We start from the raw sequence: 72,089 nt of genomic DNA on the forward strand, positions 1-72,089 counted from the left end.
AAAATCGAGTTTTATGATAGATTTTGACATAATATGCAGAAATTTATATTTCACCCTTCTTTTCTTCCTTCTTTTATTTTCATGGTCATGCAAAATTTTTGGGCCCATGATCCCCAAGGCCCCCTATCTGTATGCCAGTATTGCAGGATGTGATATATAACCTAGATACTTACCATATACAGATAAGAAGACCTGTAGATAAATAAAATAGATTGCACAATGTGATATGTACATTACATTGACTTTTATTTCATCCCTTTAATATGGCATTAGATCAGTAATTATTTTATTTACAGAAAAATTAATTATACAAATAAATATACAGTTACAAGGATGAACAAATATGAAATCAACAACATATCAAATATTTCAATACCACATAATATGTATTAAACATTTTAAATACATATATTATCCAAATAAAATAAAATAATTATTTGTAAAACTCTTTCTTGGCAACATGTCATACTTGATATAAGTTTATTTGGAATATTTATTTTAGTTTTTGAAACCTGCATATTCAGATGTAGGTTAATAAGTTAGGGAGCTTGATGCTCCTTTGCAAAATGTCCACATGTCATACACTGGGAAATTGCTAATTGCAGACCGATTTTTTTTTATTCAATTCCACATCTTCACCCTTTCCAGTACTCTATCCTCCCCCCCCCCCCTCTCTCTCTATATATACAAATATATACAATAGTTTGCATGAAACTCAGAGTTGGATATAAATTTGATGAACCTCCAATCAACCTTGTGAACTTGTGTTTATTATTCAAAGCTCTTCCTGTGAAGGACATCGAGCACTCTATACAAGGACAGAATTCCCGAAGTATACATACATAATGTATAGCAGCAGATCAAGGATTTTGAAGAGATGCGCAAATTAGATATATCTATAAAAAAAAACGGGCAAGTTTTAAGATTTACAAGGGGCGTGAATTCCAGGCACCCTGCGTGGATCCGCCACTTGTCTAACTTGGGAAAGCATAAATATCAAAGCCCTTTCGACTTTAGGCTTCTGCGGATGAATCTATGAGCAGAATCAACTTTCCTGAAGCCCCCCTTCGATTCTCAATGAATTTGTGACTCGCGGCGACTTCGCTGAGTTTGAAGGTCGTCCCCACGTAAGGCTTCAACCACCCTTCATTCGCCCCGTGATCGATCATCTCGCTCATGATCTTCCGCTCGCCCTGAAAGAAAAAAAATGAAGCAAAATAAATTGAACTATTCTTTCTTCAATCCAATTTAATCAAGCTTTTATTTCATAATTCTTGAAAAAAAATCTACAACTCCACTACGAATGAATTTTAAAACAACATGCTTTTACATATTTCCAAAAAATGATTATTGATTTGCTATAAATGCGTTGCCATGCAGTAGTATTACAATTATTTTTTTATTATCTTCATCTTTCTCTTTTTAATTTTGCAATTTACCTACCGAATCACAGAAGAATAATGCACAACCCAAAACGGTTGTTTCCTTAAACACTAGATTCTGTGGGGTGCAGACCGTTTTGCCTCTTTTCCCGATGACCTGTATTGAAATTTAAGAAGAGAAACCAAATTTTCCCGTTATTACGGAAGTTCCGATTGTCTGAACCGGGGAGGGGCAGTCCCCCAAACGCCCCAAGAATAAACAAGGGGGTCCATGACATTATGCAAGGGCGGAAGTCTCTCCACAAAGTTAGGGGGGCCAAGGCCTGGAAATTTGACAAGCAAAACAAATGTTATCACCCCAAATGTCGGGTCATTTAGACCAAAATAAATTTGACAAGCAAAATAAAACACAAAAAAAAAATGGTTATCACCCAAATGTAAGGTCATTCCGACCAAACTACATTATTCATTTTCCATTTTGAATGATGTATCTTTCCATCATAATAGACCAAAAATAGTAGGGGGACATTTGATATTGGATCCCGCCCCTACTATTTAAGGTAGGGGGAAGCGTCCCCCCTTGGATTTCCGCCCATGATATTATGAACCACAAGTCTCAAATGATTTCGCGATCAACAAAATGTGCAACATGATTTTTGACCCCCAGATGACCTTTGACCTTATCCTCATGGTATTACCCAATGAAGTCTTGCATCAAGACAGTGTAAACACGATTGATGCAGAAATAAATGAGAGCAATTTGAAGAAAAGGTTGACCTTTTGACCCCAAGAAGACAATGGAACCCATCATCAACAACAACACAAATACAGTATTATATTTATGTCGCAGTAATTATGTCCCCAAGTAGCCAAAAAATGCATTTTACTTTCTCTGTTGCAAATAAATTGAGGCTCATTATTTTATTTCCTCTGTAGTTAATATCTCAAATTGTACACAGTGGCGTACCGTGGGTCACGGCATTGGGGGGGGCACCATCAAAAATTTTGAGTCACCTAGTGAGCGCGCAAAGCGCGCTCAGTAGCCAGGTATAGTGATATTTGAAGGACAGTGCCATTAAACGGATATGTATCTCACTGATCATGCGAGCGCGAAGCGCGAGCTGAAAATTTTTGACATTTAGACCTAGGAAGGGACATTATAAGCAAATTTTTGTTATCATGTTACATACCTGTCTCGCTAAACAAACAATACGAGCGCGATCGAGCACAAGCTTGAATTGACCCCCAAACAGGGACATTTTAAGGACTTTAACATATCTCACCATATTCATCTAATGCGAGTGCCAAGCGCTTGCTGATTTTGTTAGAATTATATCTAAACACAGGAAGCACTTGCAATCATTGTAATCATGATTCACATACGCATTTCACTAATCAAATATTGCGAGCGCGAAACGTGAGCTGAAATTTAGGAAATTCGGACCTGAAGTGGGGCATTCTAAGGCTTGTTTAACTAAGACCTTACGTATTTCACTAACCAAATGATGCGAGCGCGAAGCGCGCGCTGCAAATTTTTGAAATTGAGATAAGAAAAAATGATATTTTGAGAACTATTTTTCAAGGAATCCATTAAGAGTATACATATCTCACCATAGTCATCTAATGCGAGTGCCAAGCGCTTGCTGATTTGGTGAGAATTACATCTAAACACATGAAGCACTTTTTGTAGTCAGTGTAATCATAATTATTATACGCATCTCACTAATGAAATATTGCGAGCACAAAGCGCGAGCTGAAAATATAAGTAATTCAGACCTGAGGAGGGACATTCTAAGGCTTGTTTGTAGGAATTCACTAAGACCATAGTACGTATTTCACTAACCAAATGATGCGAGCGCGAAGCGCGAGCTGAAAATTTTTGATATTCAGATCAGAAAAAGGGACAGGAAATGTTTTATATTAAGACCTTAAAATGGGGCGATCACTTTAAGTCATGAAAAAGAAGCATATGTCACTACATAAAACAATAATAGCTCAAAGTGCGAGGAAACCTATTTGGTGTATATTGACTGGATTTGACAACGTCACATCTCTCTAATATACTTGAAAACTATAGTATTCCGAAAAAAAAGACATGAGCCCTGAGCAAATCATGTTTCATAAATTTATTACAAAAAAGTTTATGTAATATACAGTAATATAACATAATTATGATATAATATAAAATTGATAATTTCTTCTTTCCCACTACGTTTCCCTTCCTTTCTCCCTCTTTTTCTCCCTTTCCCCGTTTTTTTTTTTTTTTTTGGCCAGCCGATTGGGGGGGGGGGGCACGTGCCCCACCATGCCCCCCCGTAGTTACGCCACTGATTGTACATGTATTTTGAAGGTCAAGTCCACCTCAGAAAAATGTTGATTTGAATCAATAGAGAAAAATCAGACAAGCACAATGATGAAAATTTCATCAAAATCGGATGTAAAATAAGAAAGTTATGACATTTCAATGTTTCGCTTATTCTTAACAAAAGAGTTTTATGAACGAGCCAGATACATCCAAATGAGAGAGTCGATGATGTCACTCATTCATTATTTCTTTTGTTTTATATTGTTTGAATTATACAATATTTCATTTTTTACGAATTTCAAGATTGGGACCTCCTTGCCTGAGGCATGCGCAAAATGTTAAAATAATGAAATTCCACATGTTCAGGGAGGAATGAAACTTCATTTCGCATGACAATGACGAGAAAATAAAATATTTCATATAATACAATACAAAAGAAATAGTGAGTGATGTCATCAGTTCCTCATTTGCATACCGACCGAGATGTGCATATAAATGTTTTGTGAAATGAAGCGAAACTTTAAAATGCCATAACTTTCTTATTTTAAATCCGAGTTTGATGAAATTTTCAGTGTTATGCTTGTTGAATTTTTCTCATTTTATTAAAATCAAGTTTTTGTTGGGTGGACTTGTCCTTTAAGACTAGCTATTGAAACCCCCGGTTGAAACCGCATAGTAAATGAGAAACCACAGGGTCAAACTAGTTTAATGAAATACCCTTAACCCCCTCTCTGGCGCCAACCCTGTTATCAAGGGTAACGTTAAAGTTAGAATAACATAAACACATCCTCATTATTCACTAATTCTAGATGATTAACATACAATAAATCCACTCTGTGATGATCGAGTCGGATGTTAATATGAAACTGAATAATGATCCCACTCGAGAAGGGAAAGTACTGGTACCATGGATAAGATTCATGTTTCCCACTCGAAAAGGTCGTCTTTCTCACCTTTTCCGGTTAACGAAATAAGAAATTAATTGTGTTCAAAACCATTGCAATCTTTTCTGTTTAAGAATGGTAACGATCTTTTTTAACAGGGGGCGCTGCATGGTTTAAATCTGACAAGAAAAATTAAAAAAAAGGTTTTTTTCTAAAAAATGAAGTTCATTATGTTAACGATAAATTTGACAAGCAAAAAAAAAGGTTTTGGATACAAAAAGGTGATTTTGTTCCAGGAAAACTTTGATAACCCCCCCAAAAAAAATAAAGGATTTCGCTGCAAAATATTGATTTTTATCAAATTTCTGCTATTTAGCATACCTACCAGATTTCCAGGGGTGCTGGCTATGGTGAATATTACACGCAGCACCCCAGACCAAAGATCACGTGTGGTATTACCCAGGGATTATATTATGTACCAAGTATGAACATAATTGATGCAGAAATATGGAAACGATAGCAAGTTGAACAAAAGCTTAAAGATTTTTTTTTTAACTGAGTAATTACAGACCCACAGGAAAAGTGATCACTAGGTCTCTGCCGAACTTCGTTCAGGCTAGACAATGAATTAAAAGAAAAACATTAAAAAATATACAAAATAAATGAATACATAAAAATATATATTTTATTTGTATCTTATTGTCTGACTCATACATATATTTCAATTTTCAGATTTGACACCCGGCAGGCCTGGGTTATAACGGCATCCTCGTGTTCTTAAGATTCCCATTTGCTCAAACGACAATCGCTCCGCTCTAAATAACACAAGCTATAATTGAATGACCAACTTCAACCATGTGTTTAACATCATTCCCTACTCAAAACCTAACATAAACCCTATTGCAACCCTATCCCCACCTCTTAGACGAAATTAAGCCCGGAGTAATTGTCGCAGGAGTCGTACGTGTTACCCTCCAGAGGTCATAGGGCGTCTTCGAATGTCTGACGGAAATGTGAACTTTGATTAAAGTTTTGAAATGTAAGGCCAAACGGTACATACCACTATACGCCCCATTCGAGCTACAAGTTCCATGTCCATTTCGAAGTTGACGTCGACGTTTGTTTCAATTATGATGTCAACTCCTTCAGGCCCGAAGATATCCTAGAATCGGAAAAGGAAATAAAAATAGAATTTCAAACTTATTATTCTCTGTCTTTTTTTCACCGTGTTACTTTCTACGTTTTAACCAGGTAATACAACATGGTAAATCTATGTAAGGTTATTATCATATTTTAATTCACTTTTAAAAACCGCTTTTTATTTCCTTTAAATCAAAGCTACTGAGATCACGAGCATAATCCGAGGGGGGGGGGGGCGGGAAGGGGAAACTTCAAAGTTTTTGGCTCATTACTCAATTGCCCTTCCCACCCCATCAGTTTCCCACCTTTTCCTTTCTCAACCCCTCCCCACTCTGTTCAGAATTTTCCTTCCCTTTCCTTTATCCCCATTCATCTTTTTCACTTTCAACCCCTTTATTTTCTTTCTTTTACTCTCACTTTCCTTTCTTTTCTCCTCCCTTCTTATCTTTTCATCTCGCCATCCTCTATCCTTCCTTTGATCATGTTGATTCATGTTGTGTTTTAAAGCTATACGTGTTAAGAAATCATTTCTGCGTATATGATCCCGGTTGCCGAAATGACAACATATGCAAAACAGATTTGTAGAAACCATCAATAGTTTGATAAGAGGTTTTTCCTTGGCAAATGACATAACGTAAGAAATACTCTTATAAAAGATTAATATGTAAAACATGCATGACTTTATGTCATAGCTCATGTATTTTCTTTATGAATAAGAGATGTAGTAAATACGGAAACGAGAAAAATGTATCAAAAATACATTCAGCGACTTTATCACCATCACTGATCAATTCCACCATTGTTTCAGTCAAACAATACTTTGAGAAATGCGTAAAAATATCTCTATTGCAAAACAACTATCAAAACATAAAGAATAATTCAAAACTAAAACCGTTCCATTAAAAAACTCACTTACGTAACAATTGCAATTAAATTTACAATGAAAAAAATTAAAGCATATTTTAGCCAAACATGATATGAGAGAATTCTGCAAAATAATTTGTAAGACAACCGCCAGAAAACAAATAAATCCGGAGATATTGATTTCATTGTGATTTTTAAAGTTATTGACAACAACAACAACAACAACAACAAAAACTTATATGTATATTTGCCTATTCCATTCAAACCTATACTAAAACATTACCCCATGCACCACACACTATGTTATTCCGATGAATGAGCACACACTGATGTTTGTTTTTTTCAAAACGGTATTCTTAAAATATTTTGCCTCTTTCATTGTAATATCGGATCATTTATGTTCAAGCTTTTAACAAAAAAAAAGAATTTCCTAATGTATTTACTGTTTATTTGGAATAAACGTCAATATTCACCATTCCTCTACAAAGTCTGCTGAAATGTTAATTGTTTTCCCTTGTTTCCTTGATTTTGTACTTTAATAATTCTTGTAAATATTGTGATTTTCTGGATTTTTACAATAAAAACAGAATTATAAAAAAAAGTCTGCTGAAATTTTTAATTTCCGAGAACAAGAATATTATTAGCGAACACAGTATTTTACTGGCAGCGCCAACTATTTGAACGCTTATGTCAGGAGTTATACACAATAAGCCGTCATATTGCAAACCGTCATAAAAGACATAGAAACATGAACTCCTAATATTCAGCCTACTAGTCAGTTATGCGGGTTTTCCATTCTTCCACAACTACCCCCATCCTTTATAATACCCTCAACTTTAACAGAAACAAATTATTTGAAAACATTACATCAATGCTTGTTTTGACTGTGTCGATTTCAGGATCACTGATTTATAAGTCCTTTGTAACTTTTCAGTGATCCTTCCACTATTCTTAAATATACTCACTTATGTTATAATGTATTTTATTGAAATATTTATATTCTTGATTTGTATGTTTTTTTTAATGAAGATTATGGTAAATAAAGTTTCAATTCAAATTTCAATTCATTTCAATGGTTGTTTTGATGGCGTTCAGGACTCTTAAAGGATTATTTCAGCGAACAACTGCATAAATTTATTGTTCATTTCGACTGATTGGAATTCGTGCAATGCCTTTGTTTCGGACAGGTTGACTGTCCTGAAGACGGACAGTCAACCTGTCCGAAACGTCGAGTCTCTCTACTACTCATCATCTCTACTCGCCGACGCAAGCCAGCATCTCCTCATCAGCTCTACTACTCAAGCTGTTCTCACTCAACATTCCTTCTGGTTTACAGTCCTTTTCAGGACTATTCTCAAGAAAGAATACTCTATTCTCAAATCTCCACTTTCTCGCCTATCCACTTCCTTCTCTTCTTCTATCCACTGCTTCTATAACACTCCACATGGTGTACCGTAAACCACATCAGCAATTGTACATGCCACCATGCAAACCTTCAAACAACATCTTTGTGAAGTTTGATCGGTTTCTTTTGGAACCCAGTTTATGTGCGATATCTAATTTCAACATCCCTCTCAACTGGAACGGTCCCGTATAATATGAAGATTGCTTACTGTAAGATTTGTATTAACAAATAAAAAGAAAATCACTTGTTGCTTGCAAGAACACTGGGACATTTTTTTTTATATTTCAGACATTTTCCGTTACTTTTTGTACTTATTTTCAACATTACATTTGTTATACTTGTTCGTTCAATTTCCTGATGTCGTTACTCTGTCTACAGCTATAAAGTGGAAAGCCACTTTGCTTATGGACGTATATTTGATGCATATATTTAAATATATCAAACTAGTTTTATGTAAATAAGGTCGTTATATATAAATAAATATAATGGGATAAATTTTTTCGTGACTTTCAACTATTTGAAAAATAATTTCGATGATTTTATTGCAAGCCTAAATTGTGTTGAACACAAGCCTATTCCCCATTGTTTGGGTAAATTTATGGTGAACTGATTCACAAGATATGGAAATGTCAAATTCAAAGTTCTTCACTGGTGCTTAGAGATAGCAAGTTAGTGGTGTCATTCCCTGATATTTCCTTTTTTTTATAAAAAAAAATAGTATATTAAGATTTAATTCATATTCCATTTTTAGATAAAAATATAATGAAATTTTGGTAATGCAGTTCTCGAGTGTCAACATGAACTTTTTGGAGTGGTTGTTCGTGCTCTAAGGTATTAGTTTCTGCTTATGAAATAACTAAATGGCATTGTAAACTCACGGTTCACATGGTGCATTTCTCCAATAATTACAAACCATTTGAAATACGATTTTGGTCATCATTCTTCTGCCAACTATTGAAAATTTGCTCGCTCGCTTCGCTCGTTCCCCTCCTGATATTTACTGTAATTCATTTCTTAATATCCCAGTAAAAGCATTACAATATAGCCGTCGATAGATAGATAGATAAAAAGAAAGATAGAAAGAAAGACAGATAGAAAGAAAGCAGGAAAAAAAGAAAGAAAGAAAGAAAGGAAAGAAAGAAAGGAAAGAAAGAAAGATAGATACAAAGAAAGAAAGATTGAAAGAAAGAAAGAAAGGAAGAAAGAAAGAAAGAAAGAAAGAAAGAAAGAAAGAAAAAGGAGAAAGAGAGATAGACAGAGAGGGAGAGAAAGAGAGATGGACAGACAGACAGAGAAGGGGGGGGGGCTGATAGGGGAACAAGCTAGATGATGAAAAGGATTAAAATGAAACACTTTCTCTCATAAATTGCAACACACCTATTATACAAAAAAATATTTCAAACGACATCCATTTTCACCGATTGTTTACCGAACCCACAACGTGACAATGTCACCGCAATAAGACCCTTACCGATAGGTCTAGATTTTGCTACTCACCCTAAGATTTCTCTTGAAATCCGGACTTTTGTAATCTATGACTTCATCAGCCCCCATCTGCTTGACCAATTCTCTTCCTCTCATTGTCCCCGCTGTACCCACCACTTTAGACGCACCTAATCCACGAGCGAGCTGAATTGCCCCTAGACCGAACTAAGGAAGAAAAAAAGAAGAAAATATTACTATATAAAAAAAATAATAATATAGAGTATTTATAAAGCGCCAAATCCACATTGATTGTGTGCTCAAGGCGATAAAAATATACTTTGGTATATTATTATTACCCCGGCTGTAGCTTAGCGGCCATATATATAATTATAGCCGCTAAAGCGTTCAAGGAATAAATCCTACCGGGTATCCATTCGCCTCACCTGGGTCGAGTGCAGCACAATGTGGATAAATTTCTTGCCGAAGGAAATTACGCCATGGCTGGGATTCGAACCCACGACCCTCTTTTTCAAAGTCCGAAGACTAATCCACTGGGCCACATCGCTCCACGTGGATTATTTATATCTGGATTATTCATTTATTTTTGTTAATGCCAAAATTCTTAATTTCCTAATTTATAATTCTTACAAAGGATTTTTTTTTCTCCTCAAATCTTGAACTTGAAGTCACAGGTGTATGAAAATAAAACATGAATGTGTATCATCTACATGATTAAATAGATTGTTTGGTCATACTATGTCGAACATTAGTTCGTTTCATAATCATTAATTGGTCCAATGGCTGTTTACCCCCTTCACATGTTAACCATTTCGTCTATTCCCGACCTTTCGTTTGAGGACGCGCACGCTTATTTAGAACGGTAGTTCATTTTGGAAGATACTTTTGGGCCCGTCGACATGGCCGTAAAACACCGTCCTGTAATGCAAATTGTGTGACATGAGATTTTTTTTCGTTTCGCATCTGGAACGGAAACATTCAATTTGCGTTTCGTGTGCAAAATTCTGGTTGCTACTATGGTAACAGCGATATATCTGATTTAGGACGACTTTCCAAATCCAAATTAGATTCCTCCCAGAGCTCGAGAGGCCGCCCGGGGGACCCACTTCCATTGAATGGTGGATACCAGACGCGACCACACGTAAAAAGGGAAAGAGTGGGTAAGTACGTTACGTATAGGCCTATGTAGCGTTATGAGAGTGTGAGAAACAATGATTAAAATACTGAAAAGGGGTATATTTCCACTACTTACGTCACAACCCAAATACTTGTTGAGAGATGCATTTTCATAATCTGAAAAAGACATTCCCTTGTTTAGGGTGCTTTTCGAAACCTCATGGTCGCGCCTGGTATCCACTCATCAATGGAAGTGAACCCCCCGGCAACCCCCCCCCCATTTCTGCGGAGAAGTACAACACACTGCCCATTACATTGTCTGCAAGAGGCATATCGTTTATGTAGAAGGTGCAGGCAAAAGAAAAAAAACTCCGCAAATTTAGACGGTTTATGGCCTGTTGCATGCTGTGTACAAGTCAATGCATGGGAAATGATTCGGCTTGAGAGGTGATCTAGATGGACTCAATTGCCAGTGATCCACAAATAATGCACATTAAATGCAATATCGATTCGATGGACTGTAATGATCTATACCTAAGCCTTAATTCGGTAATTTTTTCCTTACTCAATATGTACTCGATTTGTTTCAAAAATCCATGTCATAATCTACATTTCGCATGTCTCCAGCCAGCTGGAGTCATAGCCATGATACAGGTACAGTCCCGCCGCGAGCTTAGGCAGGCAAATGGCATGGCATGCTGGTATCGTATGAAAGATCTTTGCACACGAAAAGCAAGATCTATAGGGCCTGTAACACAAAGCTTGGTAATGATTGTAAAACAATTTTCTACGTTTGATTGTATTGACTGTTATGTACAATCAATCTAGAAATTCGAGTCTATGATTAATCGTTACCCGACTCTAATCTCGCGTAATTGTAGAGATTTGCGAAAGGTGCCCATATTATCCAACCGTGAACGCCAATTAGCTGCTTAGTCTGTACGATTTATGAACCGATTTTTTTTTTGTTTAAATAAAAATATATGAAGTATCATTTTGAAGAGAAAATCAGTACATCTTGGCATTAAATTGAATGAGAATTATCCAGATTCTTGTATGGGTCAATGCAAATGCATAAAAAGAAATTTAATTGGTTAAAAATGGCTTCAAAAATAAGTTTAAACAAAGATGAAAAATGCAGAATATCATATCATATCATAACAATATTGAAACAAACAAAACAAATCAATAATATATATTTAATTACTTTATTATATTACGTGGGTATCATACCCAAATAGAGGATATAACTGGCAAACTGATCGGAGTGTTTTATTGGGGGCATAGACTCCCAAAGGTTTCATAACCCCCCCCCCCCCAAAAAAAGTGAAAGGGGAAAGAGGGATTATAATGTGTTAAATCTTGATAAAATATCATGTCGATATTAATCACAAAAATGATAAATTTCTATTAAAACAGTTTAATTATTATTATTTATTCATCAATATATTTGTTTATTTATTAATATTTATCTATTTAATTATTTATTTATCTATTTATTAAGTGTTATTATTTTGATTATTATTTTTATTCTTTTTTTGGGGGGGGGCTCTTTCTGGGAATGTTGCCCCATGCCCATGCACGTTTGCCCCCTAAAAATGTCTTGCTAACTACGCCACTGGTGTGTAGACCAAACGGCAATTTGGCTAAATTAATATAGGCCCAAATGCAAATTGATTCAGCCAAGCCAATGCTGTAATGCCATCTGCTTGGAAACCAAATAAATACAAGTCAAGATCAATGTCAATAAGTGGTATCTAAGACGCGGGTATATATATATACCCGTATAAGTCTTTTTAAGTCGTAAAGTTTTTAGTAATGTACCGCAAATGTCACTGAAGCGGGAGTTCTGATTGTTATTACTATTATTATTATTATTACTATCATCATTATTATTATTATTATCATAATTATTATTATTCTCATCATCAATATTATTATTTGATGTGAATTATATTGTATTTTTTGTCTAATTACAACGCTCCAACCTAAGCATAAGACAACTTACCCCACCACTTGCGCCGTTGACTAGAACTGTTTCGCCTTTCTTAAAACCTGCCCTGTTTAACAAAAGAGTGTAATTCTATAATAATTAATCCACATGCAAAGGCCTAATTATGATAATTCTGATAGTAACCGAAATTGGGATTTTAAATCCGTATATTTTGTCGTAAGTAAACGTGAAACTATCGTATGAAACTCACTTCGTTTTTCAATAAGCGCATTATCCGATATGCTGATGCAGTAATAGTAAATAATAATGATAATAACAAATATAATACTAACAATGATAATAATAGGCATTTATATTGCGCCATCTATCTAGAAATAAATCTATAAATAGTAAATAGTGATTAGTAAATATCGATCAGTAAAAGTTAACAGTGAGATATTATATTAGTAAAAAGTTGAATAACCCATAACACATCAACACGAAATTCATTATAAAAAAACAAAACAATAATATACTCGTTTAATAAACCAAATTATAGCCATATAAATGTATAATGGTGTGTATGCGGTATATATCTTGTGCTGGAAAGATTCATTATATTTTTTGTTTTGTTTATTTCTTAATCTTATCTTATTTTAAATTCATAAAATGTACTTATAAAAGGGGGCCTTCACCCTATAAAAGCTCTACTTTTTAGTTGGTCTCCTTCCCTTTCGGTTTCATGGTATTATTGTATTATAAACATTGATTTACATGTTATATTTTGTAAATATATAATTATATTGAACTATCATGATAAATATAAAAATAAAGAGGAAATAAATGAATTTTATTCAATTTAATTCAATTTAATGTACTTTTTCTGTTACGTATTCTGTGTAGGTCTGAATAATACGCATGAGTTACATGTAGGCCCCTAAGAAATACATTTTTTTAGAAACTAGCTAAATTAAAATATCCAAACAGTCGATAATATGTTGGAAATAAAATGAAGTACTAAGGGGTATGTATACCTTGTGAGACATCTGATTGCACAAAAATATGGGTTTGGTAACACGGCGCCCTCTTCGAAGGAAAGATTATTCGGAAGTTTGTAGACTCGGTCCTGAGCGGCTAAACAATATTCTGCGTATGTTCCTGTGATTGGTTGGAAGACGTAGACTCGATCTCCGGGCTGTCATAATACAAATAACGATGGATTTACTAGTGAATTTGATGCAATAAAATTGAAAACAATAATAATGGTAATGATAATGGTGGTGGTCAGTAGCGTACCTAGGATTTTCCACAAGGGGGGGGGGCAAAATCGTCCGCAAAAAAAGGTTTTCAACCAAAAATAAAGGATTTCGTGCCAGAAAAAAATCGACAAGCAAACTTTTACTACAACAACAACTACTACTAATACTACTCCAAATACTACCACCACCACTACTACTACTACTACTACTACTACTACTACTACTGCTACTTCTACGAAAGATAATAATAAGAAATAATAATAGAGTCTAATGGGTAATATCATAGAGTACCACCACTCATTTTTCTACTCTTCCTCATCCTTTTCTTTCGTTTCCTCCATCAGTGTCTGTGTCTGTTTTCTCCTCTTTTCCCCTTTAATCATTGTTTTATAAATCATGTCTGTAGGGCGGTCGCCCCCTGCCCCCCATCTCGTGACGCCGCCCCTGAAAGAATGTGACGTCATCTTACCTTCAGTGTCGTAACACCTTCCCCTACGGAGTCAATGACTCCTGCTCCATCGAAACCAAGGATAAAGGGCGGTTTGAAGGTACGCCAGCCGTTGGATCGGATTCGAAGCTCTAACTCATTTATCCCTACCGCTTTCATTTGTATCAGGACCTATAAGTGGACGATCGGAATTAATGTTGGAACGCAATGGAATGTTTAAAACACGAGTTCACATCAAATCGAATTCGAATTCATTTATCTCTTTACTATCTCTTTATCTTATCTTTATTTGAAAAAGTGCAAAGTATTATGTATACATCAGGTAAAAAAAAAGTTATAATAAAATTATGAAACACGCACAAAAAGAACAAAAGTAACACAACAAATATGTATAGATCAGCTTGGTATGTCCTCTTAACACTGATGCAGGACATTACATTACCAACTCTCAAAATTGCCCGAAAATCCTTAATCTAAATTTGAAACACCCTGAACACAATTAGACAGTGGCGTATCGTGGGTCACGGCATTGGAAGGGGGGGGGGGGGGGGGCACCAGCAATTTTTTTGAGCCACTTAGAGAGCGCACGAAGCGTGCTCAGTTGCCAGGTGTACTGACATATTAGAGACATTTTGAATATCTCACTGATCAGATAATGCGAGCGCGAAGCGCGAGCTGAATTTTTTTATATTGACCCAAAACAGGGACATTTTAAGGACTATTTTTTTAGGAATCCATTAAGAGTATACATATCTCACCATAGTCATCTAATGCAAGTGCCGAGCGATTGCTGATTTTGTTAGAATGATATACATCTGAACACTTGTAGTCATTGTTATCATGATTAACATAGGCATCACACTAATCAAATATTGCGAGTGCGAAGTGCGAGCTGAAAATTTAGGAAAGTCAGATCTGAAGAGGGACATTTTAAGGCCGGATTGTAGGAATTCACGAAGACCATGCGTATTTCTCTAACCAAATGATGCGAGCGCGAAGCGCAAGCTGAAAATTTTTGATATTCAAATCAGAAAAGGGACATTTTAAGGACTGATTTTAGGAATTGATTTCATGAAGAACAGACATATTTCACCAATCCACGACTGCGAACGTAATCACGGACAAGAAATGGTTTATATTAAGACCTTAAAATGGGGCAATCACTTTAAGTAGTCATGAAAAAGAAGCATATGTCACTACATAAAACGATAATAATTCGAAGTGCGGGGAAATATATTTGGTGTATATTGACTTAAAAACGGGAGGTTTTAGTCAAACAGGATTATACATCTCGTTAAACAGACAATGCGAGCACAAGGAACAATGAAGACATATGCCCTGTGCAAATAATTTTTCATAAAGTTATGATTTTTTTTAAATGTAATATAACATAACACAATTATAATATAACATAAGTAGTTACGCCACTGCAATTAGATACCAATACCAACTTCCTCTGAAGTTATTAGAAGAGGTGTGATTGTAAACGTTTCTTTCGTTACTCACTGCCTGCTTTTATTTCAAGTTGTTTTTTATATGACAGAAGGGTCATGACACCCCCAAGAAAAAATGAGGGGGCCAGGCATGCTTTGAGGTATTCTCCATAGACAGTACCCCAGGGAATTGGAGAAATGTAATCATCTATGACCTACATTTTGTAGCGAAACCCTTTTTTTATGCTTGTCAAATTTACATCAGCACCCCCAGTAAAATCATCGTTCTCAGGCTGGCCTGCTTGAAGTTAGATGTTCAACAATTCATTTAACCTCCAATCATCAATCTAGAACCTTAATTAGCCGACCTACCTCATATTTTCCCACTTGTGGAACAGGGATGTTCTCTTTTAAGCTCAGCGAGTCAGCATCACCGAATTTCTCAATCTCCACACCTCTCATCATTCGATTTGCCATCTTCTTCTCAGACCAGAATGTGCTGAAATGCAAGCAATAAAACGATGTCATATTTTCTCCACGAGTCCATAAGGACTTTAAAGGATCTCTTTCCGGAGGTTGTAAGGTAGGCCTATATCTGTTTCGAAGAAATGTTTCATTTCTATTTTTTCAGGGACATACACGGATGTCGCCTAGTCTGCAGGCACAGAAGTGGGTCTCCACGAAAAGACATTTTTGTTTTGAGTAGGTCCTTCACATAGTAGGATGCACACTCAGACCGTAAAAGGGTGAGTGAACTTTGCGTGGTCTCTCATTGACTGTGTGTTATAAATACATAGTCTTAAAATATACTTTTTTAGATATCTTCTAATACTACAGAGAATAAATTGACCTATCATATTGTATTTGTATAGAAAAACTAAAATGTTTTGAGAGCAAAAGAAATTATTTTGCTACTTGGTAACATAATTATTGTGGTATAAATTTATTGAGTAGTTAATCAGCGTGTTGTCATTCAAGTTGGTCTGTATTACTAGACTACACTAGCATTATGGGTCAGGAAACTGGCCAGGTATGAGTAGTTGAGGACTCGAGATGGCGCTATTACTTCGTATCTTCTTTAACTTGAGTAAAGGGTTTGCACAACAGATTATATATCGCCAGGGTATTTGATATGGGGTGGCAAGACGGCCTTTATTTTCACTCTCTAACTTGATTTATAGAGGGATGCAGCCTATTCCTCTCTTTTGGTAGCTGGACTTCTTTCCCACTTCCTTTTTCTCCTCTTCCCTTTTTTCTTTTCTTTTCCATTTTCCTCACTTCGTAAAAATGTAAAGGAGCGGACGCCCACTTCTCCCCTGGCGTCGACCCTGGTCACATTATCACATAAGACCCTTAAACAGCATCTTAGATATGAAAATCAGTCGCAAATGTGTAATCAATTAAATATTAACAAGCGAATGCTGGTCTGCTTCTTTCAAAGTATTTCAAATTTAGTTAAAATTGATTCATCAATTTGTATTTCCTTCTTAATAATTATCACTTAGTAACTCCAAGTCATTTTTTATATATATAGCAAGAATATGAAGAGATACAGGTAAATTTTCAATTTCAAAATCGTTAACAAAATTTCTATTTAGTGTACGAATATGCATAAACTGAATTGGTATGACCTATCAGAATTTTCATAAAAGAAAACAAAGAGAAAATGTGAGAGCTTAATTTTGAATTCCCTACTTAGCATAGTGTCATCTATTTGACACAGTAAAATTTATTTATTTATATGTTTATTTATTTATTTATTCATTCATTTATTCATTTCGGTTTATTACAGGGTATCATTAGCGGCAAACAAGCCGCATTGCAGAACTACATAAAGATTTCAATATGCAATGAAAAAAAATCACAAAACTTCTGAAGAAACTATAATAACAAAAAACACAATGCTTCTGAAAAAAAAACTATACACTTTTTAAATGGCTGCCAAATAAAACAATAAATTGCTTGAGGAAAAAGGTTTATGGAAAGCCAATAATCTAAATTTTCAAATGATATAAAAAATGTGGAAAACTCTTCATGCTTGAGTAAGCGCTGCCCACTTAAACAAAGGATATGAAAATTAGGCTGATCAGGAATTGGGGGAGGGGTGCATCCGGCCATTGCACCCCCTTTGAAAGCTATAGCAAATATTTTAAAATATTTTTAATGTAAATATCTCGTTCATACAAAAGTATGCCCCCTTTAAGTATCACAGCAAATATATTTAATGAGATATCGTCGTTCATACACCAGTGAGGACCTTTTGCTTTCTTTTTTTTTCTTGTCAAATTGTACATAAGACAAAATGACCTTCATTTTGGGGTGAAAACACTCCCCCCCCCATTTTGGATCCGCCCCTTATTTGGAACGTGCAAAGTTAAGGGTGTTGTGATAAATTAATGATCAATAATAGGATCAAGTTTGAGTCAATATTATGAGGTGTTTTTAATGTGATACATGAGTAAACAGGAATTGCAATTTTAATGTAGCTTTTTAACTTTATCTTAAAAGATTTCAGTAATTAGTTCACTGGAGTCATCAGGATAATTTGATGGTACCTGCTGAATTTTTTATATTGACCCAAAACAGGGACATTTTAAGGACTATTTTTGGTACCTGCTACCCTGCAGGATAATATCCACGGGGTATTATGATTCTTGTCGGTCGGGGGGGGGGCATCCTGGGCCCCTTAAGATCTTGGCCGCGGATCACGTGATGGGATTGAAAATACGTTGGTAGAGAATGACGTGTCACTACCGGGTCGCAAAGGTAAATTCCATGAGATTCATATATTTTTTTAACGAATTAATCATGCTAATTTATTCACGAAATCGTACTTTTTGCTCTAATTCACTAAAAGCTCTGAGAATTCTTATTTTGATAATAGTGAAAATATTCTTTATAGCTTTCTTAACAATTTAAATAAAAACAAATCTGGTACCAAAATTAATTTCTCCTATATGTATTCCATTTTTTTCTTTGTTTAATGTTCTTTTTATTTTTGTTTATGAACAAATTCATTGGCAACATAATTTCAGCCATTTTATTAGACTGATGTTTTTTAAGTAAAAAATTATTCTTTTATGAATTTTAGCTGAAAACCTAATTTGTATGTCTCTGTACGTAGATTCACGTGTTTTTTATTATTATTATATTTTTAAATACATGTTTGGTCTGACACGCGCACTTCCAAAATGTTGCATAATAACTTAATCGCGTACCCGGGCGTCACAAATTTGGTCTGAAAAGTCATGAGACATCCCAAAGCCAGCGAGCAGCGTGGTAAAAAAAATCGGTCTATGAAAGTTGATGACCTAATTTTCAGAATTAATGATTAAATTGAATGTCAGTCTCTCAGAAGGGGGAGGAAGGGATTGAGGGGGATGGGGGGGGGGGAGGGGGCTTAATGACCATTATCCCATCCACTAGTCCTATCTCACCCCCTACATTCTCCTGACTATCAGGAACACATTTTCTGTATTTGCCCCCAAAATATTGGAATTCATTACCTCTTAAACTTAAAAAGTGTCCTTCTATTAATGTGTTCAAGAAAATGCTCAAGCCTCATTTGTTTTTCATTTTGTGTAGATTTTTACCGGTTGTATATTTTGTCATAGTATAGCGCTTTGTAACTTTTGAAAAGCTCGTAAGAAGAAGTGATCAATGTTATTATAATATCATGACTGCTGAGATCCACACGATAAAGTTAAAGTGCTAGACTAATAACTGAAATTCAAGTTCACTCATGCATTGCATTAAATTTCAATTTAATAACTCATGAAATCCGCTTTAACAACCGGAACTGATCATTAATAATTAATTACTCATCGTATCACCCTTGACTTTTCAAGTACTCATCTTTCAAAAAACAGGACAAAATTTGAAAGGCCAGTTTTTAAGTTCTCACTCATGCATAGTTTACCAACTTTTGTGGTGCCATTTAAAAGTTAGGGCTATTGGCTTGCTATACAAGCCACTTTCACCAAAGTGAATGTCTTTTTATTTGGCAGCCATTTCAAAATTGAATAGATTTTTTTATAAACGCACTGTGGAAATATTGCGCATCCCCATCACGATAAACGAAAATTTGAAATATTTTCACGATTACTCATACGCATATCTATAAATCTTTCAATCATGATTTGAAATATATTAAAACCACCTTTTTACAGGACACCCAAGAATGAAATCGCAAAAAAATTAGAGCAAAATATGATAAAAATATTCCCGAGTGACATTCTTTAAAAAACAAAAACAAAATTAATGTTTTTAAAAATAACGAAACTTAAAGATATATCCAAACTGAATAATAAAATATCACTTGAACTTTTCTCAAAAGTCGACTTAAATTTACATCACACTCCTCATTTTTTTGTACTTGTAGAGCAAATTAAGTAATACGTATATGCTTGTACGGATAGTACAAAATAATGGCAAGAATATGAGTGTGGTCATTAATTAAACATCATAGAAAACATATAACATTGACTTACCACTCCAATGATAATACTTTATCTTCCGACTTCCGTAAATTTGGGACACGGCAAGATAGAACGTTTCGACCCGATAACTGCGTCTTTAAGTTTCATCTCACTTTTCTCTCAGTTTATTGGTTCTTATCTTTACTAATTCCTGCGCAGACGACTGCGCAGGTTTATACGCACGTACCCGTAATGCTGCATTTTATAGGGTGCTTTGGGAGGGCGAAACCATTAATGACACTTCCTGTTAGATAACAACTTCTAGATTGATTACCAAAATTGCAAGGGAAGGGAGGGGCACAGGTAAAAGGCACTTCTCTTTTCAAAAGGATATATTTACCCAATCCTAAAAGATAGAACAATACATATGTCATAGATTAATTATACTTGCTTATACTTTACTTTGTCAGAAGTCTCTAAGCGCTCTACAGTAGGCCTACATGCAGCATAATTACCCTTTAGCAGTGCAGCTGTTACGCGCGCTGCGTTGAAAGGAATAAAATCCTGCCAGGTACCCATTTACCTCACCTGGGTTGATTGCAGCACATTGTGGATCAATTTCTTGCTGAAGGAAACTACGACATGGTTGGGATTCGAAGACTAATCCACTGGGCCATTGTTCATAATTTATGTGGGATCAGTGGCGACAGAACGTAATTTTGTTGGGGGTTTGGGCAGTGGCAGCACCGGGATTATTATTTCTACCAAAAACCTACCTCACAGGCGGATACGAAATGAACTCTATAAACTTTAAGTATCAACAGTCATTTTAAACTCCATTTTTGGAAGCCATCTTGGATTTTTGGACACACCAGACCAATAACCATCCTTGTGACTTGTTCCAATGTACTACTTCATCCTTGGATAAAATCCAAATTAAACTTCAGTAAATAATAGATTAGGCCAAGAGCATTAGGTTTAACATGGACATTTTTAGTATCAAAGCTGACTTCTTTCAGGATAGGTCCAGAATTATGTCTAGAAATCCATAAATTAACATGCTAAATGTCCTCATTAGTTCTCGAGGGTTTTTAGTAATACAATACGGCGTCCAAAATAGCCGCCATTTACAAAAAATAACATAACTCACTCATTACCCCACTATTCATCCAATTATTTCCGTGCATTTTTTTTTCCTGGCTTAAAGATGTAAAAAGATCTATTCATATAGGTTAGAGTGACCATAATTAGACCAGGGTATCCTAAAAATCCATGAAGGCGTCCAAAAAATGTCTGCCAAAGCCTAACTATCGACTCTAACTTTAGTGTCTTTAATTTTGTTTCTATTCAGTGGTTTTAATGGTCAAGTACATTAGGACAAGTTACAATTAACACTGTAAAAACTGTGGTGTTAAAACTGACACCAGTTGGTGTTAATAGAAGACCACACCCTGAGGTGTTAAAATTACACCCTAAAGATTGAACATAACACCAAAAAGTGTATATAGTAAATTAAGAGGCTTTTATATAGGAGGAGATTATAATTTGTTTAACAAATTTTCGGCATTACACCTATTTGTTTAAGATCAGTATGCTCGATCTGTAATGAAAATCATAAGATCAGTATGCTCGATCTGTATGAAAATCATAAATCATAAGTCAGAAAAAATTGGAACCAGTGGGATTCGAACCTGTCATCTACTGCTTTCCGGGCAGCGACTCAACCACCAGGCTATTCTGGTTCACGGTTAAGCCACGATGAACTGGAATTCAAATACCCTCGATCCTCTTCTTTCTGACTCATTACTATTCAAATGCTGTCCGCCGTGGACAATAGATAGTAAATTAAGAGGCTTTTATATAGGAGGAGATTATAATTTGTTTAACAAATTTTCGGCATTACTCCTATTTGTTTAAGATCAGTATGCTCGATCTGTAATGAAAATCATAAGCATACTGATCTTAAACAAATAGGGTAATGCCGAAAATTTGTTAAACAAATTATAATCTCCTCCTATATAAAAGCCTCTTAATTTACTATCTATTGTCCACGGCGGACAGCATTTGAATAGTAATGAGTCAGAAAGAAGAGGATCGAGGGTATTTGAATTCCAGTTCATCGTGGCTTAACCGTGAACCAGAATAGCCTGGTGGTTGAGTCGCTGCCCGGAAAGCAGTAGACAGGTTCGAATCCCACTGGTTCCAATTTTTTCTGACTTATGATTTATGATTTTCATACAGATCGAGCATACTGATCTTATGATTTTCATTACAGATCGAGCATACTGATCTTAAACAAATAGGAGTAATGCCGAAAATTTGTTAAACAAAGAGTGTATATGTAATAACGCCTATAGGTGTAAAAATAACACCACCAATTTAACAACGGTGTAAAAATGTCTGGTGTGGTCCTCTATAATTATGTACATCGGTTAACACCACAGTTTTTCTGTGCAGGACAGTCAATGATCAAGCATGTCCAAAAGTCCAAGATGGCTTCCAGAAATGGAGTATAAAATAACTGTTGCATACTAGAGGGCATGGTTCAATTAAAACCTGCCCAGGAGATCATGAATTTGGTGTTTAATTCAAGGTTTGCATTTGCACTAGTTACAAAGACAGTAAATGGTGCAGTATGTCATAAAAATCCAAGATGGCTTCCAAAAAATTAGTCTAAAATGACTGCTGTTGAAAATTGACATAGTTCATTAAATTACAACCAGCGAGATCGTGTATAAAGTAGGTTTACATTAATATTACATTAGGGCAAGATTAAATGACAGACATTAGTCCGCTAAATGCCATGGATCCTTCTTCTGATCCACTGTTACATTTTTAATTGCGTAATTTGCCCATGAAATTCGACACGATCGACTGGGAGGTTTATGAGAACCGCCAATAAAATTCAACTACCATGCAGGTCGTATATAGCCTATTGACCCGTCTATTGCACAATAATGGGGCCGTCCTGCATGGTAGTTGAATTTTATTGGCAGTTTTCATAAACCTCCCAGTCGTGTCGAATTTCATGGGCAAATTACACAATTAAAAATGTTGCAGTCGATCAGAAAAAGGATCCATGGCATTTAGTGGCTCCTACGTGGCACCACGATGCCCTTTGTAAATTATGAAAGGTATGTTAAAGTAAAAGACATCAACAACTCGATTTCCAAATTCTACATGTGTTTAGAACAGAGATATTTGCATTTCCTCTATATGATTCAGAACACGCCTAAACATAGGACACGGACATGACGGAAACGATTTTTGTCTCTCCCACCAGAGGTGAAGGCGAGACTTAAGGATCCAAATGTCGTCCGTCCGTCCGTCCGTCACAAATCTTGACACATAACTCCACAACCGTAAGTCGCTTTTCAATCAAACTTGGATGGTAGATGGACTTGGGGGACCTGCATGTTATGCTGCAGTTGGAGGTCACATGGTAAGGTCAAAGGTCATTTTCAGGTCAACGTTAAAGTTTACATGCAAGACTCTCTTATGACATCTAACTCCGCAACCGTAGGTCGCTTTTCAACCAAACTTGGATGGTAGATGGACTTTGGGGACCTGCATGATATGCTGCAGTCGGAGGTCACATCGTAAGGTCAAAGGTGATTTTCAGGTCAACGTTAAAGTTTATATGCAATTTAAGACTCTCTTATGACACCTAACCGTAAGTCGCTTTTCAACCAAACTTGGATGGTAGATGGACTTGGGGGACCTGCATGTTAGGCTGCAGTCGGAGGTCATATATGGTAAGGTAAAAGGTCATTTTCATGTCAACGTTATGCAAGACTCTCTTATGACACCTAACTCCGCAACCGTAAGTCACTTTTCAACCAAACTTGGATGGTGGATGGACCGCATACATTCGTAATTCCGAAGCTTCGTAATTCCGAAGGTTCGGTTATTCCGAAGGTTCGTATTTCCGAAGGTTCGTAATTCCGAAGGTTCGTTAATCCGAAAACGAAATAAGGTTCGTAATTCCGAAGGTTCGTTAATCCGAAAACAAAATAAGGTTCGTAATTCCGAAGGTTCGTTAATCCGAAAACGAAATAAGGTTCGTAATTCCGAAAACGAAATAAGGTTCGTTAATCCGAAAACGAAATAAGGTTCGTTAATCCGAAAATTAAATAAGGTTCGTATTTCCGAAAATGAAAATAATTCATTTTGGTAACAAAAACGATGTTGTCATTACAAGATTACACGATATTATGCAATGATAGTAATAACGATCGATGATACATGCGTGTGTTGGGGCCAAAGCATGTATTTCATTAAGAATATAGACGCCCTGATCAAGCATAGGCTAATTTCGATTTTATCTGAGCAATTGCTGCCTATAAGCAAATGGTTTAATTAAAGATGCAGGGGATCAAGTGTGTTGGAAGCGTGCGAGCAACCTCTAGATAATAGGATTTGTATTGGAGGGATGTCATTTTTAATAACAGCTTCTGCTGGTAATAAAAATAAAAATAATACTAATAATGATCCTTGTGAGATGTTGAAAGCGAATCGCAAGCTCAAACTAGTAGACATTTCATGTAACAAGACGTGAAGTGAGCATTCGGAGCATTTTTTGTAATCCCGAGAAAGATGTGTATCTTTCTAAAGAATTAATGCGAGGGCGAGCTGTAATTTGTTTATATACTGACCTGGGGCCCGTTGCATGAAACTTTTTACCTGAGAAAACTCAGGTTGTTTTTACAGGAGTTTTTGCCCTGTGCTAAAGTCAATGGCGGAAATCAGACTAACCTTAGTTTTCATTTTTTACCAGAGTTTTCTCAGGTAAAAAGTTTTATGCAACAGGCTTCAGAAAGTAATCTTTTAAGGACTGCATTTAGTGACTCATGAATAGAATATATATCTCACGAACTAAATAATGAGAGCGCGAACCGCAAGCTTAAAATTTGTGATATTCCAACCTGAAAACTGGACATTTCATACTTCTTTTTTGTAACCAGGAATAGAATGAGTTCCTCAATAAACAATACTTGATGCGAGCGAGAAACGTGAGCCAAATTTTTCTGATTTTCCAACCTGAAAACTGGAAATACTAAGCATTCTTGTAAAAAAAATAATAATAGCTGGGAGAATAGTTTTCAGAACTGAAGTGGCTTCCCTGGGTAAATAATATCTATATCAATATCATTCTAGGCCCACATGAAATTTCCAAAAGTTTGAGCACGTGATTCGCTCGCAACATCTCACAAGGATGCCCTTTTAACAGTAATTGACCAAAAAGGTGAATTTTACATCTTCAGATTTGACTTTTTCCCCCAAACCGCTTGCTCTCTACGCTCGCAGAAATGAAACGTAAATATATAACTTTAGTGATCACTTAAAAAATTGTGCTCAATTTAGTTACTACAAAACACACAACCTCTTTACACAGATGATAATCTAATGGTGAAAATATCCGTTTGCACCAAATTGCCCCTATTGGCCCCTTTTTTTTTGCTTTGCCCCCCCCCCAAAAAAAAAATACGTTCCGCCGCCATTGGTTAAAACACGCATCGTCTTCATGGCTAACTGCAAAAAGTTCTTAAAATGTCCCCTTTAGATCAGGTCAGAGCTTATATATTTAAAAATTCTGTTCGCGCTTCTTGCTAGCAGTTATTGTCTAAATTTAGTTACATAGGCATCTCGCTTTGAAGATCACAAACATATTGCCCATCATATTAACAAAAATATGTAGCTCGCGCTCGCATTATTTAAAAAGGGTTTATCATGTTATTACATATTTACTTTATTTCATAAGGATAAAGCTAATTATTGACTGTTAGGACTACCCTTTCAAAGAAACAAACAAAAATCAACTTTAAACTGCCGATCAAGGAAAATATGGCTAAAAAATTGCCCCCCCCCCTCTATTTGACGAAAGTTGGATCCGCCGGGAGGGAGGCAGGAGGCATCAAAAATGAAATAAAAAAAACAGGGGAATTAATATTTTCCAAAATGGGAAAGTTCCTTTTTCAAAAATAAATATGCCGTTTTTCATATTTTTTTCGAAATAAAATACTCTTTTTAAAGTATACAAGTTAAATTAAGTTTTCAGGCTGGAATATTGAAAATTTTCAGCTTGCGCTTCGCACTCTCATTCGATCGGTGAAATATGCATCCTAAAAAGGTCACAAAATGCTTTCTTTAACAGGTTCCTTTTCTGGTCAGTATGTTTAAGCGTTTTGCGCTCGTGTTAATTCTTTAGTTAGATGCACATCTTTTCAATGACAGCAGAAATCTGCTCGGATTTTAAAAAACTAATTTTCATTTTTTATTGAAATAACCTTAAGTTTTAGCTTGTGATTCACGCTCGCAACACCTCGCAATAATGCCATTTTAAGAATAATTGACCACAAAAAACAACTTCACCCTTGAATTTGTTTTACCAAGCCGCTCGCTCATTATACTCTCTCCCGAAAAATAAAGCCTAAATATACATTTTGCCATAATAAGAAGTCATTTCAAAAAAGTTTTTCTCTACTTAATCACTATCAAACACACAATGACTTCAAGCAGATGATAATCTTAAGGTGAAAATATCACCAAAGTGCCCATTTTGACGTATGAGTGTCATTTTTTGGCTTTACCCCCAACGAAAATTCGTTCGGCCGCCCTTGCCTTCCCATCCTCATAATAATTGAACGGCAAAAGTGTCCCCCGCCCCCCTCCCCTTGCCTCTGCTTTCCCGGTTTTCATTTTTCGGATTAACGAACCTTATTTTGTTTTCGGATTAACGAACCTTATTTTGTTTTCGGATTAACGAACCTTATTTAGTTTTCGGATTAACGAACCTTCGGAAAAACGAACCTTATTTCGTTTTCGGATTAACGAACCTTCGGAAAAACGAACCTTATTTCGTTTTCGCGGATCAACGAACCTTCGGAACAACGAACCTTTCGTTTTCGGATTAACGAACCTTCGGAACAACGAACCTTAGTTCGTTTTCGGATTAACGAACCTTCGGAACAACGAACCTTAGTTCGTTTTCGGACTAACGAACCTTCGGAATAACGAATCGTCGGAATTACGCCACAAATGTTCGGATTAACGAACCCTTTTTCGTTTTCGGATTAACGAACATCGAGGTATAGGCAATTTACGTGTTTCGGAATTACGAAGCTTCGGAATTACGAAGTGTAACCGGATGGACTGGGGGGACCTGCATGTTATGCTGCAGTCGGAGGTCACGCAATAAGGTCAAAGGTCATTTTCAGGTCAATCTTACCTAACTCCGTAACAAGGTGCTTTTCAACCAAACTTGGATGGTAGATGGTCTTGGGGGACCTGCATGTTATGCTGCAGTCGGAGGTCACATGATAAGGTCAAAGGTCATTTTCAGGTCAACCTTACCTAACTCCGCAACCGTAAGGTGCTTTTCAACCAAACTTGGATGGTAGATGGACTTGGGGGACCTGCATGTTATGCTGTAGTCGGAGGTCACACGATAAGGTCAAAGGTCATTTTCAGGTCAACCTTATATACCTAACTCCGCAACCGTAAGGTGCTTTTCAATCAAACTTGGATGGTAGATTGACTTGGGGGACCTGCATGTTATGCTGCAGTCGGAGGTCACATGATGAGGTCAAAGGTCATTTTCAGGTCAACATTAAAATTTATGTGCAAGGCTCTTAAGGCAAGTGTTATTCCATCCCAGTCATAGTACAATGAAGTTTCGATACAATTCTGTTGCTTGCCTTCGCGAATCACGATATTTCTGGTTATTTTCATACGTGGGCGAGACACAAAATCGCTTTTGCCTTGTTTTAAGAGGGGGTGCTGGTTTGGAAAAAATGACAAGCCAAAAAGAAAAGAAAAAGAAAAAAGAGGGGGGGGGGGTCGCTCTAAAATCAAGAATATTTTGGTAAAGGTTCCACATATAATTTATCTGTTTATTTATTTAAAACAGGGAAGCCTGTTCAACAATATATTGATCTCCCATGGGGCCCTGCTGCGACAATGTAAAAGCTTGAATGCAAGTAAACATGGTAAAAAATCATAACAATTAACAACAAAAGCAAAAATGTTTTAAAACTAAGCTTAAGATGTGAAATTATTGAGACATGTAATATTTCAATTAGCCGAGATCCGAGAAAATGTCAGCTTACACGGTGAATCGTGAGTCGAACAAGAGATATGAATTTTGGACTAAATAAATGAGCGATTACAGGTCAGGAGAAGCTATTGATAGGTGTTTCTTCAAATGAACTTTAGATTATTAAATACTAATTTGAGATCTTATTTCCGTTGAAAGATTATATATTTTATATATATATATACATATATGTGTAAAGTTATACATGTACAACAGCTTTTGGCAACTCTTGTATATTTAAATATTGTAAAGAAATGGATGAAGAGAACAATGGTAGGCGTAGCTTAAATCAGGGTTCCCCAGAGCTATCTACCCTTTGGAAAAATTGGTGATGCCGAAAAAATGTCTCTGCCGGGAATCGAACCCGGACCCTCAGCTTTGAACGCCGGTGCCTTAACCACTAGACCACAGAGACGGTTAGTAGCTAGGGCGAGCCCGATCCGATTGACCGTCAGATAGACAGATTTTCGACACTATACCAATTATATATTCCTTTGTCGGGTGAAGGTGAGTTTTGAACAATGACAAGCCGCCATGCCTCAGCTGGATCAAAGCTATCGCTTCGATACAGTACACATATGGGGGAAGAAATACAAATGTCTATCTGACGGTCAATCGGATCGGGCTCGCCCTAGCTACTAACCGTCTCTGTGGTCTAGTGGTTAAGGCATCGGCGTTCAAAGCTAGGGGCCCGGGTTCGACTCCCGGCAGAGACATTTTTTCGGCATCAAGAACCTTGATTTAAGCTACGCCTACCATTGTTCTCTTCATCCATTTCTTTACAATATATATATATGTATATATAGAGAGAGAGAGAGAGAGGGAGAGAGGGAGAGAGGGAGAGGGAGAGAGGGAGAGGGAGGAAGGCGGTCGTAACTCATGTTTTATCAGGGGCGGAGAAAACCGGGGGGGGGGGGGGGGCGGCAATTACCCCCATTCCAATCGTACATAAGCCTATCCCAAATAGTGAACCTTGAATCGCACCTTGATTCGAAATGAGTGGATTAGAAGGGTATCGTCTAAATACAACATAATTATTTGTTTTATTTGATAAGTATTAATCAAACCAGGACAATGCCTATGGGGATAATCCTATAAAGCTGTATAGTTTATAGATGATATCTACCGTGTCTTATGCAAGCCTCAGTACTATAAAAAGTGCACCAACTATACATTGCCGTCAAGGGGTGCTTTTGGGGGGAAAAGAGAAAAAAAATCAATTCTGATGTTAGGCAGTGTTCCTGGTGGCAGAGATAGGAGCTTGTTGACACTTCACAATAGTGCTGGTGGCACAATAAAGGAGCCTTTTGACTAAATTAGAAAATAAAACAAAAATTGTGGCCTGGTGTGTTTCATCAACATTTTGTCCGACAATTAAGTTGACAGATCTGACAACTTTTCTGGATTATGATTGGCTGAGAAGCACTGTTACTATGGTAACTGTCGGATAAAATGTGAGTTGTCGGATGTACTAGCAACAATTACTCTGGTAGACAAAAGTACATCCCTTCATTGCTATTAACCAACATTCCATTCTTCCAAAATTGTAAGATATTTTGATGGGTTTTTTTCAGTTAAAATGCATAAGAAAAGTTAAATGCCATCGTATTGGGATATTTTGCATCGGATCGGTCCCCCATTTTCGGCTCGGGTCCCACCCCACTTTAAAAAACAGTTCCACGCCTGCCATGCTACTTTACTTTTACCTTTGATTTTAATGTATCAAGCATAGGTCCTTTAAAGTTCCACACAATCGTATTCGATTCCGAATCTTTTAAGTGTATATTTCAAACCGAAAGAATGAAATGAAATGAATCAATTATACGAATATTGAAAACCCCCTCGTTGTCTCTGATTTATCGGATCGTATGCTGATCAAATCATCCCAAAATATATTTGCTAATATAACGTCGCTTCCACTGATTACCACTTTTACCAGGGACTGCTGATTTGGGGGGAAAATGACAAGCAAAAAAAGAAGAAAGTTTTCGCTCCAAATGATCATTGGTCGAGTTTCTGCGAGGCCTCGATGGTCATGATGATTATGTCTTCGACGTATGTTAACCTTTTTGCAGAGGAAAAAAACATGCTTGTGGTCAGCTAATAATCAGGGTTCAATCAATTAAAAAAAAGTACAGAAAGGTTATTGAGAAATAGTATTGGTCAGGCTAGTTCCTATGTAATATAATGTAATTATAATATACTTCATATCTATTATGTAACATATGTTGTAAAATTATATCAAGTTTTCATCTTAATTTTCTTCATGCGGTTAGAATGTTGAGTAATAATAAATCCACATATTTAAGGGTGAAGTATGTTATGTAATATCCAAGGGGCAACGGAACGAGTTTGGTGGCAGGCGCAAGGGACGGGGGGGGGGGGCGGTGCGACGAAAGTGCATAGGAGGGGTGCATCATGCATAGAATCCCAAATTTAGTTAACATTTTCTTGTTTATTTTTTTTTACTCATTCACTATAAAGTGTCGGGTTGTAGACCCAGCAGCCCCCAAATCCGCGCGGTCTCTGTTGACCTTTCCTGCATTGAAGGGGGTAACATCCCAATAAAACAATTAATATAAAAACAAGAGTATGATATTAAGATAGTTTGCCTATAACGAGGGCAAGGTGGCGCTCTTCGTTAAAGAGAATTGATCACAAGTTACATTATGCCTAGCTCCGAATGGTAGATATAAGAAAGTTGATCGGGTTACTTGGTCTATGGGGTCTATATTGAGTTGGATAAAGCCTACAGTCACATTTCCCCTATAGACCGGCCGTACGGCGAGTCGTAAACAACCGATTTATTCAGTTTTATTCAAACTACTCACTACGCAGGTACAAAAACAATGTTTAAAACGGCTCAAGTTGCCGTATACGGCCGCCGTAGATCATGATTGTGACCGAGGTTTTAAGTTTGGTCCACTATACTTCGATAGTAACCACTTGGGGTAAATGCATTTGGTATCTACTGTCAATTTGGTCTAATTGCCATTTGGTCTACACTATTTAGTCTAACCAGGGAAACATGTCCCTGCATCTAATAGTGTCTGTGTCAAGTTGACAGAAATATACTTTTGGGTCTTTTTTTTTCAAAGTGGAGACAATTAATGGCAGAAGTTGGATTTGAACTCACAACCTTACGGTTGTAGCCACTTGATAATAATAATAATAATAACAACAACAACAACAATAACAACAATAATAATAATAATAATGATAATAACTATGATAAGAATGATAATAATAATAATTATGATAATGATAATAACAATAATAATAATAATAATTCGACGCATGACACCTAAATCATGTCTGTGCGTATAGAGGGAAAGCGGGAAATGTGGTTAGAGTCGTAGATACATTAAATATACATTATAAACATCGAAGAATTAATAGACCTATCAAACATGGATTGAACCGAACTTTGTTAAACATTCTAAAATAGGTAGGTTTCCAGGGTTTTTTTTATTGTACTTTGAATTTCTCAAATAAATTTGGGTTAATATTTCGAAACTCCGGTGGGAACGAGTTGCGCTTAAAAAAAAATTGATTTTACAGAAAAAAAACAGAAGATTTTTGCAAAAAGCAATAACAGAAATAGAAACATTCTGTAAATTCATAAAACAGGAATTTTTATGCAATTTAACAGAACACTTCTGTTTAAAAGCGGGAAAGGCTGTTTTATTTAAGGAAATTAATACGCCAAATACCAATTTCCTGTAAGATTACGCAATCTGGTAAGATTACAGGTGTTCTTGACACTCTGCTGCAGCCTATTTTAAGGACTAATTTTCTAGCAGTACGTGGTGCAGCTTTCTGAAAAGTCCCGGCGATCCCCAATGAGAGTTAAGCTAACAAGATGTTATAACAAATCTTAAATAATGGGTATAGCTTAAAATGGTAAATGGGTTAGATGGCAGTTACCATAGATCCCGGGGGGGGGGGGGGGGACTTACATTGACGAGTGGATACCATGCGCGACCAAAAAACACGCCAAAAAGGATGTCTTTTTCACGATAGGGCACGTTACGTACGTAACGTGATAAGGATGTAAAAAACACAAATATAATGAAAAAAGGGTATCTATTTCGCTTGGAAAATTACATGTTTAGGGTCGAATTTGCGGGGATGATAAAACAAAATCAAAATGTTTTATAAAGGATTCCGATTTGCGCGAGGTGTAGAAGGTGGGGTCGTACTAAACCCGGACTAAACCAAAAAAGCCGACGACCGAAGGACCCGTATACAATAAAACATTCCTGTAGGAGTTCATTTCAGGGAATATTTGCCAAGAGTATCATTTTGTTTCCAATACTTGTTAAGAGTAGGGTTTCACACGCCAATACTTATTAAGGGGTGCATTTTCAGAATATGGAAATTATACGTGTTTAGGGTGCTTTTCGAGACCCCCTGGTCGCGCATGGTATCAACTCATGAATGGAAGTGCCCCCCGGGCCATAGATCAAAATCATTAGACGAATTGGCTGTAATGTTATGAAGACAATGTGTGATAAAATGAAAAAAAAAAGTTTTCACTACAAAATTAATTTTTTTTTTTTTTTGGGGGGGGGGGTCAAGAGAAATTCAACAAGCAAAAAAAAGCGTTTCATAACAAAATGTAGGTCATTTTGTTACATTTCGGTACCCCTACATAATAATGTATGACGCAAGATATTGTAAGCACAAAAAGAGGGCGGATTCCCCCCTGCTCATCACTTTTTAGAGACTGGGCGGGAGATTTAAAAAAAAAATCAGCTCGAACCCCCCCTTTCAAAAATCCTGCGTACGCGCCTGAAAAGGAAAGTAGACGAAGCGGTCATAGACCAACCGGCAGTTTGTAAGCAGCTATACTACGATGCCTATTAAGAAAAGAAAGAAAGAGAGAACAAACAGTGCGTCTCCAAAGATTTATTTTGTTGATAAAAAAAATCGACGTTGATATAAATACTAGTATTTGCCAAATTAAGGATAAATTAATATATTGATTTTCTCCCAATTAACCAGAGAAGTGTAAGACTTTTGATGTCATTTTGCTTGTTTTTATCAGCCCTTAGTACCATACATTTCAATTTCAGTGTGCCGAAGGAAACAAAATATTTATTTATCCTCAGTCTCCTACTGATATTTTTGCTTCTTCTTCTTCCTCTTCATTTTTGTTTTGTTCTAGTTGTCTAGTCCTCCCCATCCGAATTTCAAAATACTGCCACGTACGTGCACGAGCCATAGACCCAACGTCAGCTTAAAGGGCGACGCCATATTGCCAGATTTGGCGCGCGCCCTCACCCGGCTAACGTTGAGCGCCATTCATCTATACACTAATTCCTCTTGATTACCATTGATAAAAACCTCGTTCAAATCTTTTCCGGAATTATTATGAATAAGCGATTGATGTTTTTCCGTTAATCAAATATCCGTTATTATACCCATATTTTTGTAATATTTATAACATTTTTATTTTAATCACAATTTCAGTCCAAACGCGGGTCAGTTTTTGAGAACCCACGTTGTTTGTGCATGCCCCACGTATGGCCTTACGCGTATTGAACGGAATGATGTTGGGTCGAACACCAGAATATTGTTGTGATTGTTTGTTCCGTGTTTGTTGGGGATGAAGTTATGATGGCGACCAGTCACGTTTGACAGTACCGCCAAATCGTTAAGATTAACTAATTAAGGTCAAGGTGAGACAAGAGAAATGAGCAAGGCGCTTTATGGGGGGGGGGGGGGAGGGAGAGAGAGAGAGAGGGGGGGGGGGGGGGTTAAGAGGACCCAGTGGGGATACAGTTTCATCATCAGTGCAGGGCGTCGATGAACAACTTAATTTTTTTTCTTCAAAATGTGGAAAGTGACAGAAAAATCAGAAAAAGGTTAATTGGTTCTTATTTTTTGAAAAAAAACCCAGAATTTATCAAGATTGCTGTTTATTCTTCATCATGGTTGTAGAATTTAATAAAGTATAATTCTTTCAAAAAACTCAAATTGTGATTAATCGTATTGGATTTATTTCACTATTTTCTTTCGCCTTGTTTTTTTTTCTTCCAAAAATCAGGGAGATGAAAAATATGAGAGCTAGGACGTAAACATATGGACTCCGTAACACAAAGGTTTACGATGAATAGCAAAAATGAAAGAACGCTTCTGATTGGTTCTTAGTCAGTATTTTGCGACAAATGCACGTGTAACATTGATCTTGATTAGCCAATTCATTTAGAGATTGATCGCTAATCTTTGTGTTACGGAGCCATGGTGAAGTTATGACGTTGGAGAGGGCGCAGCCCCATGCACTTGCAGATCCAGATTGATTTTCATGGGGGACACTTAGAGTGCCCCTATATTTCTTCAGTATTATTTTTACACGCAAAAAAGTCAAAGACATCATGCCACTCATGCCACCGACAGCTGCCTCGTCAAAGGGGGGGCGGTCAATTATTTTGATTTTTTTTTCATTTTGTCCTCGAAAGGGAAGCCGGGGGGGGGGGTCAATTCATTTTATATACATTTATATTGTGTTTATATATGGGAGGGGGTCTGCTACTGAGCATGTTTTTACAAGGGCTTAATATAACAGAAATGGCACGATTTAACACAATAAAATGTATCATGGAGGTTTATACTAAATTAATACATAATTAATAATTGTTTTAATTGAAAATGAAAATAATGAAGGCACCCATAGATCTTAAAAATATCTCATAAATACAGGCCTAAACCTGTATGAAGTTGAACAGGCATAAAGTATAAATGTTTAGCTATAGCTGAATTGATCCCGCAACCAAATAATGTTGGCATAAACTAGCTGTTATATCAGTGGCGTAACGACATGAACGAGCGAAAAAAATTGGGGGTTATACACGATATGGCGTATCGATCAGGCAAAATTTAAAAAGAATTTAGTAAGTTGCAACCGACATGAGCATAATTTTGATGTTTTGGTTACAAAAATCCAATTGAACAAGTTCACAAGATTCTCTTTCTTTTTCCTCTTTTTTCTGAATTGGGGGCATATGCACGACCCCCCCCCCCATTAAATTATAAAGCACCACTCTGTTCTGCCACTGTCTAAAATTGGATTTAATCTTTTAGAATTTTAATCTCTTATCTAATTAATCTAAAGGGATAAGAGTAAGACAAAAAATAGTTGCAGATTACTTATTTCAAAGTATTTTTACTTAACCCCAACTCTGCTCTTGCTGCACTGCACGTAACGGCCCTCCACCAAATTGCCAGGCCGACTCGCCCCGTGAGCAAGTGACCGCGTTCGCGTAAGTTCACCCGAAGCCATGACTAAATTCTGACCATAAACATCACCTAACTAATCACTCTCTGACAATATTTCAAAGTGTATTTTATTACAGTCGATCCTTTGGGCCATTAAACGATAATATTTTCAATGTTATCATGACAAATAATTTTAATGAGATAGTGGCATTGTAGAAAAAACAAATTTATAAGCACGAAATGGCACCAGATATATCATCAAACATACAGCGCAGCGTTCGGGACTGGTGAGTGGGACGGCTCGCTTGGTGTTTTCGCCCCAACGAATTCGGCGAAAACGTTACCATTGCGCCGTGCGAATGTTAAATCTGCGGCTCTCAATCAGAGACTTGAATGTCTCTTTTTGCATTATCGAAAATAAATCATAGACTTTGTTTGATTTATTTACAAGTAAGTTGCATATCCGTCGTGATAATTAGGAAAATCCATGATGTCTTCTTCTAATTCTGTAAAAACTATGTCTTGAAAATGCCTATGTCAGAAAATTGCCGGAAATCGTAAAAACTTGCCTAAAATATCTCTTTTTGAAAGTTCATCCATGGTCTGGAAAAAAATGTTATAACTATTGTAGACGTATACCGTAAACAAATACATCCTCGATCACTGAAATAAAGTGTTTGCTAAGCTTTTGTAATTCAGGCCATGTTACCATGACAACTTGGGAAAACCCTTATTTTTTCGAAAAAAAACTTTGGTTTTAAGGGTCATTTTACAGACATAAAACTAACCCAATTTTGAAGAATTGTGTTTAAATTTCACATAAAATTTAATTATCTATGTTTATACTTTTGTATATGAATATTCATATTTCTTATAGAATCTTAGTTTTTGATTGGTCAATGTTTCAGTCATGGATAATGACAGAGCGTAAAAAAATCTGAAAATGCGCATTTTATCGGCAACCAACAAGCAAGATGGCGGAACACATTAAGTTGGCGCTTTGCACGTACGTGCTGCACGCTCGTCGACGATATCATCATGATGACGTCACATATACCGGATTGACGCCAACTAGTGTCTGAAGTTTAGAGTAATTCCGCGGCCATTTTGTGTGAGTGAAAACCCGACAATTTGGCTGTAAATTCATCTCTTTTACGAATTAATGAGGAAAAAACGAGAGCGGTATACCTAGCTAAATGATTTTATATATATCAATGATTCGAGCGGTGGAGAAAAAATAAGGATCCAGTGGAATCTCAGCTGGTTCAAGACGTTATAATTTGTGAGTATCATTTCATCTTTCGCGTAGCATTGATCATAATATACCTAACCATGGAGCGAGTGTTTTGCACCCGTCGTGTGTGGACGTACGATTATGAAGAATTTGTGTGTGCATGCTGCGTGAATGGTGTGCACGAGAAATTAAAGTGTGTTCACATTGTCGGGATATCGGTTAACGATAACTGTGTCGTTATGATGAATGACGTGGTGTACGCTCAGTGGTTGTGTATTTTACTATTGAGTGTAAACACTTCCATGCTCAGGATAGCTTGGTGTTGTGAACAGCTTCTATTTTTCTCAAATTTTCATGTTTTCTCACGTTGCTTTATATTTTCAATTATAATTGAATAAGAGTGATAATATCTGATGTTCCATAATCCAAAATCCAGCTCGCAGCTTGTGCATTTTCAACTTCTTTTTCAAAATTTTCTAGATCCAACATTGTGAATATGATTGTCCTCAAGGCTCAAGTCTGTGCACCTAACGATTTGAGTTAAGATTTGATATGAATTTCTTTTTATTTCAGATAATCTTTAAGTTGATAATGTTCCTTACATAATTATGAGTTAGTGTACCAAATATCTCTTAAAATTTGAAAGAAATATATGATTTTCTTTGAAAGAAACATTGGGCAGTCATTTTCAGATTGAATGATGGGGTGTCCAAACTTCGCGCACTTTTCAAAAATATTCACCAGGCTTAATTTTGTCCACAAATTATTGATAATTTATACAAAACCAATTCAAGAAATAGTTACCACATTGACGGCAAGATCGTAAACTATAAAATCATGGACGAAAATGTAAAGTAGGTCACGGGGTTTCGCCGGTATCGCGATCTCAAAATTCTATTCCGATCGGCGAATGCGGGCTGTGCTGGAAACCGTTCAGAAAAAGTGTGACCTAACTTCGCGCACCAAAGCTTTTGTGGAGATTTAAACAAAGACTCAAGCTCAAAAAGTGAAATATTTATATCAGATTGATGGCAAAATGCTATGGAATCGGTTAGTACCACATTTAACTCACATTTTTTATGATTTCTGCTTGTAAAATGGTGATATCGTGATGCTTGTTGCTTTCTTCAAAACGGGCGCTAACGGTGACAAATTTGCCGATCTTTTGCCAATATTTTCATGAATACTGGACTAATCCTAAAGAAACTTTCAGCGAAGGGTAATTTTAGGTCGCTTTTCACATTGATGATGTCAGATTTTAAGGATATTGGCTAGTTTTGGAGATAATGACCGTCCGCGAAGTTTGGACTCACTGCCAAACAAAAAATGGGGCCCCATGTCTGCACACCCATTCACTTTGCACGCGATTATGGGATTTTGATGAGAAAGGCTGCATTTTGAGGCTGTCACAAGAAATGCCGAAATTTCATTATTTGGTACACTTACTCATGATACAATAAGGAACATTATTAAATGAAAGATTTTGTGAAATAAAAAGAAATTTATGTTAAATCTTATTACTCATAACTTAATTGTTAAGTGCACAGACTTGGGGACCGTCCACCATCATACTGAAAATACATGTATTTTACTGCAACAAGGTAGAAAACGTGAAACTGGGATTTGGTTTAAATAATTATCAGGGAATTTTTAAACTTCATCAGGGAAAAATCAGGGATTTTTTTTTGAAAAGCTTGGACCCCTGTATGGCAGTCATGCTAAGTCTCGCGCATTTATAAGCTTGAGACTTGCGCAAATGAAATACTTTTCTATTGTCAAATGACATAAACCAGACGGTGACATGTAATGGTTGGACCTACCCCTTATCGACCACCTAATTTTCTAAGCATCATACATGTAGGCCTATCTGAGAAAACATTGGTTTTACCTAGTTTTCGTCTCATTTGTGCAGAAAATTGAGCAGATCAAAATCTTATGTTTAGATCGATCACTCAGATTCTATGCACGTAGATATGGGCGACCAACGAATGCGTCGATTTCGAATTTGATAATTTGCACCCCTTTTTTTAGGACCGATCACCATCCGTACTCTGATTTTACTGCCAATTCTTGTCGTGCTGGCAAAATGCTTTGACTCTTCCAAGCCAGTTTTATGATCAGGGTTCCCACAGTCATGGAGAATCCTGGAAAAATTTGTGGTCATGGAAGTCAGGGAAGAGTCAGAGACTTTTGAAAATGCATGAAAAGTCATGTCAAAGTCATGGCATTGCATTTTGCAGCTTTCCAATTTGTCGTGTCTCACAACTCTCATACTCTGTGATTATACTCTGCTACAATGTATGTAGAGCATTGTTATTGGTGTTCATAATTTCCATTTTTCCCAGTTTTGTTACATCCCAAATTCTACATACCGGTAACTGCAGGGATGTCACAGGAAGTCATGGAAAGCAGCAATTTTAGTTATAGAGAAGTCATGGAATTCTGTTTTCAAATTTCTGTGGGAAGTGGGAACCCTGATGATGTCATCACGCTGGTTGATCTGTTTTGCTACTTCTTTGATTTGACAATTTTTTTTGTCAAGAAACAAAGATATTAAAATGTGTTTTTTTTTCAATTCTTTTTCTTTGGGTGAAAAATACATGTCGCGTATGAAGTAATTTTCCTACTTGCACTTGAATATGGTTTTCTCTGTTGATTGATAATAATCATCAATCTATATACATGTAATGTGGCCTGTTATTTCTTGATAGGACAAAAAAATTATACCCCATTTCATCACACTGCATTGACTTTACATCCAATTCAGAGATATTATGAATATGAGCGAGACTTTGATGCCTTTTCATGAAACTCGTGAAATAAAGTTCATTTTTTACAAGTTTTACACAATTTTTTTAAATACCTGTCTGCTGTCTCTCTAATTTACATTGTAGCAAATTTTGGCTTGTTAAGTTTAAAAAGTATGCTGTGTGTAGTTGTTGAGGATTTTTGAATTTTTACATAATAGAATTTTGATAATGAAACGGACTGTTATGGACCTGGTGGATGTTTCATAAAGGTGTTCGTAAGTTGAGAGCGTCTTTAATAACGACTGGTGATCCTATCTTGTGGTACATGGCACACACCATTGGCGATTGTTTAGCGCATAAGAAAGGATCACCAGTCGTTCTAAACTTACGAACAGCTTTATGAAACGGTCCACTGCTATCATTTACAATCTGCATTTTTCCCATGTTATCACTTACAGTAATTATACCCAAGGGACAATAAAGAGCTGAGCCTATGATTTGAAGAAGGCTGTTTGCAGATCTATGGGAGTCGGATGAACAGTGCACACAATTACAGGTCACGATGAGCATTAGCAGCGATGAAGTCAACTTTCTTGTGTATAGATATCTCCAGGAGTCAGGTACCAATTGTTTAGCTTGTGGGCAGGTCCAAGCTATTTGACTTGTGACGTACGGGACATTTAGAGACTTTAAAGCTGTGTAACGTAAGAAATAAATGCACAACAGAGAATCTTTTATGGATTTTGAAAGGCCAGTCATGCCCTCTTTATTCATGAAAAATTAGTGATCTACAATTCCATTAACGATAATATTTTAATTAATATGCACTGTGACGTACCAGACGAAAGTTGATTTTTTTTGAAAAAAAGTTTGTCATTAAAACTCTGTGAATTGGAATAAGCTGGAAATCTCTCATTATCATGTTTTCATCTTGTATCTTATCAAGTTTCATTAGCCATGAATGATATGATAGAACTCATTGGTGTTATTTTGTAATAGCTCAAAATATAAACAACTGCGCTGTGACGTACGGGACATTTGTCCATGTGTAAAACGAATGGGGAAAGTGAAATTTCATCAAAATTTATAATTAACTTGATGCAAACCAAAGTAAGTTAAGTTTTGTATGGATTATCATGATTGATATATATTTCTTTAATAGCACACACTGAAACAAAACATAGCAAACACTTTACAACCTTATAAATATTATGAAAGATGTCTTGCAAATAATTCCATGTGTTAAACGAATGGGAAATTGAAATTTCATCAAAATTTATATTTAACTGGATGTAAACCAAAGTAAGTAAGTTTTACATGGATTATTATGATTTATATATATTCTATTATAGTATATGATTAAACAAAACATAAAAACTTGTATGACCTTTATAATTATGAAAGATTTAATTACTAACTTAACTAATTGATACTAATTAATGTTATTTATTACAAATTGTAACTTTATTATCAGCCTTTAACCAATATTCAACCACTGATATAATATTATTTATCTCAATTTACATTATCTTTGCTCCTTATTAAAAATAATCCTAATTAAAATTACATAGAAATCCTATGGTGTGTCCCGTACGTCACACATTTGTCCCGTACGTCACAAAACTTAATTAGCTGATATAATTAAAGATGAAATTAATTCAGTAAAGTCACTTTAATTTTTGGATGTATATTAGAACTCTCCAAAGTTTGAAGAAAACTGTTCAACTTTTCTTAATTAGAATCTAAAAAAAAACATATGCTAAATCGTGATGTATGGGACACTGCCTGTTGGACACCAGATAATCAACTTAATCAGTTTTCAAAATCATTTTTTTCTCAAATGTTTGCATAGAAACTTAGCACAAGTCCCCACAGAAATATTTTCAAATATATAATTTGCATTATCTGCAGATCAAATGTGATGTCCTGTACGTCACGCTAATTAATGATTTCTTGGAATCGTGACCTTGGCATTCATTAACTTTACATTTTCAGCAGAAAAAAAATATAGGGCAAAAAAAACCCTTCAGAGTATAAGCTTTAAAATGACATACAATATGTTAGATTTAGGCAAAGATTTAATTTTGGCTTTAGAGGGGACAATAGCTTGGACCTGCCCATGTACATTTTTGTTTCTCAAGTATTTTTTTTCTGTTCTTCATTTCCAATGCTGTTTCTGAGGTAACACAGCATTTGCTCCTGTGGCATTTGTGCTGCGTCTTTTTTCTGCAGTCTTTATTTTGTATAAAATGCTGGGTTCTTATAGGGTTTTATGTAAGGTTTAGTATTAAATCCATGGTTGAAAATAAATCCATGGATGAAAAATTGAAATTTTTTTATGTAGTCATTCAATTAGTGTGTGGAATTTGTAGCGGAGTAATTGTTGCCAGAGCAACTATCATGGAATTGTTTTTGTTTCAGTCCTCTGTGTCAGAGTATGATGGAAGGTGTTTCTCATTCATTTCTTTATGCATTTAATTACAATTAGAATGAAAGTGTTTAGCTATGCCTATGGTTCAATTGATTGTGAGTATTCAGCCATTGCCATTTTCAAACTGACTATATTAAACCATTGAAGAGTCCTTCACAACTTTGAAGTATAAATGCTAAATACGCTCATATTCTTTTCCAGGTGTAATATAATTGTTACTGGTTCATGTAGTATGTATTTAGATACACACCAGATGTTGGATTCAGCTGACAAATGGAAGCAACTGGGCAATTCCACAAAATGATAAACCTCTTTGCACGTCCGACCCCCATTTTTCTCAATTTTTACTTCACTTGATAACTGACCAAGCCATAGTCATTTGACAGAATGACAGAATGTAAAAAGAATCAGAAATCATAGACAGGAGATTTCATGAAGACCCCTCATAAAGGAGGTCGGACATACATATTTTATGGAATTGCCCAACTAAGAAAAATGTGTCATTGTTTTATGTGGAAATAAGTAGAGTACCGTAACTTGCTTTTGAAATGTCTTTGTTTCAGAAATCGAGGGGGGGGGGATGGCTACTGTGTATGTGACTCCAATTCCTTCAGCGACATGAAGACCATATATTGTACAGAAAGTATCCCAAATCAAGAAAAAAGGCCACTTTGAACAAATCACGAGTTGCTTCTTTTTGTCATGGAACGGCACAAAACTGCTGTACTTTGACACTTTACAGGAAAAATATGGGTTGCCGATGATTTTTGTGACTAAAAAACTGAGCTAGGATCATCTAGCATAATTCTGAACATAATACATACTGGTATCTGGTCACATGTCATAAGGTGGTCCAATTTCGCGAACAGGATAAAAATTGTCAAAAATTTTATATTTTGATATGTTATAGCTATTACATGTACCATTCTCTAAATAATGAAAAAGTTTTAAGTCTCAAATACCTTTATTTTTTCTTAAAATGACCAATTAACAGCTAATTATTACATAGACGTCAATGTAAATGTGAATTTTGAAATGTGTTTTTCTCAAATTGGACCTGCTGCACATAAAATGGCGTCAAAAGTTAATGCAACATTGGATCACCCTAGTATTTTGCAGTTATAATCTTGACACATCAATAATTAAATCTGTACCAAAAATCTAATAGTTATCTATTATTGTATGCATATTATAATAATTAATTAACAGTATTTAATTTCACATTTTTGCCTCCAAAATACCTGTCACTCTATTTATGTGCTTGGCAAAATGACAACATCATGGGTAGAAATGTTTGTTGCAATGATTCACAACATTTGTACTAAAAATTAAGATTACAAATTAGATAATTAACCAAATTTCTCTGGTTTATTAATTGATTAGGTTGCAGATTAGAGCTGATATACATATGTATTTCATTGCTGCATATTTTCAAAATTGTCAAATTTTTATGACATTTAGTTGTTCCCTGATTTAAAACACCCAGAAATATGAAGATAACAGTCATATTACATATTAAAGTAAGTTTTTAATGAGGTTTTAATTAATATTCTATCATTTACCGCATCCACCGGCTCCACATCCACCGGCTCCGCCACCTCTGTTACTTCAAACTTAATTTGCTATAGTTTTTGTTCCTGATATTGTATTGATCTGATTCATAGTAATATGTTTAGCCTATAGTTCTAGCTTCAAAATGAGATCTTACTCAATAAATTTGGTCAAGATGCTGTGATGTAGCAACAATTTATCCATGGCACCATGTGGAAAATTGTTCATACGCCACCCTTTTTGCATACCCAACTTATGAAATGCGACCATCTAGGACTTTGTACTTATAGTAAATTACTTCTTCATGGCTGTTGTGCAAGACATTACATTTCTTATATTTCAGCAAGAATTTTGATGATTATTTTTTAATTTCATTCTAACCAAATGATTAAAACATTTATTTTGTTACAGGTTTTTCACATTCTGCATTCACATTTGGTATAGAGAGTCACATTAGCCAATCCAACATAAACGGGGCCTTAGTCCCGCCCGCAGCACTTATCTCAATCATACAGAAAGGCTTGCAATATGTAGAGGCAGAAGTCAGTATAAATGAGGTGAGGAAAGAAATCAGTGTTGCTTTGGAATAGCCATAGGTGATTTCAAGTTTAATAATAATAATAAGCATTTATATAGCGCCATCTATCTAGAAATATTGTATTCCGAGGCGCACAAGAAAAGAAAGAATGAGAAAGTTTGGATGAGTGTCAAAGTGCCAATAACTAATACTGTTAGAAAAGATAAGTTTGGTGTTGGTTCAGGTTTTGGTGTTAGTGTTTGAATCATAATGTAGACTGTATTCAATACATGAGTTCAATCACCTTTAATATCTGAATTTACTGGTGTTTGAACTAAGATGTAGATTGTGTTCAATACAAAAGCTCACACACCTAGTTTGCTGGTGTTGGAAGTATAATGTAGATTGTATTTAATACATAAGCTCAAACACCTATCTGAGTATACTGGTGTTGAAAATATAATGTAGATTGTATTTAATACATAAGCTCAAACACCTATCTGAATTTATTGGTGTTTGAAGTATAATGTAGATTGTATTTAATACATAAGCTCAAACACCTATCTGAGTATACTGGTGTTGAAAATATAATGTAGATTGTATTTAATACATAAGCTCAAACACCTATCTGAATTTATTGGTGTTTGAAGTATAATGTAGATTGTGTTTAATACATAAGCTCAAACACTTATCTGAGTTCACTGGTGTTGGAAGTATAATGTAGATTGTATTTTGTATATAAGGTCAAACACCTAATCTAAGTTTTATAAATCACATTGCATTAAACACCAAGTGAAACTTGTCCCAAAAGCACTCATATTTTTGTGTTGTGCGGATGTAAGAAAAGTGCCCAGGCCAAAAACCAACACCAAAGTGTCAGCACTTGAAATTCCCCATTTTAAATGTGTGACTTTGCCATCGTTTTTACGAGTGTGTACATAAAGATGCATTTTACATTCAGATCCCTTTATCCCAGGGAAAAAAATACACGGGGGCTCGGGGCGATTTTGCCCCCGAAATGCCCTAAGGAGCCCTGGAAAACTAAAATGGAGCCCCTGAAATTCATATAGGGTCCAATGTAAACTTTAACACAAATTAGGATATTTGGGCTAGTGAGCTCCAAAATAGCCCCAGAAAATAAATTATTAATTTTTTCCCTGCTTTATCCTAGAAGCCTTAAAAGATCATTTAGAAATCTCAGCATGGGCAGACTAATCATTAGAGTCCACCCTGAAAATCTGTACAGCTTTTCAGTGCATCTCATCACATGAGTTCATGTAAATGTAGTAGGCAACCTGGGTGCCATTTCATAAAGCTGTTCGTAAGTTAAGAGCGACTTTAAGAACTACTGGTGATCCATTCTTACGCGCCAAACCATCATCATTGTACTTTAATATTATTATTACAGTGTGATGCAATCAATCACTTGGCTTTGTGTATTAATACAGGGCCAAGAAGGAATAGAACCAGATCCATATTTCCTATTAACCTTATACAGGACAAGTAACCCTTATCTCTAAATCACTCTTTCATACAGGATGGTACAGTTGTAGACAGTAGAGCGTTAGATTCGCTGTCCCTCATCGATGCAGTCATGCCTGATGTCATCTCCTCAAGGAAGTCAGAACTCAGACAGGTAGCAGCGAACGGTCAGAACAATTGTAAAGTAGAGGGAACAAATGGGGATGACCCACCAGTTACGTTAATTCAATGTGAGTATCGGAGATTTTTTAAACTTTTTCAAATGTAGTTTTGAATCCAGGAGCATGGTTTATCAGAACTGCCAAGTAGTACTGATTTTCAGTTAGTACTGGAAAATGAGAAGAATACTGATGGTTTCCTGCAAAATAATAATTTCTAAAGTTTCATTTTTTGTGTGTCTTCCTATGGTATTTCTTGGAAAATACTGATTTTCTCATAAAAATGCTGAAATGTTCATGCACAGGTTGGCAGCTCTTGTTTTTGCAGATTTTCATAAGTATGATCAGACCACTGTGGGGATGCATATTTACCTCACGCAACATGAAATTTAAGTCAAATTTTTTGTCTGACAATTATTTTTTGTAAAACACCAGCCCGGTCTGCAAAAAAAAATCCTTGGATCAAAGGATTATACAATTTCTGTCGTATTATGCTAACAGCATTAAATAATTGGGGTTTCAATGTCTCTTCTAGCAAATCACTCAGAGGCCATGGAAATCGATGGTGGCATCGAGATTCCGCCAAGCAAAGCAACCGTTCTTAGAGGCCATGAATCAGAAGTCTTCAGTTGTGCATGGAATCCATGTAGAGATCTCCTTGCATCAGGGTAAGTTAGTACTCACCCATTAAATTGGCAACACCAATATCTTCTGTCTTGAAATATGTCTTAGTATTCTTTCCAACAAATAATTTCCAATACAATCATTGACACCCTCCCACACACACATACAAAAAATACTTTGTAGATGCTTTTGTGAGCATATAGTTTCTGAGAAAAGAAAATCAACGTCAAGAGGACATATATTTATTTATGCTTTGGTCCATATTTTGAAGTATGATTTAGCTCAACTTGGGTTTAAATGTTTGTTTAGTTATGGATAGCCAATTGCAACACTTTATCTCTCTAGCAGAAGAGGTTCGTTTTTGTCAGCAAATGTAGTCCTTGATTCATCAAAATCGGATAACAAAGAATGAAGTTATTGCATTTCAAAGATTTGCATTATTTCGATGAAACAGTTCAAGGCATGTCTTCATGAATATTCATTAGGTGGGTTAATGAAGTCATATCCCCACTTGTTCTTTTGTATTTTATAATATGAAATTAGGTTTATTCAAAATTTTTCTACCAAGAACTTAAACAATTGGATTGATAACTCCTCAAGTGCATCATTTACACATTAATGAAAAAAATGAAACAATTATGATTTCATGTAATAACATGAAAAGGAAAGTGGGGATGTGACATCATCAGCCCACCTAATGAATATTCATGAAGACATGCCTAGAACTATTTTACCAGAATAATGCAGATCTTTAAAATTCAAAAACTTTGTTATTTGTTATCCGATTTTGATCAAATTTTCAACATTTTGCTTTGTATATTTTACTCTATTTATTTAGATATAAATATTTTCAGCCCGGACCATCCCTTTAACAAGGAAATATTATGGACATTGCAGCTCTAATTTTTAAAAGTCGATGCTAACCAATGCCTTTATTCTGTAGTATAAAACCTGCAATCTCTTTTGAACATCATCAATTTTGTCTGTTATCTTTGTAGGTCTGGCGACTCAACTGCAAGGATATGGAACCTAAACGAAGGTCAAAATTCATCACAACATCAGCTTGTTCTCAGGCATTGCATCAGAGAAGGTGGCCAAGATGTCCCCAGTAACAAAGATGTCACCTCGTTAGACTGGAATGTATGTATCCCATTGACTATTCAGGGCTCCGTAACACAAAGATTAGCGATTAATCGCTAAATGAACTGACCAATCAAGATCAATATTACATGCGCATTTGGTGCAAAATACTCACCAGGAACCAATCAGAAGTGTTCTCTCATATTAGCTATTCATCCCTAATCTTTGTTTTATGGAGACCAGATGTTTTCTCATGGGCATGAGAATTTTTATTTTCAACCACCTGATTTAAATGAATGTAGAAAAAAGAAATGAGCATAACACTGGAAGTTGTGTGTACAGTACGGGTGATTATGCTAGTGCGAAGTGCCAATTATGTTATTTTTGTATTTAGATGATAATAATAGTAATAAATTGGACTTGTACTGCACCAAATTCACTCTGTAGAGTGCTCAAGGTTAAAGTTGGTGTATCAATTTTTTTCTGCATTTTTTAAAATTTTGATAATAAAACTAAGGATTGAATATGAAAATGTTATATTGCCAATCGATCGGTTGAATGTGGAATCAAGTTATGGTGTACATTTATAGAAGGAAAAAACTTAGAAAATGTAGGCCCATAATGAAGCTTCAGGAAAGCACACTTCAAGTCCATCTACATGTTAAATAAAATTTATGATAAATCACAACTTAACCAGGAAAAGATATCAAGTCTCGCAATTGTTGCTCCGTATTTGCAAAGTTTTACCATTATTTAATTGTCAATTTGTAAATGACGTAAGCATACAAAAAGGGAATCTCCTCTCAAATGGGCTTTTTTCAAATTCTAATGCGTTTATTTTTATGATGTGTCTCAGTACAGATGATTCCATTTAAATATGATTAATTATTTGATTATTTTTTACGTACTAGCTTAAATGCATTTGGGTCATCCCATGGCCCAATAACACAAGCGATCGATCGTTCGTTGATCTGATTGATTGATTGGATAAAGTGATCTGGTTGATCATATCAGCCCAACAATCATCCCCATTCTTTGTGTAACCCGGCCCAAATCTTCGCAAATGTTTGATGCAATGATTGGAAAATCTAGCTTCACTTACTTCCTGTTTGCAAGTTATGAAAGATAAACATCTTCACTTTTTTTTGCAGTGTGATGGTAGTTTATTAGCGACAGGCTCCTACGACGGCTATGCAAGAATCTGGTCAACGGAAGGCCGGCTGGTCAGCACGTTAGGCCAGCACAAGGGCCCCATCTTTGCGCTGAAATGGAACAAAGAGGGCAACTACATTCTCAGTGCGGGGGTGGACAAGACGACCATCATATGGGATGCACAGACAGGGGAATGCAAGCAACAGTTTCCTTTCCATGTTGGTTAGTATAACCCTCCCCCCTTCTGCATGTATGATGGTAAACAGTAGAGGGCAGTATTTCATACTAACTTAAAGGTTAAGTTCACCTTGACGATATGTTGGTTTGAATAAGAAAAATAGGAGAAAAATATAGATGATGAAAATACATCAAAGAATTTTAAGAGAGTTATGACTTTATATTCATGTTTCTGATTGCGTAGTGAATATATTATCAGACACAAATATCATACCCCTTACATGTATATAGGAAAGATGTTGTATTCATCATATTTCATGAGAAAATTTGTGGCGGCATCAACATTGAAATCTAGACCAAGGTTAAGTTTTGACAATGTATAACTCATATCTAAAAGTATATGGTCAAGTAGTGTCCTATTAATTTCTTAAGTTATTTTTTTTGTAATATGAAAAATCCATGCCTCGGCAAAGCTGCACTTACTCCAGCTGAACTGTGACCTGCATTCCTCCTTGTTTACCAAATCAATCTACATTACACCCTTTAACAATTTAATTGCTTGCAAATGTCACCTTGCAATTTCACTTACTTGTTCGTTTCTTCCTGACTTGAAAGTATATTTCACCATTTGATTGACAGGTGTTGTTGATTTCACATCTTTTAAATTCCTTTGCAGACCCAGCTGTTTCATGTAGATTTCAATTTTTTTAAATTGGAGATTGAAGGTGGGACAGGAAGTTTTCAAAGTTGACTAAGGTTTTGTAACCAGATTTTTTTTTTTTTTTTTGGGGGGGGGTAAGGAACCAATTTTGCATTAATTATGACACTTTATTCAACAAGTCAAATTATCTGACTTGACCTTTGAATAAATTGAAAAAAAGTAATTCTCGAACAAATTTTTTTTACTCCAGGCCTTACATAAAAACGTTGAAGCCTTGTTTTCAAGCATGCTATTTTGGTCATTATGTCTTCACCCAATTATCTTAAATCTTGTATTTTCTTATAACCTTTGATTTTTCATATTCTTTTGGCAGCACCGGCATTAGACGTTGACTGGCAAACCAACACAAGCTTTGCATCTTGTTCCACGGACCAGAGTATACATGTGTGTAAACTGCGCAGTGATAAACCAATCAAGACATTCCAAGGCCATTCTGTAAGTTGTGTTACAGTTATCATCGCTCAAGTGTTCAGGCAAATATGAACCAAAAGTTTTAAATAATACCACCTCAAGCCTTCAACTATTTATATCTGGCCATGTTCAAAACCCATAATCATGGCTCTGGGAAGCAGGGGTGCTGGGGTGGAATTCCTTGGAATTCTGGTAGGTGTGGATAATTGAAAATAGTAGCGACCCCCCCTTTTTTTTAAAGGTCAAGTCCACCCCGAAAAATGTTGATTTGAATTAATAGAGAAAAATTGAACTAGCATAACGCTGAAAATTTCATCATAATAGGATGTAAAATAAGAAAGCTATGACAATTTAAAGTTTCGCTTATTTTTCACAAAATAGTGATTTGCACAACTTGGTGAAATGCATGTGAGACAGACGATGAATACCCTCACTCACTATTTCTTTTGTTTTTTATTGTTTGAATTATACAATATTTCATTTTTTATAGATTTGACAATAAGGACCAACTTGACAGAATTATATAGTATTAAACAATGCTAATTCCACATGTTCAGGGATGAATTAATCATTGTTTCACTTGACAATGAGGAGAAAATTAAAATATTTTATATTTCACATAATAAAATGCAAAAGAAATAGTGAGTGGATGACGTCATCAGTCTCCTCATTTGCATACCAACCAGGATGTGAATATAACTTTTTTGTGAAATTAAGCGGAACTGTAAAATGTTGTAACTTTCTTATTTTACATCCGATTTTGATGATATTTTCAGTGTTACGCTTGTCAGAGTTTTCTCTTTTCATTTGAATCAACTTTTTGTTAGGGTGGACTTGTCCTTTAATATTCTTTTTTGCTTGTCAAATTTCTCTGGAAAAAAATTACCTTTGTTTTGTAGTGAAAACTTTTTTTTCTGCACTTTTCAAATTTACAACAGCACCCCAGTAAACAAAATGTTCCCAGGACCCTTCCCATAATGCATCATTCTCTACAATGTGATCTTGTGATATAAACCCATTTGAATTTACTCAATGAATCCACACCACGATGATTATTTCAGTTTTTCTATCCACATAAGATGATAGGCTAAACTTATATGTATTGTCAAATGGTCATTTCTGATGGTATATTTTAAGGCTAGTTTTTATAACACACCGTTACTGTTTTGGTCAGCTTGTCCCCGTTTAAATTCTACAATAAATTATGAAATTTCTTGTCCAGGTTTCAAAAAGAAATTATCAGTTAAAGTATTCTATTAGATTAGATTTATCTGTACCACTGACACAAACGATATTTTGCGTCATATTGCATGATTTTTTTTTTCAGAATGAGGTGAACGCTATTAAGTGGGATCCATCAGGTCAGATGTTAGCTTCCTGTTCAGATGATATGACACTCAAGGTAGGTAACATGATTTATACCCATTTAGTCTAATACCTTTGGGCCGAATGCATGATCAGGACAAAAATTGACATGAGTATTACCAATGGCATAATTTACAAACTTGTATGATCAAATTTTTCAGAAAATTACTAATCAAGTATGCTAATTTAGGCATGAAATAAAAAGTGTGCTTTGATTACCTATATAATTATAAGGCCCCTAAACTGCTAATTTTTGTAGGATTTCGATTATATGTATCAGAAAAAGAAAACCAATGTCACGAAATTTGTTCTTATATATTTTATTGTTTTTGATTTTTTAATGTATTTCTTTGTTTTTTACTTTTTGTTTTTTATTGTTTTGGGGATGGAATCTGTCAGCGAATTTATTCTGACCAGAAATTATAGGAAGTTAATTGAGTTTAACCAGAAAAAGTAGAAATAATGATACATTTATGAATTTTTGCTATAAAAATTTCAAATTCATGTTTTTGAAATGTGAAATTTTCGAAGCACGTAGCCAGAGAATGTGCAAGAGATGAAAGTAAAAACTAAGCGTGTGACGCCATCAAAAAAATTTGTGCATTATATTTGTCACAAAAAATTTCAAAGGGGGCTGAATCATCGTCTTTCTACATCATGTGCATCTGATCTATGAAGCATGATACTTGTATGCATGACTTCTGGTGATGCATTGAATGAATAAATACACTTAATTTGATAAACTCCTTATTATTCATGTATATATTTTATTCATATTTTGATAGTTCTTTAGGTATGGTGTATAAAACAAGACACATGTGTAGACAACCTCCAATGAACAAAGGGAATAGATTCCTATTGTCAATCTGATCATGTTCTTACACTCCATGTTGTTAAGATGTTTTTGTAATTCTGTGAACATAGCAATATGTGTGTGGTCATGACTTCCTAGAATACGTTTTGAAAATACTCTCAAATGTGGTCATATTCTAACATTGTATCGTAATCACGATTTTATATTCTTGCAGATATGGTCCATGAATCAAGATACGTGTGTACATGACCTCCAAGCGCACAGCAAAGAGATTTATACTATCAAATGGAGCCCTAAAAATCCCAATACACCTCTTATGTTAGCAAGGTAAGTCGGACAAGGGACACACAGGTAAAATTACCCTTTGCTTTGTGAATTATATAATTCATTACAGAAACAGATGGCTATAAATAGTAAGTATTGTATTGATGTTAATGCTGAGGTCAATTTGATTTTGGATAGTAATGATAATGATGATGATGGTGATGATAGTAATGATAATGATGATGGTGATGATGATGATGATGATGATGGTGATGATGATGGTGGTGATGATGGTGATGATGGTGATGATGGTGGTGATGATGATGATGGTGATGATGATGATGGTGGTGATGATGATGGTGATGATGATGGTGATGATGATGATAATGATGATGATGATGGTGATGATGATGATGATGATGATGATGGTGGTGATGATGATGATGATTGTGATGGTGGTGATGTTGGTGATGATAATGATGATGATAATGATGGTGATGATGATGATGATGATGATGATGATGATGATGATGATGATAATGATGGTGATGGTGATGATGGTGGTGATGATGATGATGGTGGTGATAATGATGGTGATGGTAATGATGATGGTGGTGATGATGGTGGTGATGATGATGATGGTGGTGATAATGATGGTGATGATGATGGTGATGATGGTGATGATAATGATGATGATAATGATGATGATGATGGTGATAATGATGGTGATGGTGATGATGGTGGTGATGATGATGATGATTGTGATGGTGGTGATGTTGGTGATGATAATGATGATGATAATGATGGTGATGATGATGATGATGGTGATGATGATGGTGATGATGGTGATGATAATGATGATGATAATGATGATGATGGTGATAATGATGGTGATGGTGATGATGGTGGTGATGATGATGATGATTGTGATGGTGGTGATGTTGGTGATGATAATGATGATGATAATGATGGTGATGATGATGATGATGGTGATGATGATGATAATGATGGTGATGATGGTGATGATGATGATGATGATGATGATGATGGTGATGATGATGGTGATGATGGTGATGATGATGATGATGATGATGATGGTGATGATGATGGTGATGGTGATGATGATGATGATGATGATGATGATGGTGATTGTGATGGTGGTGATGATGATGATGATGGTGATTGTGATGGTGGTGATGTTGGTGATGTTGATGGTGATGATGGTGATGATGATGATGGTGATGGTGATGGTGATGATGATGATGATGATGGTGATGATGGTGATGATTATGATGATGTTGATGAGGGTGATGATGATGGTGATGATGTTGATGAAGATGATGATCAACAGCATTTGTGTAGCACCATCTATCTTTGACAAACATTGTATAGCCTACGTTAATCGGAAATCTAAACAAAATGCTAAATGGCCTAATTTGCAAATAAACCAAAGGATTAGTAGATGAACATGTAGATGAACTTGTAGATGAACTAGGATTAAACCAATCAGAAAGAAGACCAGTGGGTGTACTTTAGACCAAGTGGCACCCTTTGAATTGCCAATTACCGTTTCATCCATCTCTCTTTCTCTTCACCTCTTTCCAGTGCATCGTTTGACTCGACGGTTCGACTATGGGACGTCGAGAGGGGTATCTGTATCCACACACTGACCAAACACCAAGAGCCTGTCTACAGCGTAGCTTTCAGTCCATCGGGGAAATATCTAGCCAGTGGCTCCTTTGACAAATGTGTACATATATGGTCGACGCAGGTAAGTCTGTGGTTTCAGCTCAGTTTTCTTGTTTCAGTATTTTATGGTGCCTAATGCTCTGTCTTGATACCCTCGATCAAAGTGTTGATAAGTATGGCAGTTGAAGATTGACTTGATCTATATCTCATTGTCAAAGGAAAATTGAACCTGTTCGTTCTGTGTTTTTTTTCAAACTCCCGAGCATACTGAATTCAATCAGATGCTTTATATCATCACATAGCCAATATTTATGATTACTCTAGTGCACTGAACACAACTTATGAGGTAATCTAAACTTTTATTTTTGATTTCGCTTTCCATATTGAAACGTTTATTACTTGAACCTATTCATGAAGACCGTCTGCCCATAAAGACCACTTCTAATTCCCATAGGTGGTCTTTATATACAGGTTTTTACTGTCATAGCAATGTGTGTTCTTGATGTGATAATTAAAGAATTAGAAGAAAAAATGTGCTCCTGCCTTGTCAAATCTGCAGTCTGTTTGATCTCCAAATATCCACCCTTGATGAGAATAATTTGAATTTCTTTAAAGCCTGTGTATAGCTTTGGTAAAGGGTCAATAATGTGATTGATAATCGAATATCATCTAATATGACAGTCTTACTGAAGCGTAGAGACTGTTAGATATTTTTCCAACTGCACTTCGCTGAGAAAATTTCAAATATTCAAATCTTGGATATATAGCGCCCTCTCTCGGCAATGCTTGTTTTAAATTAAAAAAATGGGCATTCAAGCACTTATCTTATAAATTTAGTGATTAGATATCCAAAAGTTACAGACAAAGAACATATCTTGAAAGTTTCAGCCCATTCCATGATTTGGAATAGGATTTAATTGAAAGACAAAAACACAGATATTTTAATTTGATCGGGTGACCCGATCAAGTTAAATTTCCATGTAAAATTGTAAAATTTATCCTGTAAAACACAATTTCATTTTATATCCTCCATATCATAACTGTTATAGGGCATATCCACTGATATTAGCTAGCAATGAATTGGAATAGTGATAGGTGCATTTTAGTGGATTTACCAAAACTATACACAAGCTTTAACGCTGCCTATCTAGAAAGAACGTTTCTATAGGTGAACTTATTATTTCCAATATCATCGGACGTCGTGGTCTACCAGATATGTCTCTTGTCTCTCAATTTGAGGGACGTGGGTGCCAAGCCATTGTGTGTTTTCTTTTAGCAAGAAATTTACCCACATTGTGCAGCACACAACCCTGGTGAAATGAATGAATACCTGGTAGAATTCTTTTCATTGAAACGCTGAATGTGTAGCAGCTGCTCTGCTAAAGCCAGGGTAATTATGCTGCATTACTGTAGAGTGCTTAGTGACTTCTGATCAAGTAAGTGTTCAGTGCTATGTAAGCAAGCATAGTTATCATTATCATCTATTTTTACCCTTATCGTATATTTGTATAACTGTGTTCTCTTACAGACTGGGAGTCTTGTGCATAGTTATAGAGGGACCGGAGGAATATTTGAAGTTTGTTGGAACCATACAGGAGATAAAGTAGGAGCTAGTGCGTCAGACGGATCGGTAAGCACACAAATGATACACCCGGATGAGGGAGTTAGTAAGAACTTCCCACACAAGGTTTTTTTTAGAGCAATTCTAAAATGCTTTAGCTGTGGGTAAAGGACTGCTTTGTGGTACAGAGAGTGGGTTATTATGCTTTTACTCAGATAAAATCATGTGCATTATTTTTTTTTAATTACAAGTAATAATAATAATAACAACGCGCCTGGGAATAGAATATTTCTAGATAGATGGCGCTATATAAATGCCTATTATTATTATTTTATAAAAAATCTTATATGTACCTATGGTAATTGATTAACATTCCTCATCTAAATGAATGGAGAGTTATGAATCAAAAACCTGATCATAGTATTACTAAAAATCCAGACGTTTTAAAGGGAACATCCGTCTATTTGTTGAATGCCGAATGAATGGATAATTTTCTTCATCACTTGGTTATGATACGATGGCTGTCAATGGTCAGAAGTAATATTCTGTGATTTTACTTATGCATTTATCTATTTCATTATTTTAGATTTGATTTATTTAGCCTGGTCACGTAGATACTTTCAAATAATCATAGCATTAGAATCCACTCCATCTTGTATATTATCTTGGCCCTGTAATGGAAGAGTCATTTGTACAATGAAGCATGAATGAAGGTCTAGGGCAAATCCTTGCAAAAAAAAAGTTACAATTGATTAGATATTAATTGTATCTCTTTATGTCACACTCATAAGAAACCTGTCTGAAGAATATTCAAGATAAACAAGATTTTTTATAAAAATCTTTGAAATATTCTTACAGGGTTCTCACAGTCATGGAAAATCGTGGATAAAAATTTGTAGTCATGGAAACTCAGGGAATTTGGAAAATTTGTGAAAAGTCATAGGATTGCATTTACCTCTTGGCTATGGCAGCTTTCTAGTTTGCCGTGTCTCGCAACTCTAATGCTCTATGATCATACTCTATTTTTTTGGTGTTCGTGATTTCCATTTTCCCCCGTTTTGTGACATCCCGAATTTTTCATTAATCCCGGGACGTCACGGGAAGTCATGGAAAGCAGCAATTTAGTCATGGAAACTTGTATGTGGTCATGCGTAAAAACATGCAACAACACTTGTTTGGTTTGGAGGGATCCTTTTTAAAAAAACAAATTGATAATTGCCTCCATATCAAACTTAAATTTGGCTTTTCCTTCTTTTTTTTCCTGTGCAGGTGTTCGTTTTGGACTTAAGAAAATGAGAAGACGGCATGTAGATTAGTCAGGAATTCCTTTTTCTATAATTGTACAGAGAGGAAGAGAGAAAGTGTGTGAGAAAGAGAGAGAGAGAGAGTGATAGAATGCGTGTGTTTTTGTGCACTGGTAACAGGTAAGAGATAGAGAGAGCTAGCCGAAGAGAGGTAGGAGGAGAGAGAGAGGTAGAAAAAGAGATGGAGAGAGAGAGAAGATCAGATAACGGACTCATGGACAACACGTTTGTAGATGGTTACCAAGATGACAATTGATTAATGATGAAAAATACATGCTGCTCTTTCCGAGAGAAGGACCGAGTGATGACGATGAGTTGTGCTAGCCCAGAAAAGACGCATGAATTCAACAGCTTGTGAATGTTTATGGAGATGTTTCAATACGAAGTGGTTTTAGTAGCATGGTTTGGGATGTGTTAACAGCTCTTTCAGTCTCAATCCATTCAGCTTAAATGAGGTTACCGGTATTTCTGGACGAAAATGTTTACCGGCCATGTTTTATAGCCAATTTGATGTTGGAGTGTTGCTCTGGATGCCTTATTATCTTGGTCGTTTCCAATTCATACAGTCTTGTGAGTTGAGCATTTTCTAGAGTTTTTGATGAGTGTGAAAGGGGTCTTAATTCTAGGCCAATGCGATGTTCAAGTAAGGTATAGGGCACGTCAAAACCTCTCTCATTTATTCTGGCACTCTTGTGAACTGAGATTGCTCTAGAGTTTTGACAAGTGTGAAAGGGGTCTTAATTCTCGGCTAATATATTACAGTAAGGTTTAGGGCATGTTAAAACCTCTCTCATTTGCAATTCATACCCCATGAGGGATGGGTTTTTCACCCCAGTTATGATGAATGTGAAAGGGTCTTTTCTGGGCCAGCGTGTCTGTGGAATATAGTCAAGAACTTTGCGAAAGTGTTATGGTGTAGTGGTTGAAACTCTCTTTTCAATCAGAGGGTCACAAATCCTAATCCCTCTTCGCACTGTTCATTTTCATTCCGCAAGGATATTGTCCTCGCTCAACCTTGGTGAGGTACACGGTTACTTTGTAAGTTTTATTCATTGAATGCACAAAGTGTAAAAGTTTCTCAATATAATAATGAAAGCTGGGTCAATTTAATATGTCACTTTTTGCCTGAGGGTACAAAGTGCTGATTGATAATGTAAAGCTGGGGTTATAACGTCTAGAGTCCATACATTATTTAGAGACTATCTTGCATGTGCTCATGCGCTGTACAAGAATGGCATGGTATGAAAATGATAACTTCTCGCATTCTCACTTTATCCATTGATGAATTAACAAAATTTCCATTAATTACAGTGAATGTTATCCTAGTATTAATCATGTCAGCATCAAATTCATCATTATTGGGATCATTTGGACCCCAAACCATTCATCATTTTGGTCTGCCATTATTTGTGTGATTGCCAAACACTTCAAAATGTTTTGCCCTAAAGTCCTGTACATTTACAAGTACTGCTTTTCCACCCTTTGGTTTTGTAATGATTGTATGTTGGGCAAAACAGGTCACTTTGCTTGGTGGCTTGGTGGGAAAGGTCAAATTTTCAAAACAAGCTTCTCCAATTTTGGAAGAGTGGAGGTATTAACTCCCCTCCCCTCCACAATAGTTTAGTGGTATTTGGTCTACACCCACTTCGTCTAATTTTTGTTTGGTCTAATCTCACATGGTCTAATCCTAGTTATTCTACAACCATTTTGTCTACTAACCATTTGGTCTAATTGCCATTTAGAACTTTCACAATTTGTCTTAATTCCAGCTGGGCTATTCCCATTTTGTCTAACTATACATTTGGTCTAAGTCCGTTTAGTCTATGTGGCTAGATGAACTATTAATGAACCAAATTTTCATTTGACAAAGTTTGAAATGATAAGACTGTAATGGCAAATTATGGCAGAACAGCTGGGAATTAGACTAAATGAAAATTAGCCTAGGTGGGTTTTAGACCAAGTGCAGTATAGACAAAAAGGCATTTTAACACAATTGACAGGAGGGCAAATGGGTTTAACCCATGTGGTATAAGACTATCTTACCCTTTTTACACAGGATATTCTTAGCCCCGGACTATCGCTAACACCGTACTATCCTTAACCCCGTACTATTTTTTTTTCCTTTTCACACATGCCAAATCGTTATTGCTAAACCCGGATAAGGAATGCTTGCTTTTTACACACGAAACTCGCTAACCCGGACTAGTGGTTTTTGTCGATCATTCGTAGTACAAGTACTTCACTCTTACCCTTTTTACACACACTAAAATTTCCTTAACCCCGTACTATAGGTGGGGCTAAATTGCCATTTAGCCCCACCAATAGTACGGGGTTAAGCTTAGCCCACTTACGTTTTACACTAGCGATCTTAACCCCGTACTATCGTTCTTAGCACCGCAATTGCTGGGATAACCCTGCTTTTTTGCAGGGCCAAATAATCCCGTACTAAAGGTGGGGTTAGCCCACTTTGCAATAATGCTGTGTAAAAAGAAAGTGGGCTAAGCTTAACCCCGTACTATAGGTGGGGCTAAATGGCAATTTAGCCCCACCTATAGTACGGGGTTACGGAAATTTTAGCGTGTGTAAAAAGGGTATTTGAGAATAGACAAACTGCTTGTAGACCATGTCACGTCTGCTTTCTGCAAGAAGTGACATAGGGATAATTTTTATTATTTTCTTTTATTATGCTCTTTTTCATTTGCTTGAGTTTTACTTGAAATTTTGAAATGATTTTTGCATCATTGGATAGCCTATGATGTACTCTTTCAATATCTGAAAATTGAAGTAAGTAAATAATTGTAGAAATTACCCCTAAGTCCCTTCTTGCATGAAGTCGACGACATGTACCTCTACCAAACACTGCTGTATCTGGTCTTTGAAAACATTCTCTCACCAACTTTTTTTTTCATTTTGTTGTCTGTAAGTTATTTGATTTTCATAGAGTTTCAGTACATATGTTTGTCCCTTGTTTTAGTAGGTGCAGGTGGGAGGAAGTGGGGGAGGGGGAAGCACATTCCCCCCAACCCATCCCTATCCAAAATTGTACATCGTGCTTACCTTTTCTGAGAAATGCCACCTGTTCAAACTGATTTTTTTATAAGACTTTAGGGGAAGTTGTGGCATCCTTTCTATTTGAAATGATATTTTTTGGGTCAATGTCTTTTCTGTCATCCTTTTCAGGAATAAGAATTGATTTTATTTTTTTACTTGTAAGAAAAGTGCTCCATCCTTAATGAGATCCTTGATCCGACTCTGCATTTTAGGATATCATCATGAAAGGATGACTTATGACTTAGGTGCATAGGACAGTGTGTCCCTTCGCTCTTCTATGGGTGATCCTTTTCCATTCAGTTCTACAATGAAAGTAATGTTTATAATTAAAACTCAGTAAGAAACTAGCTTAAAGGTTTTGGGATACCTTGTGCAGACCTCCAAATCACCTAACTTACATTGCTTGTAATTTGTAGTGGTAGCTCAGTGAAGTCTTTTTAAAAAAGAAGAAAAATCATAAACTCAATTTCAAGAGGGTTATTGGAATGACAATTTCAATGTTGCAAGGCATTTTTCCTCTTCTTTTTTCCCCCTTTTTTATGGGGGGGGGGTTGGGGGTGGTGTCTTGTACATGATACAACTGTGATCTGAGAGAATAAGAGAAAGAGAGAATGAGGATAGGATAAACTTATTACATGCTGGACGATTTATAGGTAGGCATACAGACATTTCAGGTTTGGGTCAAGTTTAGTGTGTTGTCCATGTGTGCCTTGTACTGTATAGAGTGCGTTGGTTTTCTTTTGTTTGTTATACGATCCGTGCACAATAACTGTTTCGAGAAACACACATATTATCATCTTTGGTACATGTATTGAAATTTGTACAGAATATGTCGTCCCATCAATCCCCCTTTTTCTGTAATTATAGTTGAATAAAGAATCATTTGCATAAAAAAGGATTTGCTGCAGTCCTTGTATTTTCTGAGTTCTGTTTTTCAAGTTTTATTTTAGTTTCCAAAAGTTTCCAAAATGTTCGCAGGATGTAATTTTCTTATTTGATACCCATGCATCCTTATGAAAATATGTATTTAGATTAAGATTTATGTGTATTTACTAATCTGCCAACTGTTAAGAAAAAGTCATAATTTGTATGATCTCCATGTCGAATAATGCCATTACGCTTTTGACCTTATAAATAGAGTAGGTATGTACACGTTTGATGCACATTTAGTATTACATTGCGCAGTGGCGAAGTTTACTTGCCTGACCTTTCAAGCTAGTGGTTCACAACATTTATGTGGCACCCTGGATGAATGTTCCTGATAACCATCATGTAGGGTTGGCAAAACCGTGCAGCACGTATGAAATTATGACTTATCTCAGAATTACATTTATAACCTTTGAGCTTCTAGATTTAAAAGGTTGACTGTGAAGTATTGAATGCATTGATATTTAGAAGGGAGGATAGATAACGGGTGATATCAAGTTCAGTGTTGACCTTTTGGTGTTGGTGTTAGGTCACTTTTCACACGATTATAACACCAAACATGAAATGAATATGGTCCCGAAAAGTCGCTCACTAGTTGTTGAGATGTCAATAATGTGATCTGGATCAGCTTTACAAACTCTGAATAAGTTTTGGAGCTAGGGGGAGCAATCAAAATTTCAACACCAAGGCCAACACCGGACATGAAATCACCCTGTGCAATAAGCTAGGAGAGAGAAACTGGGTGTGTTTGCATGTGAATATTTCCTGGATAGTTTGATAGTTGCATTTGTATAGTATTGAATCATGTTTCCATGTACTGAATTCTGAGTAGTGTTATGGAAAATAATTATCAATTTCTGTTGATGAAATAATAACTTTGGAAATGTATATGTGAGAGATATGGGGGCGTGTGGATGCGAGAGGTAGACGGAGACGAGGTCATGCATCCCCTCAAAGTCTTGATAATAATAATTGATAAAAGAATAATGAAATGAAATAATTGAATGATGAAATGAAATAAAATGAAGTAACCCCCCACAAAACAAAATACTGAAAAAATAAAAACCCCACAAAAATGCGACCCCCCAAAATCGCCATACTACGATACGAATAAAATGCAGCAGTAATATAAATAAAATAAAAAGACAGTTAAAATGGCAAAGCAATCGTGATGACGGAAAAAATACAAATTCCAGAGATATAAATAACAATCAAGAGAAGTGAATCTTTGTTAGGATGAAAGACCCGTGTCAGAAATGAGGAATGAAATTACATGTAAGTAAACAATAATTGCGATGGAAATCGCATACTTCCAATTCAGAAATAATCTTAATTTCAAAAGGATTTCCACCACGAAGCATTTGATAATGACTCATATTCTGGTCTTAAGATCAACATGCTGTTGCCGTAGCAACTGTTTCCAGTTTCGTTTCCCGCCATTCCAGTTTTCCGCGTCTATTTCTGATCGCGGTGCCTCGGCGTTTCACTTCGTTGCGCACAAGCTTTCTGCACGTCTCGCTTCGAGTTTACAAGCATAACGCTTTAAATCCACTTTGATGATTTTTGTTATTTATATATAAATCATATTAATATAAGATAACTGTCTATGTTTTATATTACTTTAATTGTATAGCGGTGAACACTTAAATTTATGATATAAAGAAAAAATATGGAGATTAAATTACCAGTGTAAGCCCTAATTATTGTTACAACTATGTTCTATCCAGGGCTTAGGGCACAGCCAAACAGACTGCACTCTAATATAAACTTTAAAATATTGCAATAAATAAACAACTAGAATTACATGAAATTACTTGAAAACTGCGAACGGCTACATTCCCACCCCTTTGCTGTTAAAAAAGTATTTTCCCAAATACCGACAGCAATAATGCGTAATGAAATAAATATATATTTCTTGTTAATATATATTTATTATCAGTGTCCGATAAATCCGCTTTCAAAATCTAATAAGCAAAGTAACAAACATTATATTTGTTGAAGTTAAAACATGGATTTAATGCCTTTTGGACATTATCAAATTATTTCTATTCCAATTTAGTTTTTATCTCTTTCAAGACCTGTTGCGCTTCAAATCAACTCGATGAAGACCTCGTAATTGCCCTTTCCATGTTTTTCTCCTACCGCTACATGAATGGAAGGAAATGTATATCGAGAAGTAATTTACGAGAGGAAAACATGGAATTCTCGATTTCCTCTTGATAAAGAACTTTCTACGTTGCAAGGACGTTTCATTTTCGTTTAAACAAGTACCTCTTAATACTTATTTCTGTTCATCTAAACATATATATTATTAATGACAATGTGATATTCTAAATGTTTTTTGTATAAATGAGGCACGTTAAACAGAAAGTTGCTGACATATACATAAATGAAATGCGATGTTTCTTAATGCAAAGTAGAATACAGTCAAAATATTTATATAGAAGTTTGAGGAGGAATAAATAGATATCACTTCTATTGATAAAGATTGATTTTTTCATAGCTGTGATAATAGTAAGCCAATCTGTATTACATGCGAACGAGCAAACCAATCAGCTGAAAAAAATTATATTTTTTTCAAGTAATAATTATTCTTCTCGTGAGCTCAAAGTGCGTAAAACAATTAAGATCAAAATATCTTTCATATAAGGCTTTACGATGGAAATATGATATCGAATAAAGGGAAAATGCAATGTTTTGACCAAAACTAAGGGGCAGTACCACCCGACCCCATCAGCTGTGTTGATATCACCAGTTTAGGAGATGGTGAAGAACTATACATAACCGAATCTGTCCTTTTATCATGCATCCTACGATGAAAGGTATACTGTTGATAATTGATGTTTAAGGGGATACTCCGTCCTAAAATTATTTTATCCAAATAAATGGAGTAAAATCAAGAAGCAAAATGCTGAAAATTACATCAAAATCTGATAAGAAAATAACAAAGTTATTGAAATTCATAGTTTAGCAATATTTTGTGAAAACAGTTATTTTCGTGGGCTGATGATGTCATGTCCACACTTTCCTTTCTCTTATGTTATTACATTAAATCATAATTACTTCATATTTTCATATAAGTGTGTAATGTTTATGATAATGTCTCCCTTATAAGCAATACAGCAATGAAATAATGCATTAAATCAGTTGCCAATACATTTTTTTTAAATCATTCTTGGAGGACACAGTTGAATAAACATAATCATACTGCCCATTGAATATTCATGAAGACATGACAGAGCTGTTTCACCAAAGTCATATTTTTGTTTAAATGTCATAATTTCCTTATTTCTTGTCCGATTTCAATCAAATTTTCAGTGTTTTGTTTGTCTGATATTTCTTTATATTTTCAAATCGTTCTATTTTCAGCCTGGAGTACCCCTTTAATGACCCTTCTCATTCAAGCTACGCTTTTTATCAGGAGGAATGGGCCTCCACCGAATCTCTTTGGTTCACTAGCTGACGTGCGCCTGACGTCTTAATTATAATTGATTGTAATTACTGGTAACCGTAAATATACAATTTAACAATAAGATAAGAACTAATTAGTAAATTGAAAGAATCCTCAATTCACTGAACTCTTTAGATTTTATCGCAAAGCGTTCGGCAAGCTCCGCGCATTTTTTTTTTCAAGTTATCGAAATGAAATTTGTTTTTAATGAACCTTTATAAAGAAAAAAAGAGAAAAATAATTATTAAGAGAAGTTTATTTTTGCAAATTGCAAAATTTATTGGTTAAAAAAAATCATGTAGTATTTGTGGAATTTTCGTGTTTATGTTGTTTAATTAAAGTTGTATGCAATTTATACACGATTTTACCCACGAAGGAAGTGTGATGATATGGAGATAACAAATTAGTTTTAGGCAAGAAGTTTTGTTTGTTAAGAACACCAGTGCTTTGAAAAACTGTTCTGCTGTTGTTTTGAACATGGTCATTAAACTTGATTGTCATCGATTTAGTAAACATAAAAGCAAAATGATACCGTAATACATGCACTATATAGCGTATCTACGGCGGGGGAGTCACAACCCATGCAAGGGACGTATCTCTAGCTGCCCCCCTGACGAGCTCGATTTTTTTTATTTTTGGGCGGTTGGGCGGACGAATAGTAATCAATGTTGAGGGAGCCAGGCATGACATAACACTAACAGGGGATACGGGGCAACGTTTATAAAAAAGCTGTGAGTGAAGGAAGCCAGCAAAAATTGTGGTCTTTTCGATACAAAAATCTAATATTTGGTTTTTAACACAATATTTAAAAATCAATATTCAAAAATAAAAACTATACCCCTTTGGATTTCCTTTCTCCTTTTTCCAGTCGTGATTTACATAAACAATCGCAATCTTTAAGAAAATGGGTCTATAGAAACAACGGGTCTGTTGGACAGTGCATTCCAGAATTTCCACTTTTCCACCTGCTGATAAATATTGAAGGTATAGTAACAGGTTGGTGAGGATGTAGATAGTCCCAACTCCTGATAATGAAACAGGATATGAGCCGTCTAAAAGCTATAAGACTGAAAATTAAGAGATCGGAAGTAAACTTTTGGTAGATTTAAGTACTCATCGGTGGACTTTGACGCGTTATGAATGAGCAATGGTGTATATTTTAAGGCGCAAAAATTCTAAAATAGGGAATATTGATCGGGGAATTTCAAACCGCAGAGTGCATCATTCTCGCATGGCTTATCTTATTAATATCTCGATATAATACAAAAAGAAATGATGAAGATGAATAATAGTGGAGCGGCTTAAGAATAATGAGATGAAGGGGGTGGGTTAGATTCAAATTCAAATTCACTTTATTCACATCCATTAAAAAAGGTACAAAACATACAATGATTACATAAACATGATAAAAATCAATCAATAGATAATTAAAAATCAATATGACAAAAAAAATGGTAAAAACCAATACGCAGCGGATGTAGGGGATTGGCAAAAGCATTTGCCAATGAAGAAATCTTTAATAATAATAACAATAATAATAATAATCAAAGTGATAATAATAATGGTAATAATAATAATAACAACAATAATAATAATATCAATAGCGATGATGATGATGATGACGATGATGATGACGATGTTGATGATGGTGATGATGATGATGATGACGATGATCGGATGACGACGATGATGATGATGACGTGATGATAATGATGATGATGATAAGAAAAGAAAAAGAAGAAAAGAAGAATAGGAAGAAGGAGAAGAAGAAGTTGGGCGTATACCGGGGCGTATATTATCTATGCCTGCTGGGTTTCAATAATTGTTTTGTGCAAGAGGGAGGGTTTAAAAGGAGAAGGCAAGTCTTCAATCATGTTACGATAAGAACAATGGTGATTATCATATTCATCTTGCTTGAAACAATGGGCCTTGGGACAGGATATAACACTGTCGGACAATTAAAGGTGTGTCGATATCCGCCCTCGATCTCTGCCCCAGGATCGACCTTTCTCAGCCCAATCAACTTCTTTAACTTTGATAAAAATGAACTACACTTTTAGGAGCCGCGGATCTGGGGTTTGTGGTGGTGGTGGTGTGTGTGGGGGGGGGGGGCTCTAGCTACCGCCTGACGATAAAGTGCTTGTTACCGTACGGCTCCAGTATTGAAGTGCTTTTCGGATTGTTTTTTTTATTTTGTTCAATGTGAGATCCAGTGAAGGGAGAGGCGAGCTCATTCATTTCTGAATTAATCGAACAATTTTCTTTCCCCTCATTAAGTACCAGATCCACCCGGTTCGTCCCCTATCTTATAATGTTAACCCCTACCAATATCAGAAGCAGCGCCGTAGTATTAAGATGGGGGAGGGACAACCTAATGGTTTTGACATTTAGTTCTCAATATTAGGCGATCGGGTCATTACCCTGTAGAGTTACATGACCGATGTCTATCTCGTCCATCCACCCTTCTTTCTACCGTATTGCTTCCATTTGTTAAAGGACAAGTACACTCCAACAAAAACTTGATTTGAATAAAAAGAGAAAAATTCAACAAGCATAACACTGAAAATTTCATCAAAATCGGATGTAAAATAAGAAAGTTATGGCATTTTAAAGTTTCGCTTCATTTCACAAAACTGTTATATGCACATCTCGGTTGGTATGCAAGTGAGGAACTGATGACATCACTCACTCACTATTTCTTTTGTATTTTATCATATGAAATATTTTTATTTTCTCGTCATTGTCATGTGAAATGAAGTTTCATTCCTCCCTGAACACGTGAAATTCCATTGTTTTAACATTTTATGCTTCAGGCAAGGAGGTCCCAATCGTCAAATTCGTAAAAATTGAAATATTGTAAAATTCATACAATAAAAGTGAGTGAGTGACATCATCGACTCTCTCATTTGAATGTAACTAGCTCGTTCATATAACTATTTTGTTAAAAATAAGCGAAACTTTGAAATGTCATAACTTTTTTTTATTTTACATCAGATTTTGATGAAATTTTCAGCATTGTGCTTGTCTGATTTTTCTCTAAAGATTCAAATCAACATTTTTCTGAGGTGGACCTGACCTTTAATATTCGTTTTTCTTGAAATTCACTCCTCGAAAAATCACATGGGGGTGGTCGTCCGCTGCCCCTATCCCATGTGACGCCGCCCCATGCGTTCTCCCTCTAATATACGCACCCATCTCGATAATTCCCCCTCCCCGTTGATAGGGGCGACCGATTCAAACAAACAGTCTTGTTCGAAGATGATATACGGTTAGGGATACGGGTTTACTCTCGTACCGGGGAAGTTTCCCGCCCAAAGATCTGATCGTGTCTATCTGGTTTCTGGAGCTCGGTGAATGATGTGGCATTTACGAAAAGGGAAGTGTGAGATAGGTTGATGGAGTGTTTAGTATAGTTCTTGAAAAAAAAAAACAGCTCAAAGCTTCTGAAGACGACTTTGATTGCAAGGCATAGATTACCCATTGACCTTACACTATATGCAAGGCCTGTTAGAAAAAATGTTTGTTGATTATGTTTGTCTGTGTTTTTCTTTTTTATATTAGTGTATAAAGATCAGAGGTTTGAAACTTTAGCCCGTCTGGAAATGTTAAAGCTAATGCATCACCTTAATATTGTTTAACAGAACTGGCCCAAGAAATAAACTTATCAAATTGTAGACATCAGTGGCATAATGAGCCAAAAAGGGGGCTAGATGTAGCGTATCGTGTAAAATTTATAATAAAAAAAGGTTGTCAGCCAGCGAGCAAAATTTCGACATTTTTATTACAAAAAATCAAATTTTGTGATAGATTTTGACATAGTATTTAGAAAATGATATGATATTTCACCCTTCTCTCTTTCATTTCTATTTTTTTTTTTTTGGGGGGGGGGGTCGTGATATTTTGTGCCCCCAAGCCCACCCCACCAATCTGTACGCCACTGCATGGTAGACCAGGGAGTTAGGAATCATACGTTTGCCTTGGATCACACTTTAAATTAAATGTCTGCATGGTGAAAAATAGCCCTAATATAAATTCAAAATACCTGCACAATGAAGCAGCGAAAGTTTATCTACATTGGCCCTCCATTCCTCGATACTATCTCCCCCTTCCCCTTTCGACCACCGCCCCCACCGTCTATCTCTATAACATTTTTAATTTTGTGAACTTTTCACCCGGCGTGTTCACCCTCTTTTTGCTCGAGAAAGTATAATTTTACGGACAGCCGTGTCTGGGAGTTCACTTCGTTCAGACCAGTAAGACAAGTAAGAAAAAAAATACAAATTTTGTTTCCGTACACTATATTATGTATTACATAAATATAGACCGACTGGTAATGTTTAGGGCCTGTTAGCACCCTAAATTTGTACAAACTTAATGGGTGTAATCCCTCCCCATTTATTCAGGAAAATAATAATTATTTTTATATCTTGGGTCCGTGAATGTTTTTTTTATGGGGGGGGGGGGGGTAAATGAGAGTTATCCTCCAAATCGGTCTTAATTTCAATAAAAATCTATGAGTCGAGTCTACGCAATGACATATTTCTTGGAATTTTATACAAACGAAGTGAGCGACCCTTGACATTTTATTGAAGGAAATTTGTTGAAAATGAGTTATGAAATATAAAGAATTAGCCACCACCCCGGAAATAAATCGTACCAGTGTGTCAGTCGGCAAATATTGCATTTGAAGAAAAATACCTAATCTGCATAAACTTTAAAATAATCCAGAAATCCCAGGATAGCACGTCTTAAACAAACTTCTTGTCCGGTGTGAACGGGTCGGTATAGACAAGGAGACCTAATATGATTTGAAGTGCAAGGTGAACACACCCCGATGTGTGAATCACCATTCACTGACGTCCATACACCAATCACTTCACAACAAATTCAACCAAATTGTGATGATAAGATTAAGGGTATAGTTCGTCCCAAATACGTCTGAACGAGTCCTGATATACGTATGGTACCCAGACGAGTGCAAGCTAGAGGAGGAGGAGCATGAAGGGGATGGGGCTCTTGGGGGCAGTCCCCACCCCACCCCAAGGTCCTGTATAAATTTCCTAAAGATCGAAAAATACTCCACAACCTAGTTTCCTTCTTTCATACTGGCTGACTTTGACTACTTTATATACATTAATGACAACAGCAATGTTTTCTTTATGTTTCAGATTTGAATTAGTTGTTTTTTCTTCATTCTTGAGTCAGTTGAAAATGTATATACATGTATATAACCAATGTTTATGTTACCATTCGTTTCATATGGAATTCTCATCGTAAAGGGGTATATACATGAAATCATAATTGTTTCATTTTGTCCTTGTGAATGATATGTCTTCCTTACAATGAAATAAGTTGCAGCGATGAATATCTGATGCACTAAATCAGTTGCCATTCCAAATCTATATATTTTATTTTAGTTGTTGGAGGAAAAAAGGTCAATGAACCTAATTTCTTATAATAAAAATACAAAGGGAACAAGTGAGGATATGACATTGCTCATTGATTATTCATGAAGACATGCATAGAACTGTTTCACCGAAACAATGCAAATTCGTTGTTCGAGTTTGATATAAAAACAAAATCATTGTTTTGATTGTCTGATTTTTTTCTCTATTTGTTCAAATCTTATTATTTTCAGCCAGGAGTATCCCTTCAATAAACGAGACAAGAATCAACCATAAATTGAATGTGCCCGATATCTCCTTGTTATCACATTTACGCCAAAACTGTTGCAAAGTGTACTTTATGACATCTTTATAATTACTTTTTCAGATTAATTCAATTTGTTTTTAAATGCACATTTTGCTGGTGATAATCCGGTGTAAGGTCTACTTCCATACCCCGTTATTGGTCTTAAAATTCAATAAACTCCTCCACAATCTTCCGAATAGTTTTCCTTCAAAATCTATTGAATATCTGCTTTGTATAAAGCTATTCCAGATCCAGAAAATTCGTTATCAGTTCCAATGATCATCACGATCATCATGATCATCTTTGGGCGACCTCGAGGGAGCATGATAACGATCTCAATGATGCGCCCCGGATCCGATCATGGGGCCTGGACGAGCGCGACATTGCCTCTCTTGCGCTCTCAGTTTACCCCCCACCCCCTCGAGCCGAACATGCTAGTGGGTGGAGAGATGCTAAAGGCCGGTAACTGTACACAGTTGATACGGACCCTTCTTGCTCAACAAACGATTTTGAGAGCGACGGACTGACGCGTGCCTGGAAGCATGGACTATTGAGCATGGAAGCATGACTATTGAGCGCGCTTCGCGCGCCCACTTAGTGACTCAATTTTTTTTGCTGGTGCCGGTTCATGCTGGAAGGAAGGGGAGAAACGTGGAGAAAGCATCAATGTCAAGATGTCAATGTTTTAATAAACTAATAAGAGAAGGGATCGGGAGCGTGTAAAGATGGCTTTAAAATAATGATGTGAATGATACCCCCCGCGCATGCCCTCCTTCTACCGCCCCTGTGCGCACTTCTCTTGGTGGCTTGATTCCCATCAATGCGGGTAAATGCTCATAGTTGGTAGGATGGGGGGGGGGGGGGGTTTCCATTCAAAAATTAATTTGAATATGACAGCAACACTCTTAAAACAGATTACTCAATATTGGGTAAAATGGGAACATGTATGCTTGCTGGGTAAAATGATACAAAATTCTTTGTAAAATTTCACGCAATGTTGAGTTGAAATTTACTCTTTAGAATACATACCGGCATTCGAGGGTTAAATTATTATCAAACATATTGAGTACAAGGTTTATTTTCTAATCAAATTTTAAGTTCACAGTAAGATGCATATATTTCATATCTCCCCCTTCATCAGCAATCAACATTTAATCATTAGCACCGAAAATTGAATGATACGTAAATGTGCTTAATCTGTCGCATTTAAACGAATAATCTCTGGTTGAATATATCATTTGAATTGAATTCAACAGAGTCCTCCCGCAAAATAGAATTTTGCCCCCCAAAATCTTCCAATGATAATGATTCAGTCCCCCCGCCCATTGCAAAATTACGAGAAGTCATATTTTTCTTTTCAAATGTATACATCTAACTTTGATTGCATTCATCACTTAATGTGTCACCTCATCCTATATTCTTTCTTAAACCTTTAACAGAATTACCTATATGGGGCAATGATTAAGCCTTTGAGAAATAAAGCAACCAAAGCGACCACCTCACCTCAGCTTCCTCCGACTTTACCCGTCACCTTAACCAGAGCCCGGTTTTACATAAAGTTGTGATTGATTCAATTCAATCTCAAATTGCGAATGATCTAAATTCTTGTAGTTAAAAGATAGGAATTTGGAGATCAATCGCGAATTGAGTTTGATCGCGACTCTTTGTGAGACGGGGCCAGGCAACCAAAATGACTGCCTCAAAACTTGTGGTTTATTGATACATTAATGCTTACCATCACGGCAGTGAATCATTCCCCTGAAGAATTATCAGCTCCATAAAAATCTATTATCAGACAACATGATCTGAGTGATTTATGGTAACTTTTAAGTTATGTTTCCCGCCATTCAGGTGAACACCTTGCTGGAAATAAGCCATTGCCTTGAGGTTACTATCAATATTTGGATATTAATATTGGATCTTAATGTCACTGTCTGTTTTGTTAATGGAATTGAATGAAAGTGTATTGAATCTTGAATCTTGCATTTTCAAATTAGTAACATTTTTTTTTAAATGAACATGCTCATAAATTTTGATGTCGTTTGGCGCATCAACGATTCTTGACTTTTTTTTATTAAAATCGATTTAGAATTTTCAATAGCGCTCAATCCTCAAAGGTATATTAATTTTTCCGGAAGTCTTAAATATTTGCAACCCCATTTATCAATTCATAGCAGTACCACTCTATATACTTCTCTTTACCATCATTCGCTTTTAAAATGTATGCGAATAAAATTCTTCTCATCCTTTTGTAAGATTCTTTTAAAAAAAAAGAATTCCGAGAACTGATGGACGCCCAGTTAAGGAGCGCGGCGTAATGAACCCAAATGAAATTTGG

General features: G+C 35.9%; 2 protein-coding genes across 2 annotated transcripts; one reads left to right on the top strand and one right to left on the bottom strand.

Annotated features, from left to right (window-relative positions):
- Positions 1-241: 241 nt before the first annotated feature.
- LOC121430203 (quinone oxidoreductase-like) lies at positions 242-20,244 on the bottom strand. The gene is made up of 9 exons (XM_041627481.1): positions 20,103-20,244; positions 15,985-16,111; positions 14,201-14,350; positions 13,507-13,667; positions 12,548-12,599; positions 9,478-9,630; positions 5,632-5,733; positions 1,444-1,539; positions 242-1,193 (listed from the first exon to the last, which is right to left on the bottom strand). Exons 2-9 carry the CDS (start codon positions 16,087-16,089, stop codon positions 1,014-1,016), a joined length of 999 nt encoding a protein of 332 aa, XP_041483415.1. The 5' UTR covers positions 16,090-16,111; positions 20,103-20,244; the 3' UTR covers positions 242-1,013.
- A 16,173-nt stretch (positions 20,245-36,417) lies between these two features.
- LOC121430072 (F-box-like/WD repeat-containing protein TBL1XR1) lies at positions 36,418-58,657 on the top strand. The gene is made up of 13 exons (XM_041627345.1): positions 36,418-36,628; positions 39,789-39,950; positions 43,724-43,869; positions 45,367-45,541; positions 46,005-46,137; positions 47,092-47,233; positions 48,325-48,547; positions 49,537-49,658; positions 50,962-51,036; positions 52,028-52,140; positions 53,683-53,848; positions 55,295-55,396; positions 56,597-58,657. Exons 2-13 carry the CDS (start codon positions 39,893-39,895, stop codon positions 56,621-56,623), a joined length of 1,482 nt encoding a protein of 493 aa, XP_041483279.1. The 5' UTR covers positions 36,418-36,628; positions 39,789-39,892; the 3' UTR covers positions 56,624-58,657.
- Positions 58,658-72,089: the final 13,432 nt, after the last annotated feature.

This window comes from Lytechinus variegatus, chromosome 16 (genome assembly GCF_018143015.1).
Source record: "Lytechinus variegatus isolate NC3 chromosome 16, Lvar_3.0, whole genome shotgun sequence".
Classification (NCBI taxonomy): domain Eukaryota; kingdom Metazoa; phylum Echinodermata; class Echinoidea; order Temnopleuroida; family Toxopneustidae; genus Lytechinus; species Lytechinus variegatus.

Bases quoted from the DNA above. Each gene is read 5' to 3' on its own strand.
- LOC121430203 (XM_041627481.1), bottom strand. From the start codon at position 16,089: ATGGCAAATCGAATGATGAGAGGTGTGGAGATTGAGAAATTCGGTGAT. The intron at 5,734-9,477 runs GTGAGTAGCAAA...TTCCGATTCTAG, and splicing joins ATTTCAAGAGAAATCTTAGG to GATATCTTCGGGCCTGAAGG. The intron at 1,194-1,443 runs GTAGGTAAATTG...TTTTTCTTTCAG, and splicing joins CATTATTCTTCTGTGATTCG to GGCGAGCGGAAGATCATGAG.
- LOC121430072 (XM_041627345.1), top strand. From the start codon at position 39,893: ATGAGCATTAGCAGCGATGAAGTCAACTTTCTTGTGTATAGATATCTC. The intron at 39,951-43,723 runs GTACCAATTGTT...ATTTTGTTACAG, and splicing joins TAGATATCTCCAGGAGTCAG to GTTTTTCACATTCTGCATTC. The intron at 49,659-50,961 runs GTAAGTTGTGTT...TTTTTTTTTCAG, and splicing joins AGACATTCCAAGGCCATTCT to AATGAGGTGAACGCTATTAA.